General features: G+C 44.7%; 3 protein-coding genes across 3 annotated transcripts in view; 2 read left to right on the top strand and 1 right to left on the bottom strand.

Moving 5' to 3' along the window:
- The window catches only part of LOC104840214 (transmembrane protein 110-like), a 36,905-nt gene extending 27,825 nt beyond the window's left edge, over positions 1–9,080 (top strand). Inside the window, exons 6-8 of the mRNA XM_010581011.1 lie at positions 37–120; positions 1,206–1,322; positions 8,967–9,080. Of these exons, the coding sequence (XP_010579313.1) occupies positions 37–120; positions 1,206–1,322; positions 8,967–9,080 (315 nt within the window). The remainder of the gene's footprint in view (positions 1–36; positions 121–1,205; positions 1,323–8,966) is intronic.
- Positions 9,081–14,094: 5,014 nt separating this feature from the next.
- ITIH5 (inter-alpha-trypsin inhibitor heavy chain family, member 5) lies at positions 14,095–61,066 on the bottom strand. Its single transcript, XM_010581009.1, has 14 exons — positions 60,947–61,066; positions 57,222–57,266; positions 53,046–53,209; positions 51,719–51,826; positions 49,461–49,711; positions 41,225–41,394; positions 40,544–40,660; positions 26,544–26,715; positions 23,643–23,952; positions 20,358–20,911; positions 19,928–19,978; positions 18,747–18,863; positions 15,921–16,298; positions 14,095–14,576 (listed from the first exon to the last, which is right to left on the bottom strand). The coding sequence occupies exons 1-14, from the start codon at positions 61,064–61,066 to the stop codon at positions 14,278–14,280; spliced, it is 2,856 nt and encodes a 951-aa protein (XP_010579311.1). The 3' UTR covers positions 14,095–14,277.
- A 7,827-nt stretch (positions 61,067–68,893) lies between these two features.
- ITIH2 (inter-alpha-trypsin inhibitor heavy chain 2) overlaps positions 68,894–71,371 on the top strand; it is a 27,719-nt gene continuing 25,241 nt past the window's right edge. The window contains exons 1-2 of the mRNA XM_010581008.1: positions 68,894–69,024; positions 70,608–70,682. Coding sequence (XP_010579310.1) covers positions 68,941–69,024; positions 70,608–70,682 — 159 coding nt within the window. The 5' untranslated portion in view covers positions 68,894–68,940. The remainder of the gene's footprint in view (positions 69,025–70,607; positions 70,683–71,371) is intronic.

Raw genomic sequence — 71,371 nt, 5'->3', positions numbered from 1 at the left:
TTCATATAATGCTTCTGAATGCTTTCCCCTCTGCAGCTTCAGCAGATCCTCCTGGGTTACATCCCAAACCCCCAGCTGGAGCTCGTCCTGGTCATGCTTGTTGTGCCTTTTATAGTCAATGTAAGTGGTGCCTCTGCAAGCACTGGGTGGGGTGGTCTGGAAATTACAGTCCCCCCCAATGGGGAGCGTGTGCAGGAACTGGCTTCGGTCAGCCTTGAGTAATTGAAGTGATTGGGACAGGGTGGAGGGGAGTGGGAACAAATATATTTGTTGTCATGAATACACAAATATGTTACTACTGCCTTGCCATGGTCTCCGTTCCTAATTCCCGTTCCCTTGTCCAACCTGCTGGGTGGCTGACTTTGAAGAAAGCTGGGGATCATTAGCTGAGGGTTGTGTCTTGGCAGCAAGCTACAGGTGTGGGAATGACCCAAAGCCCTTTAAGTTCCTATAGGATGGCTTGTCAGTGGTGACTTTCGGCAACCTGCCAATCTAGCCGTTTGGCTAGTCTTCAAATTGCATCACAGAGAGGCAAGGTGTTCAGGTTACCCAGATCTTTGAAAAACTAGTTTGGTAAAACCTCTTGAAAGCTCAGCTTTTTCCTGGTTTCCCTGATTCTGGGTAATCCTTGACCTGCTGCTTACTTTCTGTGAAGATGGGAAGTGAGAACAAGGTGTCAATATTCAGATCCCCCCTGGACAAGGAGCGAGTTGAACTCTTTTCAGTTTATACCATGAGCACCGCAACGGATGCGGCATTGGCAAAGTTGGGTTTATCCGCCTATGCTACCAGGCTCTTTCCCCACTCCAGATTGCATTTCGTTGTTTGAAAGCAAACTCTGGTTCTTGAAGAACTGACCAGTGACCGATACAGAGCGAGCAGGTTGACCCGGGATGGAGCTTGGCTCAGTGGATATTTCCACATGGAAACTTGGCCTATTGTGGTCTTTTCCACACCCCCACCCCATCCCCTTCTTCACTGGGTCAACAACTATGGAATCAATAAGATTTATGTGAGAAGGGATCTCAGGAATTTGATTCGTCCAACCCCCATGGACACACTTGATGCAGGGTTAATTTAGATATCGAATTAGGTTGATCAAGGCTGGACATCTGCAGAAACCAAGAGGAGAAGAAATAGCTGTGATTGAATGACTTTGCATTTTGGTCTCTGCAACCTATTCATGCAACTTCTTTCTCCCCAAGGCCATTATGTTCTGGGTTGTGGACAGCTTGATCATGAGGAAATATAAGCAGAAGGACACCCTGGACATCAATGGATCCACAGAAACTCCTCGAGCTAGGAGGACTGAGGAATCTCAGGTAAGACCAAGGATGTCCCGTGTTTGAGACCAAACTGCAAGCTTATGGCATGGTCTGTGTGCTTCACCACCATCATGCAACATATCATCACATTGCCTAGACCTAGGGTGATGCTTTATGCATGTGATTGATGATCCTTCTAAGTCAAACTGACTTTCCATGCTTGTAGCTGAGATCAACAGAAGGATGTCTTCTGGGATGATCCGTCCCTGTCTAACAAAGAGCAATATTACAGCCTACAAAGTGTCGCTGAAATGTTGCCCTAAATGATGACAGTATCTTGTGAGGGATGGGCTAGCTTTTGCACTAACCTGCGTGGGCTTGTTGGAGCAGTAGGCTGAAGCTGGAGGGGTACCTCTGCACCATCTCTTCCAACTTTCCCATTTTTAATTGTAATTAATCTTGGCTTAGAAGAGCTTGCTTTCCTTACTGTAATTAGTAGCATCCTTCTTAGAGGACAAGGGCTAGCTGGGAATCCTATTTTTGTCAGCATTTGGCATTTTTTTAGCCAGATACTGGTCTGTTAGCTGTAGGAAGCTGTATTTTGTGTAGTCTGAGCTTGACACTCAAAAGTTATGGGGGGGAGGAAGCGCTCCAGTCCCAGCAGACTTTGTTCTTGTTAATGACATGTGATTTGCTGAGCAGTTGGTATCTTTGCTTCTCATCGCCTTTTGGGCAGAGACCACAGCCTGAGTTTCTGGGTTGAATTCCCTTCCTTCCCCTGGCACCCAGACCCTCTTTCAAAGTGCTCTGTGTATGGCGGCTGATATCCCGCAGTTCACTGGCGAGACTTGCTGAGATAAGATAGCTTCTGGCGGTTGCAGGCTGGCTCCTGGACTAGCTTCTGCTAAGGAATTTAGGATGAATGGAAATAGCTCTTGCTTTCCAAGAGCTCTTTTAAAAGAGTAACAGCTCTTTTGCTGATGGGTGAGATGGCCAACTACTGGTGACATTGCAATGCACACGGAGGTAATAGTATTTAATGGTGTGCTTGGCGGTCTGCACAGCAGCGGTGGCTTCCACAGCTCAAGGGTGCAGTGGGGAAGCAGTCGCAGCTCGTGGGGATGCGGTGTTGGAGGCATCCTCCCTCTGGCAGGGTGGGCAGGCAGATGTGAGCAGCTGTTGAGACAAGTGAGTCACTGCTCCTGGCCTGCCCTCCAGATAAACAGTTGTAGCTTGGCAAGGTCACTAGAAACATATGAACAGTGTGCCCCAGGGAGTTTCCTGACTGGTGCGTTTGGTTGGGGCATCCTTGAGAAATCTCTTATTGTTTTGGAGAGAGGAGGGAAGAGAGGCCTGAGCTGGGCAGTACCAGTATGTCTTGATAGTTGTGCATTGAAACTAAGAACTCATACCTAGGATGTGAAGGTGGATTAATTCTGGGCACGAACATCTCCCTGGTTATGGCACAGTCACGGTTTCTTAGTGGTGATTGATGTTCGGGAGTGAAACCTCCTTGAAAGAGCTAGGTTGGAGGTTTGCTTCAAATGAAAAAGCGGTGGTAAAGATCTGCCTTACTGACTGGATATGCTGGTGTGTTCCTGAAGGTTTAAGATTGGTTAAAATTACACCAGCTCAGAAACAAGGGTAAGGAGGTAGCATCTCTAGTTGAGATGCCAGTCTCCTTTCCAGCTTTTCAAACCTAAATTTGGAGCATCTAGTCTTATAGATGGCTTGCTGCTGTGGGTACACAGATGGTATCACAGTTAATGGTTTTCCATGGAAATGGAGCTGATCCTCTGCCTTGCTCCGCTGAAGGTGGGGCAAGTTTTTTGTGGCCTCTAGCTCAGTTTCGGATAATCTGCAGGGAAGATATCTATTAATCTCTAGAAGCTAGGAAAGGCTCTTCTGGTAGTTCAACTAGATGGGTTGCTTCAAGCAGTGGAAACTGGACTCCTACCATCTGACTCCTGTTGTCAAAGGCTTCTTCCATCTTCCAAGTACTTGAATCTCTCAGACAAATTTTTGCTAAGACCATCAATGTGCAGGTCGTCTTTCCATCTTGAAACCCTCTGATCCATCACTGCAGTGGAGCTACCAGGGGGACTGGTTTGTACCTGGAACAGTCTACAGGCACTGCCTCCTTTCTGCTCAGGCATGTTCCTGTGCCTCTGGCCCAGCAAATAGTTTGGGCAGAGAAGGCAGGTAATGAAGAAATACAGAAGTGGGTGACCTGCTTTTCCAACTCTGTTTTTTTGGCACTGGGCCTTGAGGTATAGACATAGGCTCCTGCTTCATGTGTCAACTTTTTTAGGCTATGAATTAAAGATTATGTTGGCTGGCTGGGCCCTAGAGCTGGATTGGTTGGAATTTAGGCTCAAAAACAGAAAATGAGGGTTTGCTGGGCTTGTTGCTGCTAATAATCTGTTCGAGTTGGGGAATTTCTTCCCTCCCAGCTGCCCCACAGAAAGGGAAAGAGGGAGGCTGAGAAGCATCCCTGTACAGGGCAGAGCTGGCTGAGGCTAATGTGTCCTGCGGTTTATCAGGGTTCATCAGGGCTGTCTGGCAGCAGGCGCCAACAGCTCCCCATCATGCTGCCTTCTTGAATTTCAACACTCTGCCTATCTTGCCAATAGCGAGTGTCATTATTTTCACTCGAACTAGCAGTTTGTGTTTGGAAAAGGAAGGGCAGAGAGGAAGGAGAATGGAAAGGGTGGGCTGGATTTAACCTGTGAAAAACCCACACTCAGTATTTCCTATAGGGATAGCAGGAAAACTCAGCTTTGTCCTTGGCTCGGTAGACTAGCTGGGTAGCAAGATGAAACCCAGCAATCCTGCCACTGATGTCACTTACTGAGTCTGCAGCATAGACCAAAGGCTCTTCTGGTGAGCCACAGATGTGACAATGGGCTTTTGCTTATAACGGAGCAAATGCTGAACATTTTTACACTGAAACCCTGAAAGGGACAAACTCATGGCTGGAAGAATTTCACCATTCCTTCCAAGTCAGTCTTAAAGCTTTCTGTTGTTTCAGACTTGTGCCTTGCCTTGGTAAATCCTCACAGTAGTCTTTTTTTTTTTTTTTAACTCCCCCCCTCTCTCATGGGATGGAAAGAGATCTCCCGAGAGTACCAGTCTGAATCCAGTGCTGTTCAGGCTGGGGAAATGCGTTCATCTGCGTGGCCCTTATTTCTCCTTTGCATGTGTCCTGCCCTTGACCTGACTGTCTTTTCCCTTGCCCTTGCAAGTGCCAATAAACTTTAGATCTTATCAGTGATTTCTTTGTTTCCTCTGCTCAGGAAAACAAGTCAGTTTTAATAATGTTTTATTTGATCTTTTTTGAACTTGTTTTTGGTTTTTTTCCCAAGGGAGGTGAGTGAGTTTCTGCTTCTTTTCTGAAGGCTCACATTTTCAGAGACGAGCCTTAAAGCAAAATTTGGTCTAATAATGGTTGTCACAAGTACCACTGTTAGGGTGAAGCTAGAGGCTAGTTTAAGGTTGGGAGAAAAGCTAATATACTACATAGGGACATGCCTTTGGCCAGCATGGAGCTCAGCACCTATCCCAATTCCCTTTATAGGAGCTGTGACTTTTGGCAAATCCCTAGGCTGAAGATACTGATGAATGCCAATACCTATGCTGCTTGCTTTTAAGTATTGAAGAATACTCCAAGAGCGAGTTTGATTTGCTGGTTGCTTAACAGAGCTGACTTTTAAATAGCTCAAGGTGAACTAAGGTGCTTGGTCCTTATGGGAATGTTAAATGAAGGTGGGCATTGAGGTGCCGCTGGAAGGAGATTCTCCCACCTGTCAGCCCTTGTGTTGGGTTTGCATGGCAAGGTTTTGTTAGCGGGGGGGGCTACAGGGGTGGCTTCTTTGTGAAGCTGCTAGAAGCTTCCCCCATGTCAGACAGAGCCAATGCCAGCCGGCTCTAAGACGGACCTGCTGCTGGCCAAGGCCGAGCCCATCAGTGACGGTGGTAGTGCCTCTGGGAGAACAGATTTAAGAAGGGGAAAAGTTGCTGTGGAACAGAAACTGCAGCTGGAGAGAGGAGTGAGAATACGTGAGAGAAACAGCCCTGCAGACCCCCAGGTCAGTGCAGAAGGAGGAGGAGATGCTCCAGGTGCCGGAGCAGAGATTCCCCTACAGCCCGTGAGGAAGACCACAGTGAGGCAGGCTGTCCCCCTGCAGCCCAGGGAGGTCCGTGGTGGAGCAGATCTCCACCTGCAGCCTGGGGAGGACCCCACGCCAGAGCAGGGGGATGCCCGAATGAGGCTGTGACCCTGTGGGAAGCCCACACTGGAGCAGGTTTGGTGGCAGGACTTGTGACCCCGTGGGGGACCCACACTGGAGCAGTCTGTGCCTGAAGAACTGCAGCCCAGGGAAGGGACCCACGCTGGAGCAGTTCATGGAGGACTGTCTCCCGTGGGAGGGACCCACACTGGGGCAGGGGAAGAGTGAGGAGTCCTGCCCCTGAGGAGGAAGGAGCGGCAGAGACAACGTGTGATGAACTGACCCCAACACCCATTCCCTGTCCCCCTGTGTCACTGAGGGGAGGAGGGAGAGAGAACTGGGAGTGAAGCTGAGCCCAGGAAGAAGGAAGGGGTGGGGGGAAGGTGTTTTAAGATTTGGTTTTATTTTCTTATTACCCTACTCTGATATAATTGGTAATGAATTAAGCCAATTTCCCCAAGTCGAGTCTGTTTTGCCCGTGACAGTAATTGGCAAGTGATCTCTCCCTATCCTTTTCTTAACCCATGAACCTTTTGTTATATTTTATCTCCCCTGTCCACCTGAGGAGGAGAGTAACAGAGTGGCTTTGGTGGGCACCTGGTGTCCAGCCAGAGCCAAACCCACCACAGCCCTACTGTCTCATGGGAACTCATCTAAGCTCAGGTGCAGGAGGACAGTGGGATGGTTCCTACCTCTACACCAGGCTGGTGGAGCTTTAGGCAAACGGGTTTCCATGGCTAGCAGGGAAATGTCCCCAGAGCTTCTTTGTTTTACAACCTGTGTCATAGTTTTCATCTGTCTGTGCAGTCTCTTTCTCCGCCACTGAGATGGCTTGGTTATCTGAAGGGTCTGCTCGGATGAAGTACCAAATCAGTAGGCAGCCTTTTCTCCCAGGCAGGAGGGAGAGCACATGGCAGCCCTGTTTCGGTAGCGTGACCCATGTTTCACAAGCTGCTGGCCTCCTGGTGCGGGGAGGAATGCATGAAGTATTTGAGGACTGCTGAGTGAGACAGTAGCACATTGTCCCAGGACTGGGAAACCATGGTCCGTTCCCAGCTGTGCCACTGACCTGCTGTGATCCTGACCTGGCTGTATCTGCAGAGTAGAAGCGCCTTGTCCGAGTTGTGCTGAAAACTCCCAGACTGGAGTTTGGCTTGAAAACCATATCTGAGGGTATGTCCCATGACTGTCATAACGATGAGGTGCTGTCTTGTGATGAAACTCCCTGGGGAACTGCGGAAAAGTTGGCTCGAGCAGTTTTGTACGAGCTGTACGGTGGGCAGGTAGCAGCCTGAATGGGTCTGGATGCGCCACGCTTAGTGCCTGCTCTGTCATCCACGCTTGGCTGCGAGGGGATTTGAGTTTGCAGCTGAAACCCACTGAAATTACCAGTTCATTAGGCCCCAAGACTAGCCTGTTGTAGCCTGTCAGAGTTCGGTGAGTTTATAATGCTGCGTGTGACTTAACTACCCACCCATTTTTTCAGGTTCAACAGCATCATGATATTAGTATGATAAACAGAGGAAATCTTCACTTGTAAGAGGTGGAAACTTTCCAGTGTGTCCTGAACCAAAAAAAAAATTCTTTGAGACCAACGGGGGGGATGGCAAAAGAGCTTAATCTGATCTACTGCTATCCTTTGAGTGCCTGATATGCTGCTGTGAAGATAACAACATGATATGGAGGGGCTGGAGCGTGCGTGAGGGTGGGGAGGAAATCTTCCCCTGGGGCTCTTCTGCTCCTTTGAAGTCATTGACTCATTGCAGTTTGTTTTTCCTGTTTAGTCGTTTTGTTGCTGTGGTGACTGGCCCCGTGGTGCTGCCTAAGTGCTAACAAGTGGAGGGCATGTTAATTCACAACCGTGCCTGGAAATAGCCACGGATAAGACTAATTCCCCCCTGCTCCTGGTTTTGCCCTAGGGAATACTGGGCTCTGGGACTGGTTGAGCTGTTGGGGACACTGCACGTGAATGCTGAAAGCCCCCGCGCCATCCCCTGACTTGTGCTTTGGAGCTGGAAGGCTGCTGTGGGTCAGGCACAGGGAGGAGGCTTCACAGTGCGTTGGTTCGGTCTTGGAGAAAAGTGGGGTCAGATGGGGCTGAGGCTTGGGTCTAAGGCGAGGTCTAAGCTGCCTTGCTGGAGGAAGCGAAGTTTGTGGGGGTGGTTGTGGTACCTGCCCCTTGTCCCTGCACCAGCCGTGAACTAATGATGCTATTTGGGTTCTGTGATGGGTGAGTGGAGGGGGGGGAAGGGTCTGCTGGCATTGCTCAGCTAGGGAAGTATCACTGGAGGTCCTTGATGGTGCTGTTAGGCTTGTGCCCCTCTAGAGTTGGGTGCTGAGGTGCCAAGGACCTGGCCAGTGTTGATGTTGGAACTGGCGTTGACGAGAAATCCCATGACTTGACTGAGCTCCCAAGTACTGCTGGGCATGATACAAGCTGTAGCGCAAGGTTTGACTGCACTTCAGCTGTGCTTAGAGCTAGCTACTGTCAGGGCTAACGAGGGTAGGGATTCTCTTGCCCAAAGCTGTTTTTGAGGTAAAAAGAAGGGGTGGGATGGGGTTGAGCAAACAATCTGCCAAGCTGTGAATATTACCCATGCATCCAGCCTGCTGGCTGGCATTGGGTTTCAGCTCTTCTGCAGTCAGTGCAGCCATAGCCCAAGTAAAATTCAGCCTTTTTCCTCTTCCAGATGATGTGGCTGGAGGATGCCCCACACGTGGCTCTGTCTGCATCGTGCAAACGCTCCAGGCCGGTGGCAGCCAGTTAGCTCAAAAGAGCCTGTTGGTAGCTTCAAGTCTGAAGTTAGCTACTGAAAAGCGTAGGTGTTCCTGGAGGCAATGGGCAGCCTTTTGACCATGCAGTGAAGCTGTGGGCTTTCTTACCTGGAGAGGTACCGGTGAGAGGTGTCAGTGCTCAATTTTGGCTCCCGCAATTCAGATGGAGCCAGGAGCTGCTGTGCCAGGTAGAAATAAGGTGCTACCAGGCTAGGACACCACTCCTGATCTTGCTGGCTATGGCTGAAGCTAAGTCTGTAGCTCTGCTTGCTCTCCTGGCTGAGCTCTGGAGATAGCAAGTAGCTGGGGGCCTGGGAAAAGGTCTGCATTTGGTACAGCTGTTTGCAAAATATGTGGCCTAGTTTTTGTACATCTCCGCTGAGGCTGCAGCCTGGCCTGAACATGCATGTCTATGTGTGAGTCCTGTCCCATGGTGAACAGAGCTTTTAGCTGCCTGTTCTCATCTCAGGGAGTGGGGGGGGACAAATGACACCAGATCATCATGGTGTCTGCGCCCAAATCTGTCTGGCTGTTGTTGGAGAGATGGTCAAGGTGACCTTACGACCTTTCCCATCTGCCAGAGAGGATTAGATCCTTGCAGCAGACCCCTCCAGGGGTGCTTGACCCTTTCAGCAAGCAGTATCGGGAAGAGCTGAGAACTTCCACTCCATCAGCATCTGTCTGTTCTCCTTTCTAGGTGTTACTCTCTCCAGACATGGATTTTGATCAGTCTGAAAGTGACCAGGATATTTCAGGACTCCAGGGAACAAACCAGAAGATGAAGCAGCCCAGCTATCAAGTGGTGATCTGACAACACAGAGACAAGGGAGGTAGAGGAGGGGAAGCAGCACTGTGATCCTTGAGCTGACTGAGGAAGGGCAGGGTGGGGAATGCTAGTTGATCCCTATGAATCTGCAGAGATCCTTTTGCCTGCCTCATCTAGACCTATCCTTCTGCAGTTGTCTCTTTGGGATGGTATCTGTGCAGGCTTGAGGCTGTCTGACCCTAACCTGTATGTATGCAGGCACATTGCAGTTAGGGGCATGGGTATATACTTCCCTTGGCTGGCCAGCTGGGTGTAACTTTGTCAGGGTTAGAGACTGAAATAAAAAAATTGTCTGCTTTTCTTTTTTTATAGAAAAGAGGGAAAAAAAAAATCTATCTTGTACTACCTGAACTGTGACACTTTTATATGCACAACACTCAAAAGTATTGGTTTGTAATATGTATTTAAATGTCTTGAATTGGGAAGATTGTCTCAGTGGATCTGATGCTTTTTACTTTTTATAAGGAATGCAATAAATATTTGACCTAAAACTGCTGCATAAATGAAATGCCTTCATATGCTTAATGCTTTGCAAAATCCTAATGCTGTAAAAGGGAGGAAGGGGATCTGTTGAAATTTTTCCTGACCAGTTCCTTACAGGGCAGGTTGTCTTTCTGTAGCAGGGGTCTCCTAGTAAACCCACAGAAGAAGAGCTGAGCCATGGTGTTCAGTTTCTGTAGATGGGTTGTATGAGCCACTTCAGTGCAAAGACCTGATGCTGCAGCATCAGCTGGTGCCGGACTCCAGCCTGGAACAGACTCAGAGATCCATCCCAGTTGTGACCTTACAAGTGAGTGTTTGTGGGGAACTAGAAGTTGACTACTTGTCTTTTACCTAGTTTAAAAATAAACATATCAAATCTCTGCAGCACCTGATTCAAAAACTAGACCTGAAGAGTCAGCTGAAGCCCCACTAACCAGCCATGATCTTATGGGTGTAAGGGAATGGCCTCAGGTAGGACTGCTGCGGGAGTCCCAGATCCTGGCACCTTTTGCTCCAAGTGTGAGGTGCAGGGCTTTGCCTTTGGTCTCTTGTTAATATACCCTGGTCATCTATAAACAAACAGAAAAGCAAAACACTTCACAGCTCTCTTGGGGAGAGAGAGCACAGAGCAGCTGCATAATAAACTCCCAGGCTGGATGCAGATACACAGCTGCGATCAGACCTGGATCCTGATCCAGGATCCACTGAACTGAACCGATAGATCCAGTTGAGCCATAGACAGACTTTGCTTATTGCAAGACAGTCCCCAGAAGTGTTGGGCAAGAACTATCTTTTATTTTTCTTCCCTCCCTTGTATTTTCCCAAGAAAACACTACTTATTAAGGAGCAGAAAATAAAGGATTTTCATCTTCTAATTTAGACAGATTTAGACTTTTAAAAGCTGAGCTGAGAGGGGGGTGAAGTTTTTTGGTTTTTTGGGTTTTTTGTGGTTTTTTGTGTTTTGGTTCCCCCCCCCCCCCCAACTTCAAAGTAGTTTAGAAGCATTAGATGCAAATCAAAGTCTTGCATGCCCCTTAGTGAACTAGACGCGCTTGGCTACACTTGCAGCTGTGCAGCCTTATACTGTATTTCTGGAAATTAAGTCCTTTTTTGTTTCTTCCTTACTTAATGAAGGGTCAAAATCCTACTTCTGCTGGCACATCAAATGGCTTTTGGAACACATGGCACACAGCTCTCTGAATAGATCATTTGTATTGCTTAGTGAAATCAGTTTCACAATGCAGCTTTTGCTTGTCTTGCTGAGTTCTGTGCTGGTAAGGGCTGGAATAACTCCTGTGCTGTTGAAGGTCTTGACTGAAAATAGATAAAAGCAGCTTCCCTGTTGGAAACTTGCTCCCTATTTTGAGGTATACTAGTGTTTTGGGTTTTGTTCTTGCTATAGGGCTGCACAGTGCAATGCTGCAGTATGTGAGGAGTGCAAATTCAGCCACAGCAAAGTCCTTGTCCTAAAATGGAAGGTGAGTGACGTAATCTTCAACTTAGCCTTTTGTTGAGGCTGGCTGAGAAGGCTTACAATAGGCAATAGCAGGGCAAGTATGATGTTGGAGAAGGTTGTCCCTCTTGAGCACTGTGTAGCCAGTGCTGTTTCAGCAACCCTAAATTCAGGAGTCCTGTTCCCTTGTCTGAAATGGTGGTGTGCGATTTTTTTCCATTGCACTCCAAAGTGATTGCTCAGTCCTCATTCCTGAGCTATCTGAGCAGCTTGCAATCTTTAACTGTATCACTGCACAACCAAGTGCTCCATGATGCTCTTGGAGATGAGAACAAATGTGTGCCTCTGTGCTACATCAAAGGGCTATGAGGACCAAACCTAGACATATTTTCCTTCTGAGATAGGGAAGTGTTGTGATGCCCCCGTTATAGATGGGAAATGCTGAAGTTTACAGTCCATGACCTGCTTTTGTTCTTACTGCTTTTGGGGCAGCAGGAGCACAAACTCTGGTTTTCCATGTCCTATGCTACTGAAAGGCTGGATCAGTCTTCTCTATGTGGTTAAATTCTCAGTTTAATGTAGGACTAGAACCCTAGGGTCTGTTCACCTAACACATTTCTTGCTTCCTACCAAGTGTATAGAGCCTGAAGAACATCACTTACCTTTAATTTTCTGCTGAAATTACTTTGGTTCCCAACCTACTGTTAAATTGTGAGTGGTTCTTTCAGCCATCTGGTAACATGAGCTTGTCCAGCAGCATAAAACATACATAACCTTAGCTTCAAAGCTCGTTTTATCTTTGCCAAATGAAAGTTTCACTACAGTGTTCACTGTAAAATATTTATTGTGAAATGGATAACTGGAGCCTTAATGAGAACTTGAGTATATTGCTCCAGGTGCTTCATATGGCTGGGAAGTTGGACTTGATCATTGTTCTTTTCAGGCCCTGAAAGAAATATGTTTCCTTGGCTGGAGGAGAGGGAAGAGGAATAATGATGCACCTGAAGCATTAGCAGTATGTGTGCACATATATATATATATACACACACATATCTATATACAGGAGAGATGAGACAAGAGGAGAGCTGAAGCCAATCACTCCCCTTAGCAATACATTTGAACAGCAAAACGTGGGAGGAGAGTGAAGATTTCAAAGAAATCTCTTTTCCATAAGGACAGTATGAAGAACATACCTGCCGAACCCCGACCTGCCTAGTTCACTGCCACTATCCTGTTCACCCTGTGCTAGTGAAATGGTGGGTTATTTGGAAATGGGCTGAGTGATCTTCCCACTGTTGTCTTAGGTGCAGAATTAAACTTCACAGGTGCTCTTTTCATCTCATTTCTAGCCCATAAGCATGCTGCAGAGCATTAACCTCTCTGGTTATTGCATGCTCAGGACTGTGCTGAAGGTCTTGCCTCTAGCTGTCCCTTGCAGGAGAGCTATTTCTCAAGATACTGGGCCCAAAGCAGTAGTTTTTTCTTTATGTTTTGTTCCAAAGCATGAGGCTTGGCATGAGTCTTGCACTGAAGTCTCTGTAGGGATCTTCCAGAGTGCAATTAAATCTAGCTGGTTGCTTTTTGCTGTTTCCTTCTTCCCTACAGCACATGGTGTGAATAAGCAACTATGCTTGCTACCTGCTCTGCTGCCACAGTGCTAGCAATAAACTAGATGATCAAGCAACTGGAAAACCACCACTCCACCCCCAGCAGCTGGAGGTCCTACAGCAACAATGATTTAATTTTTAAATATGCAAAAAAATCAGTCAAGATTGAACCTATTTCTGTAGGTCTCTAGCAAATCTGTTTTCTCCTAACACATGGATATCATTTAGCTCCTGGAGATGCTTCCACACCCACCCTCCTTCCTTTCAGTTCTGGAAAGGCAGAGTATACATGAGCTCAATTTGGCCTTGCCATGTAAATGTCTTTGTGGTTGTCAAAGTCCTCTTTGGCCAAGTTCTCTACTACGCAAACTCCCCTGTGGCTGATCTATAGCATTATTCATTGATGCCTCACTTTAAAATAGACCACAGCCTTGCAGTTTGGGTTTGGAGGTTTCTTTGCAGAGCAGCACCACCTGCAGTGGGGGTGGCTGGCAGACCCTTCTGTAACCTCCTGCTGCCAAATTCCTGCTGTGTACAAATTCCTGCAGTGTAAAGAAAGGGAGCCAGGGGAAATTGGGATGAAAAATTTTTGACAATTTGGAGTAAATAAAGACTTCCTCCCTGATTAGAAAAGCAGCTAGAAATGTCTAGTCTATATTCAAGAGGCTGCTTTGTAGGGTCATAAGCTGTCATGGGTGCTGGTTCATCATCCTTCAGAGAATTTAAATCTCTGCTAAGCAGAAGTGATGCTCTGTTCAAGGAGGTTACAGGTCTGTTGGAAGCTCACAGTGAAACTTTGTTTCTCCCCGAGGGAGTCAAGACTTGAGAAATCACTAAACCTGCAAAGTTATTTAAATGAGATGCTTCATGGCGTGGGAGCCTGCACCACTGCTGTTGCTGCTGAAGACCAGAGGTGCTTTTTAAGCATGCAGCCTGTGCACAGAGACAGTAATAAACCACATGAAGGTTTTCACCACTGTTTTAAGGGTCCGCAGTGGTTCAGGGAACATCATGCTTAGTGGCAAATCCAGACCCCATCCCAATAACCAAGAAAGCAATACCTTCTCGTGGCCTGTTGATTCAAGGTTTTGATTGGTTACCTCTTTGATGCTAATGGGCCACTGCAGATGCATATCCACCCACCTCTCCTCTCTCTCCCTCTTCTTCCCCCAGGGACCATGGCTGGAACAGGTGCTCCAAGTCACTTTGCAAGGCATATCACCCAGTGTTGTCTCTCAAGATAGGCACTGTGCTGTATGATCTCTGCCTCTCACTGGGTAATGACTCAGCCCCTGGGGGTATTGCACAGATCCCTGCATGGGTTTATTTTAAGGCCAGCAGCTCTCTGCACTGTTCAATATGAGAGCTGGCCCATTTCTCCCTCCCTTCCCACTGGGAGAGCACTGATCACACCTTTAGCCACGTCCTCAACCCTTCCCCCCCAACCTCCTTGTCTTCAGGAATTTGATGAACAATGTTCATCTAGCATGAAAGAGAGACAGCTGATTTCCAAGGGCAAAAAGCCTTGGTTTCTTTGGCACCAAAAAGTAAAGAAATATTCATAAGTTGCCTAGCTCTAGAGGCTTCAGAAGGGAACCACTGTCACACATGCTGCTGTAATGCATTGCTATGATCAGCCTTAAAGGCTGTTAACTGTCCCAAAGCTGGTCCCTGTGTCGAAAGGATGAGAAGCCAAATAGTCTTTATAACTCCCATCGATCAGTTTGTCCGCATTGTTTTTGGCAAACCAGCAGTCAACTTCCTGCTGGCCATTGTAGATCCTCCTCTGCTTCCACACAACAGGAACGAGCCGTCCTTTCACTTTCAGGTTAGTTGTAGGGCTTGGCTTTAATGCTTCAGTTTGGTTCTGACCGACCTGCTGATGACTTGTGTTTAGAGATTCCTGAAGAAGTTTAACTTCGTGGTTCAAGAACTGACCTGCAAGGCAAGATAAAATAGAGTCCATGACTGGCTGTTTTGTGCCTGTTTGTAAGTTGTTTTTTGTTGTTTGGTTGGGGTTTTTTTTTTCTTTAATAGGCCATATTTTGAGGATTCTTAGCATATGGGGTTATAACGGGCCTCTCTGCAATAGCAGAATGAATCTAGATCCTGCAATTCTTTTCTAAATCTCACAAACAGAGAATAGAATAAAACCCTATTTCTTTTTTTTCACTCATCAAGATACATTGGATGAGCTAAAGAGCTTTTTGAGCTGCTAGTATTAAGTTCCCTTCTATCGGCCACGGTTACTAGAGGATAATAACCCATACAATGCCCATCAGCAAGCAAAAAGAAGATCTAGGCCTGAAGTTCCAAGTTCTCTTCCCTTGCCTTCTTGGGAGCAAGCTCTTTTAGGCCAAACCTAAGCATGGATTTAGAGGTTTGTTTATTCAAGTAGCCTGAATCCAAAACCCCACTCCTGAGGGATCACCTCCTGCTTAACCTGGGGGTGCCTGAATGTCACAGAAGCTACGGCTTCTGTCTTAGAGTTCTGCACTTGTACATGGCCATAAGCATCACTACTTCTCATTGGCTGAAAGAACCCAACCATCTAGACATTCTCTGAGCCTACCTAAAACCACCTAGTTGCTCTCAAAATGTGGGGATGGCTCTTCACTTCATGTTTGAAAGAAAGGGCCCACAAAAAGTACCAGTGTTTCTTGATCTCAATCAGGTTCAGGTGTAAACAGCTCAGTCCTGCAAAAACAGACCCTCTGGACATGTGCAAGTGCAGTACTTGAAGGCTAAGCCAATGATCCCCAGCAATGTGCTAGTTTTATGACTAGAGCTCTTTCAGAATCTGCAAGACCTCAGCTGACTGTCCTCTCTGCCTGGAGAGATTTGGAGTCTACTTTGCTATGTCCCTGAGAGCACATTAGCAGCTGGGCTATTCTGAATTAGGTCTGCTGTTAGAGAATCTCTTATTGGTATCTTACTCAGGGTTCTTGTGCAATATTTGGATTCTGTTTCTGTATTGGGAGCATCAAGCATGTGTATTCTAATAAAGACTGTATTAAACAATCATAAAAAGAATGGAAATGTGAAAAACAGGCACAACCACATAGCTAGGATAGTGGGAGATAGTTCATACAGAAAAAGATGGAAGAGCAGTTGGGGATGCTAGCAATAGAGAAGTTGTTTGAGAGTGGATGTAAAAGTCTCACCTGGGAACTTAAACCCCACCTGCCTTGTTCATTAGTTCCTGTCTCTGTCCTTTAAAACTCTTTGGAAGGATCATTTTTGTCTGGTTTATAGCTCTGAACCTGAGAACCTGTTACCTACCCAGTAGCCCATGGGAGTCAGAAGAGAGGCCTTTACTGTTGGAGATGTAGAACCCCAGGTGATTCCTCTGATATGGGGCTGGCTTCTTGTAATGGTGGATGAGGATGACAAAGCTGATTGTGTCTCGTATCGTCACAGTGACGTTGGAGTTGGCAGAGATGGACACCTCGAGGCTGCTGCTTCGCACAACAGCACTCCGATCACAGGACAGAAGAAGTCTTTCCCCATCATCCAGAATGACTCTTCTGGGTGTGATCTCTAGGTAAGATCTCTCTGGCTTATTGCTGAGGATAGTGATGGTGCTGAAGTAAGTCCGATGCTTCTTGTGGCCATTGGGTGGTGCAGGAGCTCCAATTAATTGCCCATTCACGGTTACACCTTGCAGGAAGATAATCAATAAATAAAAGCTGGAACCAAGAATAGGTCTAATGCCTCAACGATATAAGCCTTGCAACTGAGGACATGCAGATTCACCACCTCATGCTCTATTATTTCACCTACCAGTATTCAGAACAGTATAACCAGTCTGTTATAAAATGATTACCTTATACAGAGTACCTAAATTTACCCAAGCTCAGAAATACTAGCCTTCCCTGGAGACAGGTGCCCTCAGTCCCATTAGTGCTAACATTGTGTACGCAGTGCTACAGGATAGGACCAGCTGCTCCTCAGCACAGCACTTCCTAAGCTCCATCCAACCTTAGACCTACTTATGATCGAGATGATGTGCAGGGATTTTGAGTCACATAAGACAAATATTTTGTCTTCCTAACTGCTATAGCCTGACCAATCATGGTATGATTTACCTAGACCACCTATTTGTTGATGCGTAACTCAAACCCGGCAAACACACCAGATCTTGGAGGACTAAGAAAAGCTGCTGGCAGGCCTGCTTTTCCTCATATCACCAACTGGCATAGGGACTAAAATTCTAGGAAGAGGACCTGGGCATATCTGAATACTGCTGTCTCAGAGAATCTTAGGGTAGTAGACAGCTGTGGTTTGATGTCCCTCTCCACCTGAATCCTAAGAAGAGAATCAGCCTGGGAAGCCACAGAGTAAGGGTTACTACCTTGGTCAACACGCTAAAGACTGAGCAGGACCTGTAGAGGGAATAGCCTGACCTGCTACAGTCTGAGGTGAAGTGCTGAACTTCTTTGGGTGGCAGCATAAGAAATTCAGGTTCTCTTTGTGTCACTGCAGAAGAGGACCCTGAACCCTTCACTCCCACTGGGTTATTTCCAGCTTCATCAGTGCTGCCTTTCCCACTTCCCTGAGTTTTCCCCCAAAACAACCACTTTTGAGTAGTCTAAGGTACAGATCCCACTGAGTCAAATAAAGCTTAGATATCCATAGTAAAATTACAAATAATTTTAATGATTTTTGTGACTTGCTGTGTATAAGACGGTGTCTCACTTCCCACAGGCCTCTGAACAGCTACTAGACCATAACAATAGAGGAGGAAGCTTGTTGCTAACCCAAGCTAGACCCAAGCCATCAACACTGAGATGAAATATCTCCAGGTCCCATCACTCCTGGGGGGAATCTCTCATTTCTGTCTTCATAGACTCAATTTGCTAGTGCTACAGAGTCTGTTTTCCTCAAACCCATTCTGCATTTGAGCCACAGAATCATTCAAGCAGTAGCACAAACAGAGTCTGTAAAAGAACTCTAAGGGAAACATTGCCAGGAGCTGGATCTTATTCACTAAGGCAGGCATGAACTCAGAAATATGGAGGCTAGACCACTGCCACACAGAACAGAATTCTTATAACTTTACTGTGGGGTTGTTTATCTTCTTTGTAAAACAAGTCTGTGCATTGTCTCTGGTTTCAACACCCCTTCCTCCCACCATTTCCCTGCCCAGGACATAATCTCCTTATTAGCTGCCCTGCTTAGAATTCCAGATCGGATCAAACCACAGTTTGGGCCCCTGAGGAACAGACCGGGTTGGGTAAAGCAGGTCCTGAATTGTGTGGGTTTTCTCAAGGTTCTCATGACTCAGTAACCAGTTTGGTAGTCTCTCCACTGACACAGCCACAGTCCTTGGTTAGCCTGTTTGGATACTTCACTCTGTCCTGAAGCAAACAATACTGTAAGTAAAGAGTGAAGTTCCAATAACAGAGCAATTTTGGTGAGTCCAAATCTCTTATTTGCATGTTGTGACTTTGTAACTAGAGGGCTGATGAAGTTGCACATCAGAGAAATGCACTGTCACTGCACCAGAAAGCTGAATCCCCTGTGTAATCTCTTGGCACAGAGGTGGCTGCATGGCTTTTGCAAGCACTACACACAGCATGCAAAATGCCTGGTGTTTGTTCAGCTGTGGCTGTTGTAGCACTGGTCAAGTGCAACTCCCAGACCATACTGGGTCTAATGATCGGGAACTGAGCTCTCCAATCTTGCTGCTGCCTTTATTCCAGTCAATGGAGACCTGAACTAGGAAAGTTTGGATATACATAAAGGCCAGTTCTCTCTATTGAACTCCCTACGCTGTTGACAAACACCTCTGTAGATAAATTGTTTATGTAACAGTGGTCAGGCCTCCTCCTTGCTTAGGCTTGCTGTGAATTTACCCATAAGCTATGATAAAGTTGGAGGTCAGTAAGGGCAAGAAAACAGTTTACTTCCCCTTCTAATACAGATGATTAGAGCCAGAAAACTGGTGTGCACCAATTTTCCATTGCCTGGCCAGAAAAGCAACTTTTTCTAATCTCCTGCCACTTCCTTGCCTATGAAGCACCTTGGTGCTTAGTCTTAGTGCTAGAGAGCTGGCCTTGCGCTTCAGCTTTCCTCCACAAACAACGGCTTTGCTTGGCTGCTTACCAGATTCCTTATGATCAGAGACCAGTCGGAGAATGTCCCCTGGTTCTCCATCAATATTGAAGCAGACAGAGAACTTGCTGGAGGGAAAATCAATGACAAAGTGAGGGTCTCCATCCGCTGAGAAAACACGGAAAAAGAGACAAATGTGAGAGACACAAAACTGCAGTGTCCAGGAATGTAACAAAACTGCTTTTCAAAGTGTGTTTGTCCCTGTTTTTATTAAGACCTCCTGGTTTGTTGTTTTTAGAGGTTTGGATGGAGTTTGCCAGGAAATGCCAAGTTTTGCTTTGTTTTTCACAAAGATTATTTTATTTTGTTTTTCCTCACAGAAGAGGTTGGCTTTTCAATGAAAAATTCAAAATCCAAAGCAGTCCAGGTGAAAATCAGGATATCTTCTTCCTGAAATATCGTTTCAGTGATTTATGGGAATTGTCATGCAGGTGTTTTATACTCCTCTTCTCCATACTGCGTTGGGAGGCTACATCCCCCACAGCACACAAAAATGTATCCTCTAACCAAGGACTGCTGCATGGGCACGCCTTCCTGGTCCTCAATGTCAGATTGGAGCAGTCAACAGCAGATTTTAAACAATCCCACAACCTTAATTTTTCAACAATCCTTGACCTGTCATCAACTACCAGATAGTTGTTAATAATAAGACAAGCCAAACCCCTAGTTTCTAAGGTAAATTTGACCTTATCCCAGGAAATTCAAGTCTAAATTCTTGATCTGGGCTTATTCTTCAGTGTTTAATGTATGAAAAGGATGTTAAATAGAGGTGCGGAACCAACAGGGAAATAGCAAAACACTACAGAATTTTCTTTTTTTCCTTTGACAACACATTTTATGTTTCAGCAACATTACTTTATAATAAGTTTTTTTGACTAGTTCTAGTACAGAGAGAATGTGCTTCCTGTTCTCCCCTAATCTACAGAAGTCTCTAACATGAGGATCAAGTGTTGTAGATAATCTGCCTTGCTATGTTTCCTCGCATTTCTTCTCATTACTGATCCTCTGTGTATTTTGGTTTTGTTTTCATTTTCCTCCCTACTCTGCAGGTCTAGTAAAAAGGATTTTGGCGTTCTGTCAGGATGGTTATACTACAGTAGCATGCAGCTGAGGTTTCCACAAATCAACCACTATTATTTTCAATTATTAAAGGCATGAAAACAGGCACCGACCTGAAGTTTTGGAGATTTTAATTCTTTGTTTATCTTGCTGTCTGCGTATACCTAGAATTGGGGAAGGAAGGCTGTTACAATTCCTTATTGAGCAGCAGAAAGAGCCATAGTATAATAATGTTCCCAAAATATTATTCAGCAAGATTATGGCACATATTCCTGCAGCTACTTTAAGCTTCATTTAGAATACCTTTTTTTCTTCAATAATTTCAACAGAGTAGTAAATGCTTCCAGGGGTGAGTCAGGTGCCTAAAAGGTTTGCTCAAGGTCACCCAGCCCACAATTAGCAAAAGCAATATGAAAATCTCAGCTTTCTCTTTACCACCCCTCGCTTCATTGGCTAGATCATCCCTGTTGCCAAAGTCAGCCATGAGACATTACCTATGCAAAAAGATTTCTTACCAGCACATCGTTATTTTTTCCCTCGTACCTGGTGGTGCCTTGTGTCCCTGCAAGCTCTGCAACTTCTCACCAATGCCATCAGTAGAAGGGCTGATAAACTCCTCTTGAGGTGGTTCTGAATGGAGCCCAGCCTCTCTCATCTTCAGAACGGTGAAGGGAGTAACAAAATTGTAAGTCAGAGCCATTGACTTGGCTTTCTCCATCAAATAGTCTTTTTCCTGATTGTCATCAGTCTTCAACCGGGAGTTAAGCAGTTCCTTGATGGTGAGGTAACTCCATGCCCTCTCAATGTAATTATTATCACCTTTGCCATCTTCCAGGCCAGGGACACCTCTGATGTCATTCCTGCTTGGCAGGTCAATAGCCACATCTGTTTTGAGGAGGATGTACTTCTTGGAGTTGCTAGCAGTCACCTCAACATGGAGACTATCTGAGGTGTGGTTGATGAGTTTGCCAGCTATTATAATTTCAGAGCCATTGAAGTAGTTAGGGAAGAAGTTCTGGGTTACTTCTTCCACATTGTCTTCAGGGTAATCAACACGGATGTCAGAGAGAAGAGGTGTTCCTATTTCATCATAGAACCTTAAACAAAGACATATTTCTCACCATTAGCACTGTTCATCCAAGTGTATGCACACACTCTTGCACTTATACATGGCTAAGGACACAGTCAGACTATTTAATATCACTCCTAAGACATTCAGGAGCTGTTAGAGGTACCAGGCCCCAAATTTAACTACTACTTCCACTGTAACTGGGCCCAGAGAGATGGGGGAATCTCTACCCCTAGAGATTTTCAAAACTTGAGTGGACAAGGCCCTGAGAAATCTCACCTAAATTTGAAGTTAGCTCTTCTTTGAGCAGAAGGCTGGATTACATGACCTCCAGAGGTCCTTTTCAACCAGAATTATTCACTGCCTCATTTTAGTTTTCAGTGTTCCTTAGGCATCTAAACAGAGTCTCTTAAGTATGTTCAGAAGCATCCCAGCATGGTCTGGCAGTCATTTACCTTACACTATGATTCAAGAGCTCTGCAAGGGAATATTTGTGACCACTTAAGTTTGCTTAAGAGGGCCTGTTCATCAAAAGTAAATTCTTGGTTTCTCAGGCTCACAGAGAGCACCCTAGTTATTTCAAAACGTACTTTGAAGAGATGCTGTTACCCGCAGTTTTCTAGTGGTATTATGCATGGTATTCCAGAGCCAGAAACTGTAAGACCAAGATGTTGGGCCCTCCAAAGCCAGAGAGTATCTGAATCAAAGCTTCTGTATCACTGGAAGAGCCCTAGATAATACAGTTTGGCATGGTCAGTGTGGGACAGGCAGGAACATGGTTTTCTGCGGGTTAGAGGAGAAAGAAAAATCAAGAAGGAATCTCACTATACCCCCATAAATGAGGACATTTCCAAGGAATGGAGGAATCGTAACTACTAAATATAGGAGGACTGGCAGAAAAGAACTCCCTGCTACCTTATTGCTGACTTTCTGTAGGAGCAAGCAATGAATTCCATGGAACCAGAGAGTTTAACCCTATAATGCTTCATTAACGTGACCTACCATACTTCTGAGAATACTTTGCACTGGACAGGCCAGAAAGCCTTTACAAGGGGGCAAGGCCTAAGTTTATGGTACTGTCTTTTCCCTGCAGCGATGTGCTTTTGATGGATCTTCCCAAACTGCTCCAAGAATGCCATGTTTCCTATTTAAATGCCAGACTCCTCATCTCTTGGCAAGTCATTTGAGACTAATTTGGTAAATAAACAAAGAACTGGCCTCAGCCATTTTTTAATTCAGGCTGCATTTATTTTTCACATCTGCTTAAACAGATTGTCTGGAAGCTGGAGTCACACTTTCTGTTTTATTCTCTCTCCAAGGAAACCCAAAGCCTGAATTGGTTGGCTTTATTTTAAAGTCTCTCTGAGCACACAGTGTCTTTGATGCAGAGACCTTGATGCCTTTTAAAACATGAGTGAATTAAACCCGAGAACTTTCTGTCAAATAACTCCTGGGTTATAACAAACAGTGGAGTGAGGGATACAACCTGCCTTATAGTACAATGCAAGGAAGTATCTGTGCAAAAATACAACCCACTGACCACAAAAATGAGAAGTTACATTGACACCCAGGTAGATTTTCCCTCCAACAGTGATTTGAATTGGCCTCCAGCAAGAGATTGTGCCTTTCTGTATAAATTTGGCACCAGATGCCAAATGGATTTGCCCTCACTGAGCTTGATAAACAGTGAGCTGTTTATCAGATAAGGTATTTGAACAAGTACTCGCAGTGCTGGGTTCCTGTGGCCCAAGCAGTCAGCACATCCTTCATTTGCCAGGGAATGCCACTCACTATCCAAAATGCATGTTCTCAGAAGCAAATTACATGGGTGGAGTGGCAGATGGATCCGATTTAAAAGGAAGACACTCTTGTTCACGCATAACCACTACAGAAAGAAAAGATCTAGTGGAAGGTACATGGTCTCATTACTCCAGATGAATTAGACACTAGCTATGCGAGAGGGCTCTGCTCAATGACTGTGTCTTTTTGGTTTCTGAGGTTCAAAGCGCTAACATTTTGGGAGTGAAAGCCAAACATTTTTGCCTGGAAGTACTGACACACTGCCTGACATTTTAGACAGAGCTACGGTTCAGATATCTTTTTGCTGTTCCTCACTAGGGTCTCCGCTTAGACTACAGCTCCCTGATCACAGGAGAGGAACATAATCTCTGGTCCTACTGAACGATGAGGATTACAGGAAACTTGGTGGGGGTTTGGGTCACAAAGAATAAGGAAATGAAGTGACTACATGATCATCCCAGGAATGACCCTGGTGTATTTTTAAAAGTCAAATATTTTGGAGTTTGGGCATAAAATTATATTTTAAAAAAAAAAAAAAAAAAAAATCATTTTCTGCCCCAAACTGGGACTTCCATTCCTGAGTCTCTCCATGCTGTTTATGTTGTCAATTTGAAGTGAGCAATGCATCTTTTCCTCCCTCCATCCACCTGCGGAGAGGTGGCATTGATGCCTCCCATCTCTCCAGGTTTACATACCCAAAACAACTGTATGAATTAGGGAAACAAATACCTTGTTCTGAGGGGCTGGGAAGCTCCAGTACAGCTCAGGAGCTCTGCTAGGAAGGTGACAATTTCTGGGTAGGCATCCTCAGTATCTGATCATACTCTGCCTCTCTCTACCAGAGTCGAACCTCAAAGAAACTCCCATGTCTTGTGATGTCTCCTTAGAGGATTTTGCTTCCCAAAACCCTTGCCCACAGGACCCAATCCAGATATAAGTACAGAAAAAGCAGAACAAACCCTTTGAGGTGGCTAGCTGCATCATCATCCTCCTGGAAATGCCTTGTCATGCCACAGTTCTCCAGTGCCATCCTCTCCAGCAGCTTGTGGTCTACGTCATTGCCAATGCCGATGGTGAAGAGGCAGAATTTATCACGAATGGCATCCTTGGTGTTGCTGAGGATTTTGGACGACTGTGTTTCCCCAACTGTGGGCCTCCCATCCGTGAGGAAGATGATCAAAGAGACGCTCCTGGCATCTATGTCATTCTGAGCAATGTAATCATTTAGCAGCTTAGCACCAGTCTGGAGAGCACCATTAATATTAGTCCCTGGGAAGGTACCAAAATGATTAGCTCATTTCTTCTTCTAAGAGTGGTACAAATAATTTCCCTAAGCTCCCTTTAGTAGGATGACAGCACCTCTGTTCACTAGGATGTTCCTTTTCTCTACATGAGGTTGCACTAGCCCTTTAATTCAGTTCAACTCTGTTACTCAGCTCCAGTTTGGGATAGGTGTTTATAGCCTTATGAACTGAATTATGAATTACAGTTTATTACGTGAAATTGCTATATCCTTAAATGTCTCAATGTACGATAGTCAGCCGTGGTAAGCAGAGTCACAGCACATACCATGCCCTGCCAGTACATATAAAGACAGTTAAACTTCATTAGGGACTCTCTCAGATAGTATCTGAACTGGGAAAACAAGTTCTGCTCATTTTGTCTGAAGGGCACAAAATTTGAAGAGAGGAAAAAAACCTTCAAATGGGAAAACAAGTGGTTGGGTTTGTCCCTCAAACCCCAGGGGCTAACAAAGTTTAAAAGGAAGAGAAATGGCTTTGTTAGCTGAGGACCCTGTTTTGACAAAACAACTGGCTAGTGAAGAATGGAGTTGCCTGAAGTGGGGAGAGAGGGACAAAACACAAAATAAATGAGGGAACAGATGTACTTTAGAATAATAGCCATGAAAAGGATTTGAACCTACTACTTGTTCAGAAAAAAAGAAAGCAGGAAAACAAGTGTAGGTATCTCCTTGCTCCATGTATTTTTTGTGCTAGTCAAAGCAAAGAGGGATTGGTTGTAGAACCTTTGCAAGAGTAGTATGTCTGGGTTAAAAACAACTCTCAGAAAAAAGCAGGTGAAATGGGTTAAAAGCCATACACCACAGACTCCTCCTCAGGGTCCAGAAGGGGATATCTAGGCAGATCATCAGCAAGGACGTGCTAGCAGGTCTGACTATGCATCATGTACCTAGAAACTTAGTGTGCACAGCTCCAGTGACTGCAGCAAGACAAGGAACAGGAAAGGGGCTAAGACTTCTGAAAAGTCCTCAAAATCCAGACTGTGTTTTTTTCAATATGGTTTTGAACCAAAACCCTGTACTGAAATATCCTAATACTCTCTCAGTCTCCATCCAGATCCAAAGTTTCAGAAGGAATTTTTTCCCAGAAACAAATGAAAACCATCCCATGTGGCAGATAGTGTCATTTCAAACCCAGCCATATCACAGAAGCTGCCAAGCACTGAAAACTGTCTTTTGCCACATGCACAAATATTTAGCAGCAATATTTTGCTCCTATTTCTTTGGCGTGCGAGTATGACAGAGGTGTAAGCACAGCATGTTCTTCGTGTATGTGATCTCTGATCCTCAGTGGATTCACAATCACTGGAAGGTACTCAAGCAACAACAGCACCTTTATAGGGAAAATGCAGAGTTAGCCAAAACTAAAGTACCACTGGCCTGTAGTGGAGAATCACTGCACCTTCCCCTTGAACCCGAGTTAATCATTTCCTTTTACTTTTGTTTTCTGGCAGGTTCATGGGCAAACCCAGCTGGTTCCTGCACAGATCTTCTGGCACTTCAGGAGTAAAAAGCTTTGTACTCTGAGTTTAGTCCCACTATTGGTAATTGTTTAACTGGGCAGGTCCCTTGACCACTTCCTAAACTCTTCCTCTCACAATACAAACAGTACGGCAAACCATCCTGTTTGCTGTGTTTTTCCATCAGAGAGTTTCCTTTGCTAGGAGTGGTCACTGCTCTGGGGCAGCCATGGGAAGGTCCTGTCTGACCTTCAACAAGCTATGACTGGTCGCGACTTGCAGGGGGAAGGATTTGCATAGGTCATTTTGCAGCTCTCTGCTTACCTTGGGAGTGCTTGGCTAGGATGGGCACAGCTGCCAAAGTATGTTTGATTACAAACGTCAAATGTTTGATTACAAACCTACAAATGTTTTTTTATACTAGTGTGCAGAGCCTCACAGAAGACCACTGAATTATATTCAAAATCATGCCTGCACTCTGTCACTGTTCTGGGGTCTCCACCTCTCCCCTCTTCACTCCTGGCAACAAGGCACAAACAAAAAAGGACAAGAGATTCTTAAGTGTCATTCTGGCTGCTCCTTGGTAGAGACAAGAAGATGACAGTACTAGGTGAGGAACGACCTCTTGCAGAAGGCGATCCCACAGCCCACACTGGGTAGTCCATCCATGGAGTTTCCAGCCCAGACAAAACCATGTGCCTGCTTTTACACAGGCTTTCCAAAACTGCACAAGTACTGGCCTTGTGTGTCCTTCACCAGGATATGGTATTTTTTTCCTGTCTCCTCAAGAAATAACCTTGGGACCTTTCCCACTCTGAGTGTCTCACCAGATAAATGGGAGAATGGGCCCAACTTGGGTTTAATAAGTATATCAGGTCATATGACTGGATCTGGAGACACTTTCCCATCATATACACTGATAAAGGGCACATATCCTTCTGTCACATAACCCTGAGTGGAGGTAGGGAAGGGGCCCCTTGTCATATGGCCTAAGTTCCAGTGTCTTTTTTTATTGGTATATGCTACAGGACCAGCACTCTCCATTCTGTTGTAGTTAACTGAATAGCAAAATTAATCCCATTCATATCTCTGGATCGTACCTCCAGTAGGCGACATGTTATGAATGTATTTTTTGGCATCTCTTATATTATTTGGAGTAACTGGCACCAGCCGGTCCTGCTGCCACACCTTTATTCGGTTGGAAAAGCCAATGATATTGAAGTGGTCTTCAGGCCTTAGGTCCTGGAGAATTGTGAAGAGAGCTTCTTTGGTCTAGAAAGAGAAGACAAAAGAGACCAGTAGGCACAACTGTCACTGCTTTATCAGGCAAGAATTTAATTCTTAAGATGTTTACTGATCTTTTAGATATTTCCACACTGCCAGTTTGGCTTATGAAGAAAATTGCGATGTCCTTCCCCGTCTCAAGGCCCGATCTCTGTGGTGCCAGGTGCTATGCAAATATGAGATGAAAAAAACTCTTGCCCAAAAGATCTTGCAAAGCTGTGAGACACACATCTAGACTTAACTAAGCTTAAAAATCATGCATGACAATTAGGATGCAAGCTCCCAGTGACTGGGAGAACCATGCTCTGAACTAAGGGATACTGAATAATGTTGACTAATACCAAAAAACCTCGTGAAGTTCTTCTAAAGCCCTCTAGACTTGCAGTAAGCTGTAAGTGGCATATAGTTAAAAAGGTTACTTATAAGTTGAAATACCTCTAAACATGTCAAGGATGCATACGGTCTGTTCATAATTAGGATACTGATTGGTATATATAGACTCCAATGAATAGTTCCAGCAATTCACAAATGTTTAAGCTAGTATGTTCAAATGAATAAGACACAAAAAGAAGCCCTGACTAGTCATTGCAGATTCTACCTGCTAGTCAGTTTTGTCCCAAGCATGTTGGTTTTCCAGCAACATACCAACATTATATTGCTTTGCCATTCATCATCCTACATAAATATAGGCAACCAGAGTGAGGAAAGCTGGTATCAAGATGAGTTCACAGCAAGAGAGGTTAAGGTTCCTGGGTGATGGGAAAGACAGACCACTGAGGATAAGCCAACAGGAAGAGTGCAGATGTGTCCAATTCTCCCCAGTGTGACCAACTTTGATTTAGCAGCCATGCAGCTGCGTTCACATGGAGACAAACTTCAGGTTAGTAAGACCAGCTGAGAGAAGATGCCCAAAGCAGCCTCTGTCCACACAAACATACCCTATAGCTGGATGCAAAACACGTAGGAGGAATACAAGGCAATATCTGTAAGTAGAGAGATCAGCAGCTTCTCAGCTCTGCCCCTTCTTGGCCACCACCAAGCCTTTCAAATTCCAGGGAAAGCTATACAGGAAATAATATGGTGGACTCATCAGCATTTAAAGGCTTCTCTCATGCCTATCAGGGAAATACATGAAGAGCTTGTCCAGAAAAAATACAAAAGGTAATCAGCAGTGCCGGAAACCACATGTTTCTAGGCCTGATGTTGCTATGTAAAGACAGTCTGGAAAGGAGCTCAAAGGACTGATCAAGCTGTCATCAATATCCCTCTGGATTCAGCATTGAAGCTGATGATGCAATGATGCCACTGCAAACAAATCGCCCACCACAGTGGAATCTCTAATCCTTCTAGCTGGTGACTTGGCTTCCAGTCCATCTGAAGTTAAGGAAAATATTTCCTATAGCTTCAAACATTTTAGAGCCAGGTCTGGAGTCCCTCCCTGCCTGTTTCTGTCCTCTGTATAAACCATTTTCCTTTGTAGGGATTGCAGGATTCATCCCTCCATTTGCTTAGCTGGAACACTTCTCCACATCTCACCGCCATGAATTTTATGAATGTTTCATAGACAACAATACTAAACCAAATGCTGGTGAAAGAGGCTCTTTCAAAAACAAGGGGAGAACCCCACTAGGTTCACAGCATGATGTGCACCAAATAAACCTTCAAGAAGATGAATGCCTGCCCCAAACATGAAGGCTGTCTCCCCAGTCTAACAGTCCATAGAAAACTTGCTAAGATCAGCTAAATGATAGTTATTTGAAAAAGAAGGGAGGGTTTTATGCTTTCTCATCTCCTCTTTTACAATAGCCTTTGTATTGTAAAAATGCACCAGATAATACATGACATCACCCTTCAGAGGGACACTCAAACATTCAGTCCCATTTTACAGAAGTGAAAACCGAGGCACAGACTACTTTAGTAATGATGCCAAGGCCACAAATTGAGAGCTTTCCAAAACCTGGAGTTTCCAGCTCTCAATCCAGTAGGCCTTTCCCATTACAAAATGCAGAGAGACTGCATCTCACCTCCAGTGTGCTCAGAAATTCCTTTTGATATTCTTGCCTGTGTTCAGCCAAAAGAAAATGAAAAGGAGGAACATCACAGAGCAGCAGTGCATTTGTGTGTACACAGCATCCAAGCTAGAATTGCAGAAGGGTCAGGAGGGAACTGAAGCAGACTTTCCTAGAAAATGCAGCGCTTCCCCGCGCCCTCATGCAGGGGCCAAATATGGGGTTGGGACTATCTCTCTCCCCTTCTTTTATTCTATCTTTTTTATCTCTTATTATTGTCACAGTTGAGTCAGTTTTTTTCCAGGAAAAATTTCTGTCATATTTTAATGCACACGCACAGACAGCCTGGATTCTGGCATCTCTATCATGTGCTTGTCTCTGCAATTTAAAAAAAAAAAACAAACCAAAACCAAAAACAAACAACTTTGAATTTGTATAATATATATATACATACAAACATATGTACAAGTGTGTGTATATGCACATGGTTTTGCTCCAAAGCAAACAGAATGAGGGAGGCTATGTGGTTCATTCTCCTGTAGCTTTTACCTCATCCTCCATAAAAATGAAGGGTGGGATTCAGCTTTCCCAACTCAGTCATCAGTAAGCTGGGCATTGCATCTAATTCCTCTCCAGGCACAGAAAGACACCTCCAGAGAGTAATCCATCCCATCTGTTTTGGATAGGGTTTAGGATGGGCTGAGTCATTGTCTGGAAGTGCCTGTCTCCCAGCATTGCCTCCAAGAGGCTGAGTAGGTCAAATAAAGAGAAGGTGGGACTCGCCTCAAGACCTAATCCTGTCCAGTCCTGAGCATTATAGTGCTTACTGGAGCCAAAAGGAGCTGAACTGGCTCTCCACCTCTCCCAGAGTGCTCTGAATTGCCTGGCTCATCCTGTGTGTTTCCATCTTTCCCCCCAGCCCCTAAGAACCTCCAGGTTTATCCTCGACTGCAGTCCTCAAGGGGTGGCAACACACGCTTTGCTACCAATATTCCTCACCCATAAATGGCCTGCGAGAGAGACGTGACTTCCCTCCGGAGGGCTGGGTATGATTCAGAAGCTGGCAGGCAAAAGCTACTTTAAATAAGGAGAACGTCTTGGTAAAAGTGCACTGTTTGAAATCCTTAAGTACACTGCTATGACTGAGTGCTCTTGGTGCCCAGCCCTCTCCTCCAGTCTCCACCAGCCCCCAGGCAAGGATTTGCAAAGCTTTTCGTGTAAAGAGTGCCTGGCAGCAGCTTCAGTTGGACACGGCAGCAGGTTTCTCATTCTGGCCTTGTAAGGCTACAGCTGGAACTTCTGGCTCCCAGGAGCCAAGGGCTGAGGCTGTCCTGGGATTCCCAAGCTGCTCTGCTGCCGATGGGGTCTTTGCACTTCCACTCCCACCTTGCCCCAGTGAGTCATTGCATTGCAACTCCTGCCTCTTCTTCGAGGCAGAAAATTAACCATTTCTTCCCTGGTGAAGGCCAGGTCATTCCTCCATGGCTGCACATATGACACTGATTCATTTTGGGAATAAGCTGGGCACAGATCTAACACACTCACACTGCAGAAAACCAGTTTAAGGGTCCAGTGCCCTTGTGTGAGGTGCTGTAAGGTGAAACACTTCTCCCAATATGTTTGCCTGGTTAGATGCATTTTTGTGTGGACGGTGGAGCAAGGATTAAAGGAGAGGATCGCAGGAAAAGAAATAATCCATTTTTGCCAGTTTGGAATGGTTTGTAGCTGTCAGACATATTTTAAATGAGGATTTAAAAGAGGATAACTTGGTGGGAGAAGATTCCATGGCTACCAGGGAATGACCACAGTTTTTATCTGTGCTTCAGAAACGATAAGATGGGCTCACGTTGTCTAAATGACCTATGTGCAAATAGTGTCTTCTCAAGCCTACAAGGTCAGAGACAAGCCAGCTCCCAGCCACCACTCTGGTCTTCGTTGTTACCTCCTCACCAATACCTGGACATGCAACACAACTGCTGCTTTTCTGGTTCTTGCTTGCTAAGGGCCCTGCATCACGGCCAAGATGATGCAGGGCTGTACAACCCCCAGCAACAGCTGGAAGAGAACTCCCTCAGCTACTCTCCAGTTCAGCTGTGAATTGTCACCTTCGTACCTGGCCCTTGGGGCTAGCTCTGACAGACCTCACTTTGCTTAAACACTGGTGGAGCAAAGCATGGGAAGACACACACTCCCATGGAAGAGCTGAGAGCCTTCAGCCCTTTCTTGGGTCAAAAAGCTGCCTCGGAGACATCTGGGATGATGTCAGACCATCTGGGCACCTTTTAGGAGGAATCTGAGTCCCGGTGACATTTCTCTCACAGTCTCTTGTTTGTTTGAGGAGCAGGGTGGGGGTGAAGCCTGGCTACCCTGAAAGCTGTGCAGTTCAAAGGGAGACAATGTGTGGTTGTTAGATGCTGTGGCATTGCCAGACATTGGCCCTGCTATGAAGCAAGGAGGGGATTCAAGCACCTCATTATAATGCATGTCCCAAGCCCACGTATTCACACTTTCCATTGCCTAGGAGCACTTGCAAGTGCTTCATCCTAGGCCCACATCCTCTGTGCAAGCTTCATGCCAGCCCATTAAAAAAAAAATATTAAAAAAATGAAAAGACTTTCAGTTCATGCTGAATCCAATTCTGTATGGATAGTGGGTCTCTGCAGCACTGTAGTGTAACTCAGCTCCTCTTGGAGACGGCTTCCAGATGCAGAGGGAGCTCTCCCAGCACCCACCCTGCCAGTGCCTCTGAGATCACTTGGCAATCCTCGGCTGCACCCTGCACACCCATACACAGCTGCCATCTGCCCTCGCAACGGCTGGGCAGCGAGACGGCGACACCACGGACACAGCCCCTTTCCAGCTTCAGCCAGCACCAGGGAGCCGCGTGGGCTCGAGACCAGTCAGTCTAAAGAGCATGGCTAGCAGAGAAGAAAGCATTCACAATCAAAGCCTTTGGAAAAACAGTACCCATCAGCTGAAAGAAATGCACGAGAACAGTCTGCAGATAGCAGACGTGGGACTATCTGCAACCATATGCTGAAGGATGCCTCAAGTAGAAGACAAAATTTCAGTGGCCTTTACTTTGTCCTTCTAGATCCCCTGTCAGAGACCATATTTGACAAGAAAGGAGCTAAGGCACAAGATGTAAGCTCAAAGGGAATTAGGAACCCATAGCCCTGTCCAGTAACTTGTCTGAGATTGCAACAGTGTAGAGAAGGGCTCAGAAACTAGATCTCCAACAGCGAGAAGGAGAAAAGTACAAGTAAATATGTTGTTTGGCAAAACACTGCAAGGAAACATAGGGAGAAAAAACAGAAAAGCTCCCCCCTCCCCTTCAATATCCTCTATGCTTTGGTTCATATCCTTCCCTTAGCAAACATGCACAGGCAGTTTTTAAAAAGGTCCAGAGCTGGCTTTTCCAAGCTACAACAGCCATATCTGTTCAAATCTGCCCATAGTCTGTCAGAAGGATTAATACTGTGACTTAAGGAAAGGCTGGCATCAAAGTTGCACTTGAAAGGGTGCTATCGAGGTCAGACAAGGTACTGCCACAGACTTGGTTTGGGATCTGGTAGCCAAGGGAAAGGCAAGTGTGAGCACCACTACCATTTTATGGGGAGGAGCTGAGGTACAGGCACAGCAAAGGTTTGGGCAGTGTCATTCCTACTGACGTTTGAAGCCACATCTTATGAGTTTTGCTTTCCTCTATGTCCCAGTTTCCTTTCTGCCCACATAATGCAGATCACATGCCAGTTGCCAGCAACAGCGACTTTTGTACCAAAAATGGGGTTTAGCCCAGAAGTATGTCCTTGGATTTTTTTACCTTCCTCCATCTCCCTCTTGGGCAGGACAATGTGCCCTTTCTTCCTCTGCAGGGAGCGTCATGCAGTTCAGGGACTGCAACTAACCCTCTCCCTGTCAATGTGTATCTTTGTGCTTTCTTCCTGGCAGACACTGATCACATAACCAAGGAAAACTCCTTCACAATTCTGGACAACAAGCATTTTGTATTACACTGACACTGGCCTGTGATGGGAGCAAGTTTGATTGTAGAGCTCTGGACAATAAAGGTCTGTCTCCAGTCCGCGGTCCAGTGTCTCCTGCCTGAACATCATAGATCCCTTGCTAGTAACTTGAACATTGCTGACTCCCTATATGGCCTTAGAAAAAGTTGCTTTGTGGTTTCCTGGTCTGCAAAAGAAATACTCCAGCATTTACAGCAACTGTTTCTATTACCTTTTCTGAAAAAGATTTTCCACTTCACATTGAGTAAATCACTTAGCTCCACATTCATCCAGGGCATTTAAGCACTGGATTTCTGCTGAGTGGAAGACAAAACTGTCTTCAGGGATGTGGACAAGTTTAGGTATCAGTTGGGGTAACTCACTTCTCTAGCACCCAACAGCATGGTGAGGATAAATACATGAAAAACTGCAAGATGATCCGATTTCTCAGGAACTGGAGTTTCATGTGCCAAGAAGGCGGAGTAGATGCTCAGTCTTTGCAATCTCATTGCAGTGTTGAGGATATAAATAAATGCTGGTATGAAGTTTCAAGGAGGAAAGCTCTTATCAGCACCAAGCATCATTACTTCAAGCATTTATCAACTGTGCAGTATGGATTACATTTGGAGCAGTAAAAGTTTCTGTACAATAAGTCAAAGGGAAAAGTTTAAAGGCTGCCCCACAGTGCCATACTGAAATAAACCCACTGGAAACAACGGGGCTACCCGGGCAGACAGCCAGACTGACACAGCAGTGTATGAAGGCCACATTCTGGTCTTGTGCTTAGCTCATTTTAAGTGGGATCACATCCCATAACATGCCAGCCAGACACTCAAACCCCCACCCTGTCAGCATGACAAATAATTTCCATGGAGCTAGCAGCAAAAAGGTTAGCACCAAGGGAAAAGTGCCCCATGCCTTCAACACAGATCTCAGCATGTCTCCCTCTGCCCATCCCAGAAGAAGGAGTTAGTGCCAGTGCCTGAAAACTGTTCCAACTCAGGACTTTCATTCTCTGTCACACAGATCAGCTGCCAACACAGTGCTGGGAAAAGCTGACATGCCCAAGAGGCTGTCCACAGCACATCCCCTCGATTTCAGCAACATTAGCTGCTACATTATGCAGCAGGAGTGGGACTGAGACACAGGTTACTATGCTTTTCATATCGATTAACCTCCATTCTTCTTCACGTTGCTACTCTCTCACAGTGGGTGCCTCAGCAGTCTGTATTCCTGCCAGGTTTGAAGCTTTCTAGCCCCTTCTCAGAACATCCTACCTGTGCATGTAACCTTCTAGGAGACACGTTGCTCCTTCACAGAGAGATGTTTCCCCTCCATGAAGAAAAGATCTGTGCTATTTCACCAAGGAGAGATTGCTCCATTCCTACTCAGTGAGAAGGTATTATTTCTCCATGAAAAGGAGTGCTGTACTTCCACAGAGATGAAGTATCTGTTATCCCTCTGCAGAGGCTGTGACTCTGTAGCCACCTCCTCTCATAGCCCTGGCCTTTTTTCATTGAACTGTGATACCTCTTAGTTTTAGATACCACTTTCCCATTTTCGTCTCCAGTGAGTGAGGGATAGTGATGATGGTTGGTTGGAGCAGAGACCCAGCGATTTTGCTCAGGGTTAGCACTAATCAATTCAAGAGCACTAAACTGTTCTTTAAAAAAAGCAAACTTGCCTGTTTTCCTACCTGAAAGTCTGCCACAGGGCCCTCATAGCCCTCCAACACCTGCTCTTCTTCCCATTTTCCCCATTTTGAAAACCCCTCAGCATCTCCAGGATCCCCACTCCCTCCTGCACATCCCTGCCTCCAACCCTTTCTCTGCCCACATCCATCCCAAGCTACTGCCTCAGACACGAGAACAGGCCAAGTCTTTGCCCAAAACTCTGCAGAGAAGAGAGCAGATGTTTTGCAGAAGATGAAGTCACTACATCAGGGGTAACTATCCAAGCAAAAGCTCTCTCCTCATGACACAGGTAGTATCATATCCCTCATTCCTAAGGGACCTCAAATTACATCATATGGACCTCAGAGTCAGAGCTGCCTGTGAACACTGATGACTTCATAGAGTAATATAACATGGAAGACCTCACTCAGCAGGCTTCCACACGAGGTCCCACAAGCATTTCTAAGCTTCAATTGCTCTTCACAGTTAGAAACAGACTGTCCCAGTTGAGCAATACGTAGTACACACCCCATATTAGGGTAAAGGGGTATTTACTTGGAAATGGCAGTGTTGTTGCAAGCAGTATTAGACTAATAGATTAAGTCTTGGCAAAGATCAGGTGTCTTTTAGACTTGGGGGATCTTGCACAGCCATAAGCCCAGCCATAGGTTTGCCAGCTAAACAGATGAGACTCTGCAAAGACACAAGCACAGACAAAGAAAATAACCTACCTAAGTTCACATAAATGATCCATGATGAAAACACAAACAGGAAGCCAAGTCTGGCTTCCAGGTATTGCTCCAGCAACTGCAAAAACACAATTCCAACTTGGAAAAGACTACTAGAGAAACCCATACCTACAGCTTCATAGACTTGCACATGTAGGTCAGGGCCTTGAGTATACTAATAGGCTTTTAATGGCTCTGACCAGCCCCACCTGGGGCCTCCACCCACACTCCCATCCATTTAAACTCCAGTCTGGCCCCTCAGTCCTAGTCTGAGTCTCAGACTAACAGTTATGCTGTAGCTGTCTCTAGTTTTGTCACAGCTGTGCCTGGTCATAGACCTCAATTACCCTGATCCATGGAGTGACTTCCCAGCTTCATTTAGCCCCTTCCTTTACACTATGGACTTGCCTGGTGATCACTGGGCTGTGTCTGCCACTTCAGTAGCACCTGTTTTCAGTTCATCCTTTGATGAATTCAGCAAAGGTCCAACTGAAACCCTTGGGAGAACTCTCAGTGTCTTCATGGTGTTTCAATTCAAGCCTCAGCAGCACCTCCATGCCAAACTCTGCATTTGCCTTTGCATCCGCCTTTGCATCCTATTTACTCTGAACCCAATTAAAGGACATGCTATTTATAGGTGGGCTTGGGTATTCCTGGGAAACTCTGTGTCTAATTCTACTGCCTCAGCATGGAGCAAATTAGCTGGGGGCATGTTGGCTATTAGTCCTGAGACCAGAAGCAGATGCTCCTTGTCCTGAACATCTGACGGCATCTTGCTCTGAAGGTTACTTGTTTCTCTGTATGACCCTGTCATTATTTATAAATTTTAGGGTTTGGGTAAGGCAGATTATTTTGCTGTGTGACAGGTACTTGCACCTTTTGTGGAGCTGGGCAATTAAGGTCTATATGAACCTCGCATCTTATTTGCTGTAGTAGTTCCTGTATTCTGTATTCACATCTACAGGGAGGACTGAGATGACACAGCTGTTGTGTATTCACAAGTAGGAGGCAGCTGCATGAAGTTGTCAGTGCTGGGAAGACTCCATACAGCTCTTCATTCACTCGGGCTGTTGTTTTCCAATAGAAATGGAAAAGCTGACAAATCTTTCCTCTTCACAGCTTTAAACTCACTAAAGGCTGTAATTAGAATTAGCTTTTTTTCCAAAGTCCCCTGGTGATTTAAGGCAGCTCTCCTGGGCAGCAGCCGTTATTTGGACTAGTAGTCAACAGGCTCACAGCCAGCTCTGCAGCAACCAACAGAAGTCAGTGGAGTCTGGAGTGAGAACATTGAGTGTTGAGGTGTTTGTCCGCTCTCTCACCACCCTGAAACTACTCAGTGGGACTTTGTGTGCTGAGGCACAGAGGTTTAGGGATATGTGTATATAAGACACTTGGGCCCTCAGAAGGGCTCAGACAGCATGGGTCACAGATCAAGGGTACCAACAGTGTCCCTTGGATGGATGCAGGCAAGTAAACTGAAGCATTTGCAAACTCCCAGCAGGTCCCAGCTTCAGTTGAGTTCCTCCTAACACAATTAACCTCAAAGAAAATTACAGTCTGGCACACTACCATTGACAAGTTGCCAGGGTTGTGGTGTAGCCAACTGTTTAACTGAGTGTGTGGGCATTTATTGCCTGTGGGAAAGGTAAGGTGAAATGAATCTGTGGTTGAAACAACTACATTTTACTGCATGTCTGCAAAATACCTGCAAATCCATCGTCTTGTGGACACATTCATAGCTTGGAACATGCTTGTTCTAGAACACTGAATTGCAGGCTGATAAAGGTCCTTTTTCACTATGTTTAGTGAAGCTGGGGAAAGTAATGGTAATCACAAGGTGGTGAACCTATAACTGGCCCCTCTTTCTCCGTTATACCAATGTAAATCTTCTATGTCCCCCTCTACCTGGCCAAAGGTACCATAAAAATCAGCAAGTCAGACTGTTCAAAGGGCAAGTCATTTTGTTTCCCAGTAAACCTTGCAGATATAACCTGTTCCCCAGGCTCTTCTGGCTCCTTAGTTGTTAAAAGCAACTATTCCACACAGACCTTACTGTCTCTTTGCAAATGAAGGAACAAAGCTCATGAGTACAAAAACAGTAATTTCCTTGCCAGTGGGACAGCAGTAATGATGTGCGAAGTCTTGACCACATGAAGAATATTTTTATCATCATGCTCAAGGGTTGTTTCTTCCTGAACTTTATCTCCCTGCCAGTGCTAGAAGGTGACTGTCGCAAAGGCCTAGATTCTCAGTGGAGGTGGACTGCTGTAACACATCTGAGTCTGCTAGACATCACCAGAGTTCAGAGGCTGTGAAAACTGCAGAAGGAATATGCACATCAGCTGATCTTCCCCACAAAGCTAATATATGTCTCAGTGATGTGAGGGGAATGTCTCAACGGTCTTAATGATTTGAACTAAGCTGATCAACCAGTCTCACTATATGTTTTTGCAACTGGTTCTGGACATCTTGTTGCTTCAAAGACTGAGATATCTTAGGAAGAAAGGGGTGGCATGAACAGATAAAAATTCTTGTAGGAAAAGGAAAACCTTGGGAAAGGAAAAGAAAAAATGACTCACAATTAGCTTGTGGGAACTGCAGGATGCATGAAATCCTGACCCCACATGAGTCACTTTGCCATTAACTTCATGAAAGCGGTTGAGTAAAGAATACAAAATCTCCTCGAGTTACTATAGAAAAGGGTGCACAGCTGATGTCTCTCATCCTTGCTTATACAACCCTAAAAACTGTCCTTTGTCATAGTTACCGCAGCTGACCTGCAAGAGCACTCTTTACAAGCGCTGACTGTATTTTTAGCTGATCTTGCATGTGACTCAGTAGAGGGAAATGAAGAAAGGCAGTCCCATGGGAATTCCCAGCTCTCTACACACCACCACAGATCACCACAGCTGCAACAGTCCCAGAGAAGAAACGGAGGCATTTCCTCTGCTGAGATGTATCCTGCCACCAGGGGGACGTGTCTGTAATTTAACAAACATCTTAATAACAACAACGGTTGGGTAAAAAGGCCACTGAGCAGACATGGGTCATGGCTGTAACTGATCACACTTTCTTAGTGAACCAAAAGAGGGATATTATTCAGCCAGTCCTAGATTTTGGTCTCTCCTTGACTAATCAGTGTGGGGTTTTTATGTTTTAGGTCATAAATCGATGAAGTTCTGTTTTCTGGAGCAGTTGAAATCTGCTTCCTGCAGAGCTTCCTGCACATAGCACTCTTCCATAAAGTACCAGTGGTTCTCCATAAAAAGAGTATATCTGAGATAACAGGGCAAAAAATTCGGTACACCCTCAGCAAATGTTCTGGCTAGATACGTCTCTCACTTCAGGTTCAAGAGGCACCTATTTGTAGCTAATTAGCCTGAGATTCATGTATGTTTAGCAGTAGGAGCTGGCTAGGCTATGAAGTAACCTTCAAGGGTTAATCCTTGGCCATGTTGTTTCTAGTAAGTATATGAAAAAGAAATACTAATACACTCAGGAGTAGAATAAAAGCTTTCATGGTACAAGGTTAATCTGCTGACCCAAGGCACTACTTGCACAGCTCACGCTAGCACCAAAGCCCTTCAGAGCCTTAATCTCCCTGGTTCAGTGCTGTATCACTGAGTGTCTGCTTTCAGCAAGCAGGACTGGGTGCATTTGTGCAGTATCTGTTTATTCTGCGAGGCAAGGCAGACATTTTTCAGCAGAAGTATAACAGAAAGCCAAGAGCCAGGCTCTGTCCATGGGAATTTGTAAAGATTCAAAGGCATCTTCATTCAAGACCTCATTCAGCATAGTACTAGGTATGTTTGTTAACAGCTCTCTGTTTGCTACTCCAGTTACTGAGGAAGATGATTAGGACCCTTAAAAGTCATACTCCATTTTAGCTCACAGTGGAAATAATTTGATTTAATAGGGGACACAGCTTCTAAATTAAGATTTGTGACCACCATTGAAACCAGATAGTCAAGTTTTTAGCAGAGAGAGAAAGGCATATATACGCCCAATATCCTTGTTCAAAGACAGAGAACTGTCAGAGAATGACCATGGTCTGTGTTTGTCAAGGACATTTGGGCTAGTGTTGGTGGCCAAGGAAAAAAAAAGACTTTCAAATAACCACACTTTCCAGAAATATCACCATGTTCCAGGTAGGCAACCAAGAAACAAGGAGCCTGAATGGACGAATTAGAGCTCCTTAACTGGCCAAGATACAAGTCCAAGCCATTGGCATTCAGTCATTCTAGTAGAGGTACAACATCACACCATCCATACAAGCTGAAGCTGCCCCATATTGGTGTCAACCTATGTGGAAAGTGTCACTTTCCACTGTCCTTAGCTCAGCCATGGTAAGAAAGTAAAAAGTAAAGATGCGGCCATCCAACAGGGAGAAGGCAACTAACTTCTCGTATCTCATGCCTATGGGGCAAGTCTTCAAATGGAAGGAAACAATACTAACCCTACCAGGACTTTTTTCCTTTTCTGCACAGATAAATAATATGGAAACGGGACTTACCTCTCCAGCGTGAGTGCAGACCTGAGATATATCTGTCAAATCATTCAGAACAGAATTGAAGTCTTAATTAATCTCTGCTTCTAGTTTAGACTGCTAATACTGTGTTGAGAGAGAGAGTATATTTCCCCAGGCACGGTCTGCTTCTAGTTTAGACTGATAACACTGTGCCGAGATAAAGAGTATATTCCCCCAGGCATGGTGCCCTTCCAAGCCAACTACTTGGCTCCTGAACTGGAGGTGGTTTCCATCTGTCCAGCTCAGAGTTGAAGAAGCAAAAATGATTAGGCACCAGCCTGAACCCTTCATGTCAAAGGTCAATTTTAAGCATTGGTGATGTGCCCTTCAGCTTGGTATGTTGGCTCATGTCAAGATCTGCGCCCTGGAAAAATGTCTGAGATTTGTGCTGAAAGACTCAGATTCTCAAATAGGACAAACTGACCTTTCTTTCAACAGAACCCATTGAGATATATATTGCTAAGGGTTTGCCAAGGCAATTTAAAGACAGCAGTATCTTTTCTCTGCTGTTAAGCTGGATACAATGGTCTGCTGAATGTACTTTGCTGGGAATTCTCCCTATTCTGCCTCTCTTCAAACTGCCCAGAACAGAACTGCCCAGGACAATCCTATCTGCAGCATCCTAGCTCTGTTTTGACAGCACTGACCTTCTTCACAGAGTGAAGTCCTCTGCACTTCTTGTTCCCATCCCATTCCCACTAACATGATAATTTCTCATTGCAGGTAAATCATCTCGCCTTGAGGTTTTTCAGAGCCTCCTCTTGCCTCAGACAGCAAACATTTTGCAGAAGACCCCATCTGGTGAGACGAAGTCTGAACCAAGCTCTCTGCAACCCTACAACCAACCAGTCTATAATAAATGCAAGGATCTCACCTGTTTCAGTTTTGTTCCCACCATGGAAGCACTGCTGTCAAGCACAAATACAACATTCTTTGGCAATGGAGGAAGATCTGTGGGGGCGAAGTAGTGCACGAAATATCCATTAAGAATCTGTGGAAGAGCAAGGAAGTCAGGAATTGAAGGCAGATCATGATGCAATGTTCCACATATTATGGGATATTTGGTTGGGCACACCTGATCCTGCTTTCAATGTCTGTGTCTACGCTGGAGGATATGAGTTCTCCTTAGTATCCCGCTTAATCCTGGTCCCCTGTTTATCCAGACTGGGGGAGCCTACTGGAGCTCTCCACATCTCCTTCCATGGTGGACATTGTGGTTTCCTTCCAAATGCAGTAAGGATATAATGTATGTACCCAGGGATCAGAACCAAAACATGCATTTGGGGAACTGGCCTTGTGTCCACATATATACAGCCAGTATATTGAGAAACTGAAAAGCAGATACGAAAAAGAAACTCAATGAAGTAGGTAGCTGTGGTTTTTAAGTACATCTTGTGGCTGCCAACTGACTGGTTTTATTCTGGGTAGTTCTTACAAGATGGAGAAGTAGGCTTCACTTGGAAAACATTTTCTAGGACATTTGGAGCATGCAAGACAATTGAACCATCTCAGGTATAGTTAATAAAACAGAAAAGATGAGTCATGTGTACAGTACCTGAACATCCCCAACACTCAGCTCCCTGTTGACATCATATCTAATTATGAAGTCTCCCAAAATGCCATTTCGGGCGATCCTGGTTTGCTCGACAACACTGGGATTGAACGTAACTTTAGCTAAGGTTTTGGTATGTCCAACTACAGTAGAAGGAGGAGGAGAAACATCACCTGTTCAGATAAAACCACAATATTACAAGTTTTTCCCATTGTCTTACAGATGTTTAAGCACAGCACACACAGTATTACTGTGGAGTCAGGTCAACTAGCATAGTTACATACTGAAATTAAAGATTCAGTTCACCAGTAATAAAATAAGAACTTAATAACACCTCCCCTCTAATTCTAAACTGAAACCAACATTGGAGTGCTATCAGGGATATAAATGTTTAGGCAAAATTCCTGTGCTCACTTCTCTTTGGAGGTCACTGATCTTGAAGGCCATATATTCTCTGTATGACTGTTAATTGCTTTCTATAAATAATGAACACACAACTTCAGACATGTATGTGATATTCATTCCAGCCAACTCTAGACATCTAGAATGCAGATCCTATACCTGAGATCCTGCCAGTCAATGCAAGTATGATTCACTTGACCTGTTTAAACATTTCCTCTAGGATTAGATGAATCATACTGCAGATTTCTCCCTATTGATTATAAAGAGTTCTTGAGGTGACTTGTTCAGATGTGCTGTAGGCATGTGAGGTGGGATTGATCTAATTGATTGCTTGATCTGACAAGCATCTTATGTGTAATGTCTACATCTGAACAAGTCATCTTAGCTGCCTTTATGTTCAGCAAAGACTTGTCAGTATAGTTGCTGCAATTTCAGTCTTGCTGATTGAGACAAAATCCAACACTTGCTAGCGCAGTCATGCAAACTGCATCCCTGAGATGTAACTCACCCTAATCTCTGAGAGCCCTTCCTGAGTCAATAAAGAGATACGTGCCTTTCAGAAGGTCTTTCAAAGAAAGACAATAATTTAGGTCTGAGTCACCCTGAAGGAACCTCTGCTTGTCTTGTTAGCTGTGTTCATTTTCTAACATTGAGGCATATGGAGATTCCTTGTTGTCTCTCTATGTGGCCAAAATCCCACCTTATTGTCTTTTGGTGTGCCAGCCGTTCATTCCCTCTGAACTCCGTAAAGACCCTTACATGAATCTGACCAAAGGTCAGATTTTTGGCCTTGAACGTCCCCAGATTTTGATGGCTTTCCCACTTATCCTAACTAGCTATTGAAAACACCAAAACAGGTTCTCAGCTGATGTTCTTCTCAGGTGCTTCAAGTCTCACAGTGATTATTCCAACACTCCACCAAGGCACAGAAGTTCTATTATATCTGCTCGTCTGCTGATTAATATTGGGAACGAGCTGCTTAATTATACTGTGTGTGGTGGTCTCAAATCTTTGCCAAAGATGGCCCAAAAAGTCTGTGGTATGGCAGGGAAAAGAAAAGATGGGTGAGATTCAGTTTCAATTTAGGTGTTCACAATGCAAGTACCTATGTCTGAGTTTATGTTCCAGGCTCCCATTATGCTCAATGGAGATCAGGTCAAGAGTGTCAAGGGAGATGAGGGTATGATACATCTGGCCAGACATCTGCTTTAGGATAATTTTAATTATGTGCTATACCCCATTAACAATACTGATCACAATGGCAAGGTGCAGGGAGTCTTGGAAAGAGCTCCTCTCCAGAGGTTCTTCTAACACTGTCTATGTAATGAGGAGTGGCACTTCTTCACCTTTGTAAAGTGCTTTAAGCAGCATTAGAGGAATGCAACGTGACATCTGTATGCAACATTGAACACCATCCACCTCACACCCAGATTCCACAGTGATTTAGAAAATCAGATACATATGGTTATGTCCATTTAACAAGTAGGAAAATGGAGGCATGGAGTGGTTACCTAACTCACCTGACTTCCCACAGGTCAAAGTCCACAGAAATGCCAGGACTAGGGTTCTTGTGGGTTTATAAAATGATTAGCCAAAGCTATGCCATTTACTCTGAAGTGCTATGTACACTCTAGACTCCTCTAGGCAAAGGAATGAAAGTAAGAGTCATAAATCAATAGCACTCTAGGATGTTACTTCTGTGTTAATTTGGCTTTACTTTTATGGCTGTCCTGTGAGTACATTTGAATAGACAAGGCACAAGACCATACTATTGAGGCAAGGAAGGGTTTTCTCATAGGCCCAACTTCTACAGAAATAAATTATAGCTGGAGAACCTGGAATGTGAAACAAATTCATCAGCAGAAGTCTTTACCAAGGAGGCTGAATGACAGATATTACTCAGTTTCAGTAAAGTCAAGAATGGACTCTGCATCATGGCTTCTCTGACTATGCCAATTCCAATCCATCCATCTGATGGAAACAGAGAGAGAGCTCCCAGCCAGTACACTGAAATCACTTAAGGACACTAGTGTTAGATCTTAAAGGGGGCTTATAAAATTATTACCCAGAGCTTTGACATTTTTTCTAAAATCTGGTTCAGATTTCTCCTGGCAAAGAAAAGTCATAAATCAATAGCTCTGTAAGATTTTACCTCCATCTTGATTTGTTTTTACTTTTACAGCTGCCCTTTGATCTGATGAATCAACAGATGTAATATGTTTTTAATACACAATGCATCAGATTTCCTTGTATTGGCTTTCCTGGATTTTCCATCTGTCTTCTATCACTTTCAAAATCCCATTTAACTGCCAGTGTGTGGGAAATGCCCAGAATTTATAGAAATGGCTTAACAGTTCATTTATGTTTTCTGATCTATTTGAAGGTTTTACATTACTTCTCCCCAACTGCTGAAAAGCAAGCATTGTCGTTGGTTAAGCTGCCTGACCACATCACATCTGGGTTAGTGAAAGTCAGTCTCACACTGGAAACAGAAGCTCTCTCCTTATACCTACTGCACATACACATCTGTGGCTGTGGCCTTTGGACTTCACTTCTGTGTTTCTCTGCCGTAAATACATTGATGGGTGAGCACAATATGCTGTGCACCACAACAGCATGAGTTCCAGTCCTAGCATTTCTATGGACTCTGACCATCTGAAATTAGCTGAGTTAGGTAGCCACTCCATGCCTCAGTTTCCCCATCTGTTCAATGGGCATACTAACATGTATCCAGTTTTGTAAAGCACTGTGGAATCTAGATGGGATTATGTGGATCACATTGCATTCCTCTATTACTCCTCAAAACACTCTTTGGAGGTAAGAAATGTCATCCCCTGTAACACAGACAGTGCTTTAGGAACTCCTGGAGAGCTTTCCAAGGCTGCCTCACATAGCCATTGTCAGTGACAAGAATAGCTAGGGAAGCTCTCCCATTTTCTTCATAGCCATTCATCTCCCATCTCCAGGACAGAGATTAAAACCAAAACATGGTCTAATAGAAAAGGTCCAAAATACCTATTTTCCCTGGAATAATAGAAATCACATCTGGAATACAGGTTATCTAATTCATTCCACGTTCCCAGATCAAATCCCTTCCTACTTGGTTTTATGATATGGTCTGGAAACACTCCAGACCTCCAGTAATGGAAACTCAGTACCTGCCCTTGCCAGTCCTTTCCAGAGCTTCACTTTTTCACTATTAGACATTTTCGATGTCTAATTTACATTTTTCTTTCTGGATTATAAGCCCATGGCTTCTTGTCCTTTCTGTTATTGGCACAGAAAGCACAGTATTCTTTTCCTCCTTGCAGCAACCTTTTATATATTTGAATACAGTAACTATCTCTTCCCCAGGTTTCTTTTTTAGGCAGCACTTGATATCTGGATCACAATTACTCTCCTCTGTTTATTGGCCCAGTTCTTTTCAAACAAGTCACTGAGAGGAAAATCTATGAGATATTGCAGAGTACAGAGCATGTATGAGCTCCAGAGACTTGAGCTTGTCTGTGCTCATACTGAGGTAGTTAACAGGGCCTTTAGACAAACTTTCCACTAAATTCAGCTAAAGAAGTAAACAGAGGAGGAAAAAAGCATTTTTCATATGAAACTGTAGTCCTCACATGATGAACAGTTAAACCTAAATTATTTTGGATGCTGGCAGAGTCAGTATTAGCGCTCAAAAGCAAACTTCATCCTCCACTAACATGTGGAAACTTCTGGTCAACTATGATAAGAAATAAAAACCTTTCTGAGACCTATGACTTGGAAAAGTCATTCTCAAGCAGCCTAGTATCTCCCTGCCCAAGTCCATGACTAGTTTTCACACCGCTGCACTGGAGGAAAACGATGAGGACAGTCATCCCTGAGGATGCTGGCTAGGACATCATTCAGAAAATGGCTCCATTCTGAGGTCACCAGAGAAGGCCAGGATCATTGGCCTCAATGTCTCCTGTTTGGGGGTTTGTATGTTGCAGAAGACAACACCTGCACATGCCAAAAGATCACTTGCCAAAACTCACATGCCTGATGTCTTCCTTTGGGAAAAACACAACTCCCAGATGGAGCTGTGTGCGCAGGAGTCTCTGACAAAGGAAATATCCTGGAAAGACTTGTCATCATATTGTCTCTGCTCCATACTCAGAGAGGAAGTACGCAGGACTTTCCAAGAGCCTCTATCTATAGCAAAGCACAGCTTTACTGCTCATAAATCACTGGAAGTTTGTGAAACCAAGTCCAATCTTTGTATCTTGGGCTCCTACAGCCAAAAGCAGGCAGAATTGGACACTTTACTGCTTCTGCTCCTACTGCTGTGATTTCTACACTGTTTCTCACTCTTTCTCATCAAGGGACATCTTCATTCTATAGGGCTTTAAGTTTTATCTCTTCTGCTCATCACAGACTGTATGGATACTAGCAGTTTGGCTGGAGTGAAAAGTGCAAATCCTGAATGACCATTAAACAGAGCTATTGTTTTTTCCACTATGCTTCCTGCATGGTACATTGGCTCTATGGATAACATGTAGAAAGCACCACAAATGTAAGGAAGAGGATTGGTCCATAAAATAAAGGCAGATCGGCCATTCCTCCACTTTTGGTCATCTAAACTATCATTTTGGGTTTTTTTCATTAGTTTTGCTAACAGTGTTTATTGCCACAACAGGTTGGCATTTCAGTTATGAACATCAATCACTGCTGGTGCTCATCAGCTGGTGCTGTGGATGACTCCAAAGCCATACTTGATTTTCAACTAAATTTGCCTATCCTACACTGGATCTTCAGGACGTGTACTCAGAAAAAGAATGTAGTTTCTTATCCAGGTCAGTCAGAGTCAAAATTATCTAAATGACTTGTGAAGCTACATGTCATTCTTCACAATGGTTTCAGCTTCGTGGCGCTTTGGATATGTTACTCAGAATGCCATTTACCTGATGACTTGATGTCACAATACATTTTTCACCCAATACTCTCAAGGTAATTTATTAATACTTATCAAAATCTCACAATTTATCATTGACCGTGAGATATTATAGACATCTTTGTAAACACAGGAAATTGAGGAAGAGAGTTTTCATGACATATTCAAACTCAAACCAGTCAGGCAGTACCATTTTCCAATGTGCAGGCCTCCATTCCTTATTTGGTCTTTTTTTTAAGCCATGACCTCTCATTTGGGACACTACAGGTAACACAGTACGGCAGCATCTGGTCTCGCATCCTTTGCTGGCCACTGACTCACTAGATTGCTACCATGCTCTCCAATCAAGTGATACTGAAGAGTTTTAAGCCACAGGAATCCAAGAAGAGACCAGACACTTTTTCCTGGTTTACTCCTAGTTTGCAAACTGTCTGCCAAGCAGCCACTCTTTAAATGTAAGACTCACAATTCACCTTTCACTTAAAAACCCATAGCCTTCCCTGGAGGTCTCACTGGATGTGCAGATCTCATGCTCTTGGGTCTTTAGGTGTCATATGAGCAAGAAGGCTTTGCAGGGAGGATCTAATGATTCAGATGGTTTTGGATCAAGCTTGAGAGATGACAGCCGACTGGAATATAGTGGATTTCCAAGTGAAATGCTCCTTGCCTTGGCCTCGCCCTCCCTAGGAGTATTCTTGTGGTTTCCATTTGTATTTAGGAAGGTATGAAGTTCCCGTTGTCTGCTCCAAGTGTGATTGATCTTGTTGGCCACAAGAGGTCACAAGCAATAAATCCCCGCCCAGTCCAAAACAAGCTGTCCTCTGCGACCTATATTAGACCCTTCTGAGACCCTCTGCCAATTCTTTTTTTTTTTTTTTTTGTCTGGCTGCTGGTAGTGTCCTAATCTCCTCATCTTACTTTAGATCAGAAGGAAGCTCAGCAAACCTACTGAATTCATTAACCCTATACGCTCATCTGAGTGGCACTCACCTGAGTACCAATGAAGACTTGATCTGGCAGAGACACAACCCACTCCTGACTGCCCATGTTGGACCCCAAAAGTGTGTTTGGCATTTCAATGACTTCCATAGCAGTGATTTCATCACAACAAACAGTTTTCACCAACTATATAGGGTGATTCCAGATAGAAAGGGTCTGTAATTAAATTCTGGGCAAGGATGAAGCACAGGGAATCGGAGTTTCAGTTGCTTTACCCATCCTGAAATGGGACATCTATTTTATACACATTTTACTGGCTAGGAAGGATTATGGAATCTTAGAGCTTGGGCCCATTTTTATATGAGCTGTTTTAAATCTGAAGCACAGTGCCAAGAATGATCAGTGCTCACAGATTGCCATTTGGAGAGCAAGTTACAAGAGTTTTCCCTGTATGTCATTTACATACAGGAATTTCCATACTGCACTAGACCAACAGTGTGTCTGCTCTGCTTAGTCTGTCTCTAACCTTGATCAATGCCAGATGTTTTGCAGGAAACCATATGCCACAATGCACTGTGATACTTCCTGACAGGTGAAAAAGGCTTCTTGTCTCTCTTGATGAGGAGCAGAGCACATTTATCACACAGTGCATGGATGTACAGCAGAGACACTAATTAGCTGTATGAAGTTTGACCTGAAGCTAGTCCAAGTCACTGAGAGCCTTGATTTCACTGTGATTTGGATGAAATCAGTAGGATCACACTGAGCAATCAGTTTAACTCCAGTTCACATGCTTTAGGATCTTTACCTGGCAGACATGAACAGCTCCACTGATTTTGCTGGCATTATGTCACTTAGAGTAACTGAGGATCAAGTCCCACAAGACTCTACATCCTGCTTCCAGGTCAGACTCACCCTCTTTTTTTGGTGAGGGTTTTTTTGTCAACATGTAACAATCACAGTATCCTGTGCTCCTTGCTGTTAGTTTACACTAGAAAAATTACCTTTACACTGTCTGAACAGCGAGCAAGGACAGTTGGGGGTAAGAGTAGATACTCACACTGCACTTAGTGCTTTGGCAAAACATGGATTTTCCTCTTGGAATTTCCCATGTTCTAAAATGCAGGATTTCCTATCTGCCTTGGCAGGGATGGATGGAAAAAACAATTCACTTCAAATAAACAGTTCCCAGGAGATGGGGAGCCAGGGAAGAGCCTGCTCAAATGCCGAGTACAAGGCCTGAAGGCCCAGTTCAAAGCTTGTAAAGACAATAGCAAAAAAAATCCTATTGAGTTGAATGGGATGAGCCCTATATTCATTAAGCTTCAAAGTTCTCACATGCTTATGCACAGATACCACAGACACAGTCATCTATAGAAAATAGAACAAAAGCCATCAGCCTTTATGATAAGACTGAATTCCCACCACTGAACTGCACAGTTCATAATCCTGAAATCCCTTTCATGTTGTAGTGATTATACCAGCTTTCATGAACCTGAAGATTGCCCTGCCAGTGAATGAGAGATCTCTAAATAGGAATTGCTGATGGCCTGCAATGCTTATAGACTTGCTTGTCACTTAAATGCAGCCACCTCTGGGGTGGAATGTACCTGTCATACAGTGAGTACAGCAAGAGTTAAGAAGGGAAAGTAAAAAAAGTATATTTCTAAACAAAGGCATAGTTTGAATTTGCCAGAATAATTCATGTTTAATGAGCTGCTAGCATTCATTTTTCTTGCTGTCTTCATGAGATGTGTCCTCTAGTTTCTAATACAGTCTTGATCCTAGACAATGCTGCTTTAATGCTATGTTGGGGGTTTGTTTAATGCCTCATTTGGAGCAGAGGGAAAGTGAACAAAACACCAGTCTACACAATCATCCAAGATTGCCTCGGAGAACTCCCAACACCGCCAGTCCAGTTTTTTGAGAAGTGATTAAGGCCCAACAAGCAACAGAACCATGGGTCATAAAATCTCTGCTTACCTTCAACTTTCCCATTGCCTTTATGCTTGCTGTTTCGGAGAGGAGGCACTTCCAGGGAAACTATGCCTGAGTTCTCCAGGATGTTCACCTCCACTCGTAACCTCCCCACCAGCTGCTGGGGCCGGATGCTGACTGTATACTCATATTTTCCCAGTCGCCTTTGCAAAAGCTCTTCATAATGCAGTAGGAACCTGGCCTGCATCTTGCGAGGAATGAAGACAGAAGCTTTGAATGTCTCATAGCCATTCTCCCTGGAAGGAAAATCCAAAGACACCTTCACACCCCATGCACATCACACACCACCTCCTCCAGTGAATGATGAATCTGGATTTTGTTGGTCCAATAAAGGTATTTCCTATCATGTGAAAGCAGCAAGAAAGATAACATCATAATGTTTCACAAAGCATTAGGCACACAGGAGGTTTCCACTGGAGGAAAGGTCTTAACAGACTAGATGGCTTCTTACAGAGAGGAATATGACAGACATGTATAACATGGAACAGGGCCAGAGGAAAGGCTGTCTCTTGGTTTCTTACACAGAGGATTTGCTAGACCCATATTTAATTCTTGACTTTTGCACTGTGGACTCATTGCAATATCTTAAGCAAAGTACAGATGAATGCCTCTTCCCTAATATTAGCTGTTTATAGCTACATACTCAATGGGGAGAAATAGGACCCCTAAGACAATTCTACCACTGGACACTTCTCTAAAAGGACTCTTCTCTCCAGTTGGCCACAGTGTGACATTAGTTACCCAGCATACAACTGACAGTCAGCTTTCCGTTCACTAATTTGAAGTGAGATGAATTCCCACCTTTAGACTTTATTGGCTTCGGCTGCCCTTCTGTTAAACAGAGATAACCTAATATGCTCTACCTCCCATACAGTGCACTGTAGTGTCCAGCTACCAGGCACTGATATGATGCCAGGCACTATTTATGAATGGAAAATAAAAAAGCCACATAACAAGAATGGAAACTTTTAATGCCATGTAGGAATAACTTCAGAACTCACTGATGTGAGATTTTGCTGATGCCCGCAATGTACTGAGTATTGAAAAGGATTTGAGACTTTTATTTCTCTATTACATAAAATAAGATTTTTTTTTTTTTTTTTAAGGTTAGCCTTTAGGGCACTTGGAATGACATCTCTGGGTGATACCAGTGGTCTAACAATGACAGGTAGTGATCACCCACAGAAGAGGATGCAACAGGGCATGACGACAGAAATACAGTGCTTCAAGAGAAATACAGAACTCTTTCAGGTTCTGCCAGTCTGTGTCTGGATCCTGAGACAGCATCCTTTGCTAAAGATTTCTGATGGACTTTTCCTACCATGAATTCATCTAGTCACTTTTTGAACCCACATTAAGTTTAGCATCCACAATTTCCAGTGGCAAGAAACACAATTTATGTGAAGAATATATTATTTTGGCCATTTTGAACCTGACATCTGATCATTTCATTTAATTTTCTCTAGTTTTTCTATGAAAGACAGAAAATAAAAATTCCTTATTCTACTTCCACATATCACTCATGAGTTCAGACCTCTGTCAGACCTCTTCCTCCGCACAGTTCGTCATTTCTCTGGTCTGAAAATCATAGTCTATTCAGCTGTTCCTGATCATGTGTTCATGCTGGAATATTGCTACTATCCCAGGTAACTGAGAATATTGTAGGATTTTCCAGAGCAGCAAAATCCATCCAATGGTCCATATCTTTGAGAGCTATTTGGGGGAATTTGGGCACCTGTGGAACTAGAGTGCTGCTGAAGAAGTGCATTCAAGTGAACATACAGGCTTTTAGATCATTAAAGGGATGAGACTTTCTGCCAGTTCTTGGCCAAGAGGACTAAACACAGTCAAGCACTGAGAACAGGGCAAGTAAACGTGACTTCAAAAGGCTACTTGTGGTTCTACCACTGACTAACTTTGTCGTCTTGAAGTTGTATCACCTCATTGAATTTCTGTGTGCCTTAATTGTCCTGCCTGTTATTCAGGAAGTAATAAGATTTCTTTCCCTCTCAAGTACATCCTGGAGCATCTTGGAAGTGAAAATGTTGTGTAAAAGGGCTAGAAAAGGCCACATGCAATTTTACATGACTTGGAGTATGGGAATGACACCAGGCAGTGCAGATAATGTTCTATTTAACTGCTTCTTCCTATAAATCCACAGATGGGTATGCCAAAGCAGCCAAAATAAAGATGGGAGGAGAGTATGTCACTTCCCAGAACACAGCCAAATGCACAACACTTACCTTCCATCTGTGGGGCTTGGAGGTTTCTTGTGCCTTGCTTTGTCATCGCTGCTATGTTTCTTTTCTTTCCCTGTGACCTCTCCATAGTAAGTCTTGTTGCCAATGCTCCTGGAGAGACCAGAGATGTCAGCATGACCACTCTGCACCCATAGACAGTGACAGCTGTGCACCTTGCTGTAGAAGGGTTCACAGACTGTGCACATATGAATAGGCTAAGTGTGCCGCTGGTGTAACTCTCCTAGAGTCCACCCAAGTCACTGAGACAGAAGCAAACTTAGAAGTTCCCTGGCTGGTTATACCAGCAGAGTATATTTTTAGTCCAGGAATTTACACCTCTAAAATGCCAATTCAGTAGGTAACCTCCAAAGCATAAGGATGCAAACCGGAAAACAAAGAAATTGCCAAGAATCCCAATGAGCACTTTTTTTTTGTCTGGTCTAGGATCCACCATCTGTGTCAATACACATCGCAATTTTCAGGATGACTGCTCTCAATTAGCGGCCTCCCTAACTAAAATGCTTCTCCCTGGGAATGAGTTACAGGGCCATGGATTCCATAAGGAAACAGCCCTTAACATATATTTTGGCTGGCCAATGGCAAAAGACTGTTTTTCCTCCTATTCAGACCAAATAGAAATCTTTCTAAAAGAGCTGGTCCCCTATCTGCTATGGTCAGGTCTGAAGCTGTGGCCCCAATATCTACGCACAGGGAAGATCTGAGCATGACCAAACCAAACATGTTTTTGAAACCAAGAGCTTAATTTATTCCTTAGTAAGTCATTTCAGTATGAGCTTCATTGCCCTCTGCTTGCTCTGTTATACACAGAGAATGACTAGCACCTCCAGCAGCAAGTCAACCTATCTGCTAGTTGGAGTTGACTCTCCTCCTCCATTGACAGCATGGAGAACTTGGAACAACAAGGAGCTTCTTAGGCACCACAGTGAGTTAGGTGAGATAACTATTATGTGCCAGTGTTGCTGAAACTTCAATTGGAAAGGTTTCTGAGGGCTAGGAGAGGTTTTTTGGTCCAAATCAAAGAGAGAGGAGGAGAAGGAAGTTGTTAAAACACACTCAGATGGGAAATAGAATAATTTTCTTCCCCATGTACATTGAGGGCTTGAATCTTAGCATCCTGTTATCCAAGGACTTGCTCTGTGCTTTGGGGCCATGACTAGTCTTGGGTGGAGTACAGTATAAGTGTTGTTTTATTTTTCCCAAAGAAATGCAAAAAGCCCTATTGCAGACTAGCTAGTTTTTGAAATTTCAGAGAGCTATCTGTGGGATGGGAGAACCATTGTCCACTCAGCTGTCAGCATTACTTACTTACATGGTAAAGTTGGAGATGAAGGCTGCAGCTGGGATCTGCATCTCAAACACACCTTCACGTGCCTCAGATCCGCTGTTCACCATTGTGCATGACACCGTGGTGAAAGCATACCGAGAAATGATTGTGGATCTCACAGTGAATTCAGACATCCGAGGCCTGGTTTCCTGTAGGTATCAAAAGGTTATCTATTAACAGTGACAGCTAGGTAACCCACCCCTTCCGTGTTTCAATGGCTTTAATACTTAATATGCTTAAGCAAATAACCACCCTATGAGTGGTGTAACACCCTATGGGGAGTACTAGACTCCCCTATGAAAAACAGTCAGGCAAGGTGGGCTTGCCCTTAAAATATCAGGTGAGCCGCAAAAGGTAAACCAGAGATGTGGCACTGCCTTTGTTCACACACAAGAGCAAAGGCCACAGTCATTCTCCAATGCCTGCCAAGGGTCCAGGAAGGATGAGAGCTCTGATTATGCCAGCCTTTATGTTGTGAAACACACTGATGAAATCCACCTGTATCCTAAATTGCACCCTTCAACGCTGACCTTTTGAGAGGATCAGGATTAGTCCCTTATGGCCTGGGAAGAGAAGCCCAAAATATGTCCCCATAGGGTCCAGAACTGATGTCAGAGGAACTGCCCCATAGACTGTGCACAAGAGCAGATGTAAGACCTCTTGAAAGACTAAGGTCACTGTGTACGAAGCATCATCTTCAAATTCATACAGTCAGATCTGTAAGTTATGTAAACAGAAAAAATGCTGTCAATGTAGTTGACTGAGTCCTCCTCTGCTGAGAATCCATCCTAGAGGTTTCAGGCAATGGATGGAAGAGATTTAATAAGAAACACTGACACCGTGATGTCTCAAGTAAAATATTTTAAGCCTTTTAGCCCACACTGGATGCTTTCCAGCAGAGAAGCAGCAGAGACTGCAATGAATGACGCATGATGTAGCAATGGAAGCTGAAAGCCAATTTCTGCTTCTTGGGAATGTGTTTTTGTGCAGAAGTCCTGGGTTGGAGCATTTCTCCAGTCTAACTTGTTTTTTGACAGCAATGTCTCCAGGGACCTCAACAGTTTTCTTCCTGGAAGGCTTCAGTGTATTTAACTATAAACAGCCCATGTAAAAAAAAAATCTGTATGTTGCCTTAAACAAAGACCAAACCATCAAAAGCAGAGGGAAACTAAAGAGTAAAATACATTGCAAATACAGAGCAACTTCACTAAACCAGAGACTTCTTCCTATTGAGGTTGATAAAAAGTCACAGTCACACAAGACTTGTGAAGACAAGAACGTGCTCGTCAAATGTACTTCCAGGATTTTTTTTTTCCAAACACAAGTAATTTTGACAAATTGCTTAACAAAGGGAACAAGTGTTTGTATGAGCAAGTATGAAACAGGAACATTCCTGCAGTAGCTGATGGCATTGGAAGCAGTAATAAGTGAGCATCCAATTAACCAAGATGCTGGGCTAGTGATTTCCAAGCAAATGGAAGAATGAGTATCCATTGGAAACAAACACAAAACTGTCGAGACACTTGGAATAAAGCCCCACCTGCCTACACTTTCAAGGCATGGAAGGACTCTGATAAATGTGTCTCAAATAAATCTAATTGTGATAGATAGATAACAGCTGGACAATGTGTGATGTGCTCTGTATCCACGTACATCCTGCTTAGCAAAGGCTTAGCTCACGTGGAGCACAATGGCAAGAAATTAGCACTTTTAGGGTGTGATTTGTCTCTCTGATTTCAGACAGCTCGGTGTGTTGGATCTAGACTAGAACACATCTGCTCAGATCTAATGTCCCCTCCTTAGGCCACTAGTGGTTATTATTCTGTTGCTGTTGATTAGAACTAGACCCTGCTATTCCTAGGACTTTCCCTGATACATAGGCACAGCTTTACAGTCTCATTATCCTGAAGGTGGAGTGGATGGGGAGTTTTGATCAGAAGTAGTGTTGTAGGAATGTTTCCAGATGTAATGAGCTGATGTTTCTTCAGTCTTCCATACCACTAATTGCCTGTGGCATAGCAAGAGATATAGAGGATTTAATAACAGAAGTAAAAGAATCTGAAGCTACAGCAAATTCTTTGGTTCCAGATCTTCTGCATCCACTCCCATGTTCTGCATTTCATCATAAGCTGTGGGTTCAAACGTACTTGACAGCTCAACAGCAAAAGAGGATCAAGCCCTTTGCCTTTTACTTGAGATACAAATGGTTCTGCAGTGACAGATCTGACACTGAGTCTAACACTGTGAATGCAGTGATGGATTCACCTGAAGTTAGAAAGTCTTCAGAATATGACAGAGGACACGGACTTGCCCTTGTTATGACAAGAACATAAGGATGGTTGTAATGGGTGAGAACAAAAGCAATTCTAACCCTGTAGCCTATCACTGGCAGAGATCAATAGTACCTGCTTGGAGAAGAGTGTAAAATGAGTCCAACCTGCATGGATACTACCCAGAAATATTGTCTCAGTTTTCAGTAATTTGTGGCTGAAGGAACTCCTGAACCAAGGGTGATATTTTTGTGCTTAGTAAAGCTCTGTGGATTTTCCTCCTGTGACTTTACACAGCTGCTTTTTGAATCCATGTAAACTTTTAGCATCCACAACATCTTGTAGCAAGGAGTTCCACAGCTTAAAGATATTTTATATGAAGAACCACATCACTTAGGGTTTTTTGCTGAATCTACTATTTGCTGGCTTCAACTGATCTCTGTAATATCTCTCTTATCTCACTAAACAAGCTCCAGCTCTGATATCCTCACAGACTGAGGAACAGCAAAAACAAATGAAAAAAAAGGCATTCAACACCTCTTCCTCCTCCTGGTGGTTAGGAGTTACTGTTGGAGAAAGCAAACACTGAATAAGGGCATTACATACAACTGAGGATGAAAGAACTGATTCATCTTCCCATCCCTGGAAGGGATCTGCCATTCCTTGTATACAGAAAATATAAACGGTGGGGGCAGAGGCAGTTTCCAAACAGGTTGCTAGGTCAGGCTTGGCGGGCAGCCCAAGTTCCAGCCTGCGATTCTTGTGCGTTCCCTGGAGCTCTTGCACAATCCATCAGCGCCTGATGCTCTGACCTACAGCTGCGCAAATGCCTGTTTGTTTTCTCCGCTTTTCATTAAGGCCTTCAGAAGATGAGAGGCAGCACAAAGGGAAAAACAAAACAAACCATTTGTTTAATATTATTATTACTGTGATTTATTATCCCTATTAAATATAAAGCTAGGGAATGCCAAGGTGGCAGATTAGCACACTGCTACGAGGCAGGTTGGCTGGATGTTTTATGAAGGTGTCCTGGTTATGATGATGAACTGGGAGCTGAAATTTTCTTGCCAAACAAATGATTTTATGCTTGTTTACATCAAATGGAAAAGACAGAAGAGAGCTGAAGATAAATGAAATATACTCCATGTTTTACCTTTATCAGTTGCTTTCATCAAAACAAATTGACCGTATCTCAGATTAGAAGTAATAAACTGGTAATAAGACTGAGAGTTGCTCTCCTCTAGGCTGCTGATTCAAATCTGTCAAAGATCAAAGGGATCAGAAGCTATTAACACGTGATGGCTGCTCAGTGTGTGAAATGAGTTCCTCCAGTTCTCAACTGGGAAACCCCATCCCTCAGAAAAGCCAGAAAAATAACTGGCCATGAACAGCAATTTCACTGGCTGCCTCTTTAGCCAAAGTTTTGATCTAAGCTGTGCAACTCTCAGTGCAGCAATATAGCCAGATCTCATAGATTTGCTGTACATCTAAACTTAGGTTCCCATGCTGAAAGAAGGATATTGGCTCCCTTGTTTTCTTCCTTTCTTCAGTAAATTTCGGACAGAGAACAGAGATCTTCAAATTTCAAAGCAAACTCTCCCTTTCTCTTCAAATTCAGTGAGATTTCATCAGGCTTATGTTCACTGCATGGTTAAGGTTTGCAACATTGGATGCTCTCTCTACATCTGAGGTGAGGAAGATGGATTGGGAAGTATTAGAAGAACCTGTACCTGTTGCATTGATCAAAATGCAGAATTTTTACCTAGAATCTCACTCTACCATCACCCACTGACATCATAGTTCATTCCTGGGTGCAGGAATGCACACACATATACACATAGAGCAAATGTAATTCCCATGAGGTAAAATAAAGACAGAGTGTGATACGTACCAGCCTCTGCAAAAATTTGGCCTGTCTTGGAACACGGCGTGCAACCTGCAAAGAGTTAAGGGAGTTAATGGAGCCTAGTCAACTTACAGAGACATGTCACTTGTTTAAATCCAGACATGGGTTTGCGTGACTGATTACCCATGGCCAGGTTCAAATGTTCCTCTGGTTAAAATTAAAACCTGAATCTCTTCTATATTAACAGACCCACTGATCAAAGCTCAGCAGTGGAATGCGGCTCTTGCAGGCGAGGACGTACTGTGTGTTTTGCAAATGCTACTTGTCAAGAGACCCTCTATATGAAGACAGGGACCTCAGCCTTTAGACATAGACCTGGATGCTGTGTCTTGGCCCTGGCAGTATATTCCCTTATAGCTTCCTATGGAGTCACGCAAAAGCTCTGTGTCACTGTCTTTGCCCCATTGCATGGCATACGGCACATGATGAGAAGGGCTGCTAAATGGTCCACTATGCTCATCAAATGCCACGCACGGCCCATCTACATCCTCAGGTAAGTAAAAGCCAAAGCTCATTCCCCAGTCCAGATGTGGTCTTCACCTGTGCAAGAGCGCTCAGCACTCATCATGGGTTACAGACACTGGGCAGAGGGCTGAGGGCATGACAATCCCAGTCACCTGAGACTGTCCTCGGCTCAGCACAGTGTGGCTGCTTCGAGCTAGAGCAGCAACCAGGTTAACACGTAGCACCCATGTGGTGGGGCTTAGCAAGCATAACCCCATTCTGCTGCATGTGTGGACCTGCTCCAAAGGAGGACTTGTGTAAATTAGTGTTACGGCTTCAGCTTTACCGATATTACCTCAACAGCAGATCTGTTGCCTAAAAACCCTCCACAGCTACTGTGAATTTATTGTGCAGTGACAGAGAAGCACTAGTTATGTGCAAAAAGGGAATAAAGGTATTTAAACTCAGCCACAGGTTTTATTATGAAACAAAGTGCTTCATCTATGACAATGCAATCGTAGTCATTGTATTGCCCTTCACAATAACAACTCCTCTGACTTCTTCCCTGCACATGGTGTAATTCTCAGCTTAGCAACATCTCCAAATCAAATCCCTCCCCAAAACAGAGAGTACAAGTGTCTTGTCAATGAGGGAAGCCAAGTGACTTCTTAAAATGTCAGTGAAACTCCAGAGAGCAGAGGTATGCAATGATTTTTTTTTTTTACCTGATTTGCCCTTTCTGTTGATTTACACTGAAATAACAGCAGTCCTTGCCAAAGAGATGTTTTTATGTCTGTTTATATCATGCACTGAAAAGCTCAGGAAAGCCCAATGGAGAAATTAAAGTCTCCTGTGCTAGAATCTTTATTATTCCCTTCTGCATTATATTAGCCAACATCTTGTAAAATTAGAACCAAGGGAAAACAGCCCCCTTGGGAAATTCTCGATGGAGGAGAGGAGAGGAGAGGAGAGGAGAGGAGAAGAATTCTCTGCAGTTTAAATTTTGGAAGAAACTTTCTGTCTGGATCTGTTATTTCAGGCACGTAAAGCACCTCAGGAGCCTGCTGTGAGAGGCTGCAGAGTCTCCATCACTGTAGGTACTTCCAAACAAGCCAGACAAATGTCTGTGAAGTTGGCCCTGCTTGGAGCAGAGGCAGGGATGAGAGATCAGTGGTCCTCAGTATGTTTTTTTACTGAAGGATTACCTTTTGGAACAAATCCACCTGTCATCTTGTATGGAATGGTCACAGTGGGTTTTACTGACTAATTGGTGAAACTGGGAATTTGTTTACTGGTTTTACCTTTCCCCACCACACACACATTTTGTTTGCTTGCTTATTTGCATAAGAAGGCTTTGTATGACTTGGTTCCTTCAAAAGTGTCCTGGTTTTGGCTGGCATAGAGTTAATTTTCTTTCTAGTAGCTGGTATAGTGTTATATCTTGGATTTAATATGAGAATAATGCTGATAACGCACTGATGTTTTTAGTTGTTGCTAAGTAGTGTTTAGACTAAGTCAAGGATTTTTCAGCTTCTCATGCCCAGCCAGTGAGAAGGCTGGAGGGCCACAAGAAGTTGGGAGGGGACACAGCCAGGACAGGTGACCCAAACTGGCCAAAGGGATATTCCATACCATGAGACATCATGCCCTGTGTATAAACTGGGGTGAGTTGGGCAGGGGGGAGGATCACTGCTTGGGAACTAACTGGGCATCATTCAGCTAAAGGTGAGCAATTGTATTGTGCATCACTTGTTTTGTATATTCTAATCCTTTTATTATTATTATTATTATTGTCATTTTATTATTTTTATTATTAGCATTATTATTTTCTTCCTCTCTGTCCTATTAAGCTGTTCTTATCTCAACCCACAAGTTTTACTTTTTTTTTTTTTTCCAATTCTCTCCCCATTCCACTGCAGGGAGGGGGGGGAATGAGTGAGTGACTGCGTGGTGCTTAGCTGCTGGCTGGGGTTAAACCACGACAAAAAGCTACCTTCTAAAATCTTGAGGATAGCAAGTAGAGATCGGTGAGTAGCTAAGGATCACCAAATAATTGTATTCTGTTTGCTAGGACTTCATGACTACTGCCAAAGCACTGCTGCAGGGCTTGTGATACTGATCAGTCCCAGCAAACTGTTTTGAATCAACCAGCTTCCCTAGCATCATGTAATGGAACAATTTCCAAGTTACCATCAACCGTTAGGTTTAAAGCCTTCCAAAGCACTCATTAAAGCCAAAAAATTGCTAGTAATGAGCCCATGGATGTTGCCATCTGCTAATCTTTGCATAGTATGCGGAGAATAACCTAAGCAGTAGCAACCCAACTACCTGTGAAGAGCTGTCCAGAAGAACTACCTCTAGCACACGGTAATAACTAGCAACCTTGTCAACTACCTTACCAGAGTGGTCAATCATTGGATAAGTCAATAAGTAATCCACACTCATTGCAAATACCATGATCCTGCAAAGACCTGCGTCTGTACTTGTCTTTGTGTAGGAAGATCCTCCCAGAATGTTAGAGTTAAATGTGGCCCTATACACTCTCCTGAATCTGTTCGTTTATAGTGTAGTGTCTTGATCTAGGGAAGTACCTGCCTGTTCTTAATCTGGCTCATGTGTTCAGTGAAGCTCAGCCTTTTAAATCACAGCCTCCCAAACCACCACACACACTCTCTTGCTAACTTGCAAAGAGTTCATTGCCCTTTCAGCCCTATTTCCCCAGAAAATCTACGCCACACAATGACACAACATAACAACCCTCACTTGCAGGATATATATTTTTTTCTTTCCTGGTCAAGAAGCATTTTATAAGCTGAAACTCACGTGGTTCATTTCATCCAGCGTGAGTTAAAAATCAAGTATGGTAAGGCTGAGACCATAGGCAGGAAAACTTTCCTCCGAGCCTGAAATACTCCGAATTACTCAGGCTGGCGCGCGGCCAGGACACTGCATTAACTCCCTTGTCCCTGTGAAACACCTCGTTAGCCCGGCTTATGGGGATGTCAGCTTTGAAGCCACCCCCTGGCAGTAGCACCCATCACGGGAGGGTGCCGGTGCTCTCCTGGCTTAGCACCTCCAACAACTGCCTTGCTCCTCAGTAGCAGCCTCCCACGGAGCTCAGCCTCAGTTGTGGGCACGCTGCAGGCACGAGCGCAATAAATGCGGTTTTAGCAGCCTGCCCTGCGTGTTGACACCGACAGTTAAAGAGGGGCCAAGCCAGCCCCAGCCACCAGACGCTCCGGAACGACGACCGCCTTAAAACCTACTTGCTCCATGATGCTGTAGTCTGCCATCAGCTTCTCTTCCAGGTACCTGGCCATCAGCTCCGAGTCAGGCTGCCCTGCTGAGGTGGAGAAGCCCCAGCAGAGCCACAGCCAAAGGATCATGGTGGAGGGGGAAGCGCCGGCCAGGTGAGAGGAAAACCCTGCTGCCTGCAGCTGCTGCCTGTGCTGCCAGACGGGCTGCGAGGAGGCTGACAGGAGCCGAGAGGACCCACCCTCTTCTCCTCCTTCCCAGCTCGGGACCGGCCCCTTTTCCACTCAGGGCGGCTTCCCCCCCGCTGCCCGGCTTTGCGGGGGATCCTTGCAGGGTTTCCATTCTGCTGCTGCTCTCCCCCTCGGCTGGGGGACGTGAGGCACTGCCATGCCCCCTCTCGACGCCGCCCTCGGCCTCAGCCCCCATCTCGCTTCGTGCGGCGGAGAGGGGTGGCAATGGGGGTCCCTGAGGCGCTGCCGGCTGTCATTTTGGCACCGGCAGCACACATCGCCTGTGGTGGCCCTCAGCGGGGGGGGGGGGGGGGGGGCTGAGGAGCCATTTTCTCCACCTGGCTGGGTGCTGAAGTGGGCCCCAAGATGGCCGCTGTCACAGGGCGCCTGCCTGAGGGGCTGGTGCCCAGTGCCTGTGGGAGCTGGAAGGACGCACTGGGCGGCCGGGTTGTCTCCTTATGGGGTCAGCCACGGCGTCCGAACAGCTTCTGCCACAGTCCATATTAAAAAGCACCCTCCTTGGCGTCTGAACAGCTTCCGCCACAGTCCATATTAAAAAGCACCCTCCTGCCCACCCCCTTAGGGAGCGCAATCCAAGGACATGCTTCAAGGCTGGGGCTTTACCGAAGAGCGGTAAAACCCTCCAGCTTCACCCTCTCCAAAGGGACACCTTCTCCTACCCCCTGGTCTGGAGAGCCCTGGTTTGTTTGTGAAAGCCGCCCGCAGTCCCGGAGCAGGGCAGGACTCCCTCCGCACCCTCGCCTTGGCCAAGACACAGACTTTCCCCCCCCATCTCTCGCTTATCATCTGGTCTCCATTTCTCAGCTGGGCAAAGCTGGGGTGAGCCTCCTGCTCTTCCCTCCATTTCCCAGAGGCAGAGCCCTCTCCTCCCCGACCAGCCCCAGGGCGAAGGCGGACACTGGCTGGGCAGGATGGGTCCCCACCGCTCAGCTGCCAGGGACGTTCCTCCAGACACGGCCGTGCCAGCTGGCACGGACCGGGCACGGCTCATCCCCAGGTGTTCGGGAACTTGCATCTGCAGGGCTCACCTAACCCCAAATCAGACACATTTACTACTTCATTTTTCTGTGCTGGCAGTAACTTCTTAAATCCAGCAGACCCAAATTTCCTCTCTCTTTGTTTGCTTTGGTGTTTTGGGGTTTTTTGCAGGTGCTAGGTGCTGCACGCACAAACCCGTCAGAATTTGAACCACTGTATTTTCTTTTTCCTTTCCAGCTCTGGGTCATCAGGGACTGAAGGTGTTTTGCTTCAGCTCCAGTCCATGGCAGTGACAGTCCAGTGAGTCATTCAATGTCTCTCCAGCCTTGCTGGAATATATAAACACACCCTTGGGCCACTGGAGTTTCTCCTTCTGGACTGACACATGTGCACCTACCTGAAAGCATATGTCCACTAAAAGCATATGCCCTGGGAGCATTAAGTCCTCCAAATCTAGCATGCATAATGGAGGAGCAGGGAGGTCCTTGCTCCCCATTCAGAAGGGATGAGGGGCGCTGGAGATGGCATAAAGGGAAGGGACAGCAAAGTCAACACCTTTGGAACTCCCCTTTAGGAAATCAATGGCTCAGACAGGCTGAGGCCACACCATGTTTACACACAGGTCCCTTCTGGCATTGCCAGCAGGAGAGAAGGAATCAAAAGCCTGGCCAGCCCCTCTCCCACTGGGACCCGTCCACCACTGGCATGTACAAAGGCCTCTGGAGTGGCCACATCCCTGATGGGAGCTGCAGAGCTGGGCAGCACTGCAGGGAACGATGAAGGGCTTATGTGGCTGGAGAAGAGAAGATGGTGGGAGAAAGCTGGAGGGAGGCTGGGGCAGGATGCTTCAGGCCCCCAGTGACACCCCAAATGGTTGCTGTGCTGATCTGGTCCCTGCCAGAAGATAGTCAAGGCATTATCTTCAGCTCCTCATCATTTCAAAGGGAGATGGAAGAGGGCTCAACCATCCAGTTGGGAATCAAGAAAGACTTCAAAGCAATGTTTCAGGCTGAGACCTGGTTTAAGGACACACAAAAAATGAAGTATTTTTCATCTGGGTCCAGTTTGTTTCAGCTCCTGCATGTCTTGTCTAGCTTAGACAGAAGTGCACTGCAGTAGCATAATAAGTAGGGCTGCAGTCTCCTGTGCTCTCACTACTGACAGTACAGTGGGCTGCTCCTCAACCTGCTCTGTCCATGTTTCATTAACTGGGGACATGGATGAATAAAAGTCTTGCAGCATATGCTTAGAAATGCTGGAAATGGGCATTTAAAACAATACATATATGATGATTTTCCTCCTGTTTTGGAAAACCTGGAGGAAACCAAGGCACCCCTGTAAAAGCAATTCAAAACTACCCTGCTAATCCTAGAAGTAGCAGTAGTTCCTGGGCAGGAATGGGAGATGTTTGCCAGTTTGAAATGACCATTGGGCAGTCAGGAGGCATTTGGAAAAATATCCAAATCTCACAGGCTATCACTCTGCCTCCTGATCAGTATTCAGCTTGTTCCAACAGCCACTCTGCTTCTCCCATTGCACAGGCGAGAAGCTGAGGGCCAGAGTAAATCAAAACAGTGAGACAGTGCAAAGATATTGCAATGAATCTGCCCTAAGCAAAGCTGGTGAAAGGAGGATATTCAGACCAAAACAGGATCCTAGAGCAGGTACAGGATGGTATGAGAGAATGAGCTGGGGAAAATGCTGCCCTTTCCAAAGTGATTAGGAGCAGCCAATTCTGCTCATGCTCTCCTCAGCAAGGGCACATAAGGACACAGCATGTAGCTAAATAAGACCAAGGTGTGTTTTAACATGGTTCAGATGTGGTTAGGTTTGGTGAGTGAACATTAAGCCTGGGGTCTTGATTGTTCACATCATCCTCTCTTCCCCCCTCCTTGGAATACAGCGTCCTGATTTTGGGGGTAAACATGGCAGGCACTGTTCTGGGGATGCCGTTGGAGACCAAGATAAGCAGTTACTCAGGTGTGTTCACATTAGACATGTTTGATGCTGACTTTTGCCAACTCAGCAAAAGGAGCAGCTGTTCTTTGGGTGGGAGCTCAGCAAATTAAATTGCTGGCATAAAAACTGGCATGCCTGCGGCCAATATGAGCGGAGACATTGGAGAGAGGCATGATCTGACAGCTGAGCTTCCACACACATTTCACCTGGAAAGGATCATGTTATATCAAGGAATCTCTCTGTGTTGGCCCACAAACACATGCACCTTTGTGATGCTCTGCCTTCACACATCTGCATCCCCCTGTTTTTCCATGCAAGGCTCATAGGTAGGACTAGTCTTCCTCATTTTCACCATAAATAAACCCTGTAGGGAGTGTTGAAGCTAAAGAAAATGTTGGCACCTTCTAGCTCAAGAGCAGGGGTTTTCCAGACTCCAGACTAAAGCTGAGGGAACAAGATCAGAACTGCATTTAGTCATAACATCAGTGCCATGGCTGCATGGATGCATAAATTAAAGATTTCCAGTTCTCTGTTCTTCTAGATAGAAGAACGGGACACCAGACACCCACCTCATGCAGAGGCACCTACATTAAATGCCCAAATAGAAGCGTCTGAACCAGGAACTAAATCTACCCAGAGCACTAACAAACTGTAGAATTTAGTGGCATTCAAAGCCAGCGATTTGATCAAGAAATTGGCAAGAGTCCCAAAGGGTTGCACAGGCATAGACACAGATAAATACCCAGAGGTAAAATTAATTACAGTGAAGTTCAGGGAATTACATTAAGTATTTTCTTTCAGGTCTTATCTAACCAGTTTCCTATGAAACACCTGGATGGGACCCGATGGTCCCAAGTTCTGACACTATTTGGGGGGTGCCTGTGTTCCTGAAAGGTCTTTTCTGAGGTCCCAGTGGCTGCTGATCTCCCTGTTCCCATTAGCTGTTCTTACCTGGATCACTGAAAATTTTCAGATAAGAAGTTCAATATGGGAAGGGGGAACTGCCTATCTCATAAGACACAGAAATTGTGAGCATCTCTCCCCGGGTGCAAGCCAAGTTAACACCATTTAATTATTCTAAAGGACAGACTCTGCCCAGCAGTAACTCCAAGTGCTTCAGGGAGGACAGTGCATGAAAACTTCCTTCCAAAGGAATCCCAACCACAAGAGGACAACTCATGAAAAAGCCCAATGGACGCATACCACAAAACATCTTACTGACATGCTGTCCTCCTCATGAAATTCTGGGGAAGTTCACCTAACCTGATAGGAAATGGTAGGGCTCTGAGCATCCTCAGCACTTACTCCTCCCATATATTTTCTGTACCTTCTTGAGAAATTTCAGCTTTTTGGACTCTTTTGGACAGTATATTTGAGCAGTTCGTGCCATCTAGTGGTCACACTGATTTCCCAATCTTGTTATTTTTACCAAAAAAAATTAAGCCACAGTTGGTGGTTATGAGAGGACAGAAATAAGGGATTACAAAATTAAGGTTTAAATTAAATTCTGTTCTAAAGGGACTTTTTCATCTCTTCAGAACAGCAGTGATTAGCTTCCTGGTCCAGGGTCCCAGATACCTCGAGAAGAGCTATCTTAAACTTTACATTTCTGATGAGAAAGGGCTGGTCACTCTGAGCTAGGGGCACATATGTGAACAGAATTCAGCTTAGACAGAAAATTCAAGCTATAGTAGATACTGTCAACACAGCAAAGGCTGGGTGCCCCATGCCTACTGCTCTTGCAGTCCTGGATAAACCCTGTCATAGCCAGAGCTCCAAATGCAGTGATGGAGGTGTTCCTAAGGTAACTTTAAGGTAGCTAACTTAAATACTGCTAGGACTACAGGCATACAGCACTGAGCAAAATCCACCTAAGAGGCTGAGTAAACACTTGAGTCCAAGGTATATAGTTAGATTGTCAGTTCCTTGACTACGTGATTTAAAGCCAACCTGGATGTTTTATGTACCACAGAGCTGCAAGACACCCTTCTGTTTGAAGCAGCATGACTGGGACCTTAATGCTCAAAAAGCCTACAAGGGTGATGAATGCAGAGCAGCTCACTCCAGGAGGTAGGAGTCATTTGGTGAAGCGTAGATGTCCCCAGAGCTGGTATCCTCCTCTGAGCTCTCTGACTGGTCTCCCTATATTGTACATGGCATGAATTAGACCCAGCAAGGGCAGGATTCATCATCCCATTCTATGGTGCAGCAGGTAATTAATCAAGCACCATATGGTCAGAAAAAAATCTCTGTATTTCCATGGACTAAAAAGGGAGACAAAGATGTACAGTAGGGTAATCCCTTCCCTCATTACGCTACATTGGTTGACAGCCAGCTGTATGTGAGCTGGCAGTGTGCCCAGGTGGTCAAGAAGGCTAACGGCATCCTGGCTTGTGTCAGAAATAGTGTGGCCAGCAGGAGCAGGGCAGGGATCGTCCCCCTGTACTCGGCACTGGTGAGGCCGCACCTCGAATACTGTGTTCAGTTTTGGGCCCCTCTCGACAAGAAAGACCTTGAGGTGCTGGAGCGTGTCCAGAGAAGGGCAACGAAGCCATTGGAGGTTCTGGAGCACAAGTCGTCTGAGGAGCAGCTGAGGGAACTGGGGTTGTTTAGTCTGGAGAAAAGGAGGCTGAGGGGAGACCTGATCGCTCTCTACAACTACCTGAAAGGAGGGTGTAGCCAGGTGGGGGGTCAGTCTCTTCTCCCAAGTAACTAGTGATAGGATGAGAAGAAATGGCCTCAAGTTGTGCCAGGGGAGGTTTAGGTTAGATGTTAAGAAAAATTTCTTCACCGGAAGGGTAATCAAGCATTGTAACAGGCTGTCCAGGGGAGTGGTTGAGTCACCATCTCTGGAGGTATTTAAAAGACATGTGGATATGGCACTTAGGGACATCGTTTAGTGGTGGACTTGTTAGTGTTAGGTTTTATGGTTGGACTCGATGATCATAAGGGTCTTTTCCAACCCAAATGATTTTATGATTATTCAAAAACTCTGCTCCCATCTTCCCCATTCTCCTCCCGTACACTCCCCTCCTCTGTGCACACCACTTACGCCCACCTCCATGGGAAGCTGAAACATAGAAGACGATCTGGAGTAACATCGGGGAGGGGAAGACTGGCCAAGTCATGCCATTTGGGCCTAAGGGATGCAGAACTGCTTATCAAGTGATCTCTGCGTTCAGAAACTGTCTCTTCAGGAGAAGCAGTGTTGCAGGCTCTACATGTGCACCATCTGCGAGCTGAACCAGAGCTTAGAAAGTAGTAAATAGGTGATGTGGGGAACCACTGTGTGGATGGATCAATGCAAAAGCAAGATGCATGTGTTGTGAAGGCTGTGTACTAGTTTGAGTACAGCCTGCAGGCTCCAAAGCTTTCTAGCAAACCTGGAGCCATGTCATCTGCAAGTTCAAGATCCAGGATTGCCCAAAAGATTGCGGGAGAGGGCAAATCATGACTAATTATTCAATGCCTCTTCCAGCATAACATCTGTAAAATGGTATATGGAGCTATCATGTGACAGGTTCAAAGTGATCAAAAGGCCATGGTTTGTTCTATGTACAGTTAAGGTGTGGAACTTCTTCTCCCAGGATGCTATGTATACTAACTTTTTATCCAGTCTCTTCAGAAGAGATGATAGGATTTGGGAAAATAAATTAACTAAGAACTGCTAAATAAATGCAAACCATCTCCTGATCCGGATGTACCATAACCACAAGTAGCTGGAGACTAGAAGGGTCTTTGGAAAATACCTTATGTGCTTGCTCCAGTTCTTACGTTCTCTCCTAAGCAGCTTTGGGAGCTCTTACATGGCAGTGAGCTGAAAGGTCACTATTCTGCTTGCATTCCTTGTAAACCTCTGAATGTAGTTTCAGGTCTCAGCCTGCGAGACAATCCATTGAAAAGATGGAGGAAGGATGTGTGCCAGCAGACTGGTGCTGAAATGTAATGTAACATAGCTCTGCTGTTTTGTCCCAGGGTTCACATAGTAATTCAGTCTTTTCCATTGAGGTTGCTAGGATGTCTGCAAATTTCCTTTCTTCCTGGAAGAGTGGAAGAGATAGATACCCCAGCTCCTTTTGCCAGAAACCTCCTTCCTCCCTTTTTTCCCCCTTTTGCTTTGCTGGCTTACTTTATCCCATCTCTTGAAGTATCCAGAGGCAGGGAGGCCAAAACAGTTTCAAAAGCACCCAGGAGCCATACAACATGCATCTGAAAATATCATCGCATGTTTTCACATGACCAACTTCGAAAAACTGGAACTATCCCACCACCAGCTATGATTCTTTCCCAGCAGAGTGGAAGAAGGGTATTTGTGTGGGTCAGGATCCAACCCAAAGGTATCTGCCAACCCCTGTGAGATAGCTGGGTGGGACGGCAGTTAGAGAGGTACAATTTTGCTGCCTCCATCGCTCTGAGAACCAGTCTTCACCTCATTTGCTATAAACAAACAAGCTATGAGTGAGTTCTTGCTTTCATCTTTTGAAGTTTGGGATACTCCAAGGTCTGCGCCTAGCAGGAAATTAGTCAAACATCATGGGAAGCTACAAAAGCAAGAAGTGAGCCTATCCAAGCCTGAGCTGTTATCGAGGGCAGAGGCGAGTGAAGACACTATTTGGATAACCCTTGCTCAGGCACCACAGCTCAGACTTACGTTGCAAGGCAAATATTTACCTATGGCCTAAACAAAGTCAGCGTTTCAAAACTTTGTTCAAAATACTGCATAACCCTGAGCTGTTTCCTTGAACTTGTCTCAGAGAAGGAAAAATCTTGCGTCTAATACCTATGCAGGCTGTTCTCAGGAGTCAAGCAGGAAGAAAATGAAGCATCTGATCTGCTTCCTGATTTTGTTCCTTGTTTCTGGAGTAGGAAGCTTTGATCTTGTTATCGACGAAATCCCAGATGTGAGTATTTCAAGGCAGGGCCTAGGTCTCCCTTCCTTGCTGATGTCAATGTTGGAGCTGCAGCTGGCTTCGGCTGGAGCAGAGCTGGGTCATTGCTTCAGAGCTCTGCTTGTATCTCAGGAATTCTCTTCTACTTTTAGCTGTAAATGGGATGGTTCTGATAATTGGGTTTCACCTGTGATGCATAGTGTTGCTTTTTTAATATTTTTAAAGTTGGGATAGTATGGGCATAACTCCGAGTTTCTTTTCAAGCAGGATTCATATTTTTACCTCTGCTTTGCTTTTTCTGGTGGTTTTAACCTTTAAACATTCACGTGGGCTTGTATGCTCAGATGTTCAGTGTATTTTATACCCTGTTTCCCTGTAGAAACAGCACCAAGATATCTGTGTGGATGGGGTCTCCTGTATAGACCACTATGAACTTCAGCAAAGCTTCATATGGACTCAGGTTTTTGTTAACAAGAATTCAAATACAGAGTTAAGATCCTATTGACTACACTTCCCTCAGCAGAGGGATGATGTAATTTATAGAAGAGCTTGTAATTTCTTAGGATAATACAGTGATGAAAAGAAGTATAGTTATAGCTTTGACTCTGAAGCTGAGTCCAAATTTAAACCCCCAGACTCAGGTGAATTTAGATTTGTGTGTCTACACCCATTTCCACATTGCCATACTGCAATATTTCTGTGAATTCAGCAGGGATGGTGTGAAGCTTTCTTTTCCTATGCAAGATTAACAAAACGAATTAGTGAGCCAGGATATCTTCTTTTTCATTATTCATATAGCACTTTTCATGACACAGTGAGATTTTTATACTGAGTTTGTAATTCCCAGGAAAGATACTCCAGACCTGTGGTCCTTTCTAACCATAGATGCCGTATCAGTTTAACACCAATGTGTTTAAAGAGTTTAAGTTAATTTTGTGCGAACCTTTGTGTGTGTGCCATCATATAAGTTGTAGAGCAACTCATGTACTTAAACTTCTTTATTGCCATAAATTAAACCTCTAACAAAATTTAATTAAGAGTTTTGCTGTGGTGTAAGAACCACGCTTCCAACTGAATCAGTGCAGCTTTGCATTGGGAAAACATCTGATGTTCCTTTACTGTCAATGGGACAACTTTAGTTCTCAGGTATACTAGTATAAAACCAGAGACAACTTCTACTGGTTTGAGCAGAAATTCTCTGAACTTGCTGGTTTAAATGAGATCAGTATCTGAAATGCTGTAGTTACCATGGCTAGACCCATCCTAATGATAATCTACCTCTTGCTCTTTAAAGTCATTTCAGTGTGTTAAATATTACTCCTTGTTTCAGAAGGAAAGGTTGTAAAATGATGGTAAAGGTCATGATCTTATAAGAGTATATAGAGCTAATTGGCCACAGAGGGAAACTGAATGTGTGAAGATGCAGCATTTTGGTCTGAGATGGCTTGTGCCTCTGCTCCCCATTTGCACCAAGGGGAGGTAAATTGCCTTTGGAACTCTATTAGAGTGCTGATCAACAAAAAAATCAAGTGATAAATAAAACAGTAAGGCAGCAGAAACACCTCTTTCTTTCTTTCTTCCTCTTTCGCCTCTAGGAAGTGGAAAACCTGATTGACCTAGAAATCGATGGATTTCCTTCAAGCTCCAAGACAAGAAATGGCAGGTACCAGGTACAGTACCCAGAAATGCTTCAAAAGAAGGGAAACAAGAATGCCTGGGAGCTCTCTCCAGGTGGTTTGTTCTGTGTCAAGGGTTGTGAGTGTGCAATCAGGTGGGACCAGCAGGTCCTTATATGCATTGAGACCTCCGTATCTCTTGTTGGGATAAGAACTGCTACTATTGTTTATGCAGTACCTAGCACAACAAGGCTTTGTTCCATATCTGCGCTCCTAAGGACCATAATACAGATGCTAATCAATGGAGATACTTGTGTGTCTAACTTCATGTGTGGGAAAAATCCCATTGATACTGGTGAGGCTTTTCCACAAGAAAATGGAAAAGTACTTCAGATACTGGCAGTGTAGGCTGAAACCTTTCAGTCCTGCAGGTAGTCCATTCATTCATATTTAACCCAGGTCAAAAGAGTGCAGCACATGTCACACGGGTAATGAGCTGGTGGAGTCTGAGACCAGGGAAAAAAAAATTGTTTCCAGCACGCTGATGGGTTGCAGATTATTATAGTCTGTTGGCTTCCGAAACAGAAACATTTAAACCAGCATTGCGGGAGTTTTCTTGTGACTTACCCACTAGTAATTAAAAATAGTAATCATGGAATCAGTTTTTTGAAGATATTAACTTTTATTACACTGCATGAAAGAAATGATCAGAGTGGACTTTGTCCTCCACCAAGCTCTGGAGC

The sequence above is a fragment of the Haliaeetus leucocephalus genome, unplaced genomic scaffold (genome assembly GCF_000737465.1).
Source record: "Haliaeetus leucocephalus isolate CR32 unplaced genomic scaffold, Haliaeetus_leucocephalus-4.0 Scaffold751, whole genome shotgun sequence".
NCBI classification, from domain to species: Eukaryota; Metazoa; Chordata; class Aves; order Accipitriformes; family Accipitridae; genus Haliaeetus; species Haliaeetus leucocephalus.
This window is presented reverse-complemented; position numbering and strand designations above follow the sequence as displayed.

What these genes read in the sequence shown, in the direction of transcription:
- ITIH5 (XM_010581009.1), bottom strand. Translation starts at nt 61,066, where the DNA reads ATGATCCTTTGGCTGTGGCTCTGCTGGGGCTTCTCCACCTCAGCAGGG. An exon ending in TGGGAACAAAACTGAAACAG is followed by an intron (nt 26,716 to 40,543) that starts GTGAGATCCTTG and finishes TTCTCTTTCTAG; the next exon opens with ACCAAAGAAGCTCTCTTCAC. An exon ending in TAAAATCTCCAAAACTTCAG is followed by an intron (nt 18,864 to 19,927) that starts GTCGGTGCCTGT and finishes GTGTTTTCTCAG; the next exon opens with CGGATGGAGACCCTCACTTT.